At 35.8% G+C, this 72,089-nt stretch overlaps 5 protein-coding genes across 5 annotated transcripts; 3 read left to right on the forward strand and 2 right to left on the reverse strand.

Moving 5' to 3' along the window:
- Positions 1–11,148: 11,148 nt before the first annotated feature.
- LOC141621884 (putative disease resistance protein At4g27220) lies at positions 11,149–15,151 on the reverse strand. The gene is made up of 2 exons (XM_074438035.1): positions 15,070–15,151; positions 11,149–14,072 (listed from the first exon to the last, which is right to left on the reverse strand). The coding sequence occupies exon 2, from the start codon at positions 14,049–14,051 to the stop codon at positions 11,235–11,237; it is 2,817 nt and encodes a 938-aa protein (XP_074294136.1). The 5' UTR covers positions 14,052–14,072; positions 15,070–15,151; the 3' UTR covers positions 11,149–11,234.
- An 8,532-nt stretch (positions 15,152–23,683) lies between these two features.
- Positions 23,684–26,939, forward strand: LOC141617097 (cell division cycle 20.2, cofactor of APC complex-like). The gene is made up of 5 exons (XM_074434272.1): positions 23,684–24,038; positions 24,634–24,900; positions 25,230–25,499; positions 25,848–26,423; positions 26,641–26,939. Exons 1-5 carry the CDS (start codon positions 23,973–23,975, stop codon positions 26,785–26,787), a joined length of 1,326 nt encoding a protein of 441 aa, XP_074290373.1. The 5' UTR covers positions 23,684–23,972; the 3' UTR covers positions 26,788–26,939.
- Positions 26,940–27,569: 630 nt separating this feature from the next.
- Positions 27,570–52,537, forward strand: LOC141617100 (putative exonuclease domain-containing protein At3g15140). The gene is made up of 7 exons (XM_074434276.1): positions 27,570–27,999; positions 29,487–29,689; positions 29,870–29,950; positions 30,306–30,431; positions 49,405–49,528; positions 51,481–51,677; positions 52,155–52,537. The coding sequence occupies exons 1-7, from the start codon at positions 27,745–27,747 to the stop codon at positions 52,156–52,158; spliced, it is 990 nt and encodes a 329-aa protein (XP_074290377.1). The 5' UTR covers positions 27,570–27,744; the 3' UTR covers positions 52,159–52,537.
- Positions 52,538–52,871: 334 nt separating this feature from the next.
- Positions 52,872–54,538, forward strand: LOC141617099 (anthocyanidin 3-O-glucoside 2'''-O-xylosyltransferase-like). Its single transcript, XM_074434275.1, has one exon. It carries the CDS (start codon positions 53,123–53,125, stop codon positions 54,497–54,499), a length of 1,377 nt encoding a protein of 458 aa, XP_074290376.1. The 5' UTR covers positions 52,872–53,122; the 3' UTR covers positions 54,500–54,538.
- A 517-nt stretch (positions 54,539–55,055) lies between these two features.
- Positions 55,056–58,315, reverse strand: LOC141617101 (E3 SUMO-protein ligase MMS21-like). Its single transcript, XM_074434277.1, has 7 exons — positions 58,055–58,315; positions 57,864–57,935; positions 56,916–57,026; positions 56,709–56,819; positions 56,164–56,303; positions 55,552–55,637; positions 55,056–55,460 (listed from the first exon to the last, which is right to left on the reverse strand). Exons 1-7 carry the CDS (start codon positions 58,148–58,150, stop codon positions 55,309–55,311), a joined length of 768 nt encoding a protein of 255 aa, XP_074290378.1. The 5' UTR covers positions 58,151–58,315; the 3' UTR covers positions 55,056–55,308.
- Positions 58,316–72,089: the final 13,774 nt, after the last annotated feature.

Here is a 72,089-nt window from a genome sequence, read left to right on the forward strand (position 1 = left end):
GGTGCCCGGTCGTGGATAGGACTTCCATGGTGATCCTAAGAGTCGATTCTTTTGACTATCGATTGTCTCTTGAGACTAAGGCGGATTTTGGGTGACTTTGGTTTCTTTCTCACGGTCATCCGTAACAGGGGGCCAAGTAGATTTTTTCGGGTCATTTCATGTGTGCTTAGATCGGAAGGAGTCGAGTTGAAGGAAATATTCAGCCTTTATCGGGTACTCGATATTTCTCAGGGCCACTCGAGGAGTCAGAATCGAAATGCATGGCCATGCTCGGATACGGATTCGTTTTATCGGTTAAGTTACTCTCTAGTCGGGGAAACCACTCTTGATCCAGATCGATTGTAAAATACGACCTTTGCGGATCCGGATCGCAAATTGTTTTACATTGAGTGGGAGAAATTTTAAATGAATATGAGAATCGGTTATCGCACATACACTTGTACGGACAAGTGGGAGTTTGTTGGAGTTGTGTCCTCCAGTTAGTGCGGATAACGTCATTGCACATACACTTGTACGGACAAGTGGGAGCTTGTTGGGGTTGGTGTCCTTAACAGTTAGTGCAAGGACTTATAAATCTCTAAAAGGATCAAAGGGCATACTTTTGGTATTATTATCAGTTGATCCACGTTTATCAATAACGGTTGGCTTGCTAGATAAGTTTGACGTTATTGTCATACAGATGGCGGTGATCAACTGGTCCCTAAAAGTCACACCTATAGGATACGTTTGAGAGATGTGACAGTATGAAAATACAGTCATGTTGATGCCAATTTTGACTAACCAGTTAGTCCGAGTTATTTGACTAATAATAAGTCAAAATGTGATGTTGAGATATGTTATTTAATACGGATTAAATAATAATGGCTAAGGCGAATTAAGCAGTTAATTCGTAAATTGAATATAAGCGTTTTATATTTAATTAAATGTATATTGAATATAATTATACAATATCGTCTTTGTCGGACATGTATTAATGTTTCAACTAATCCGTATTATTAGTTGATGCTTTAATAACCGATAACCGATGACGATTTATAACAAAACCGCGTCATATACATTTTAGCGATTTACGAACCGGACCATGAGCTAATTCTAAAAGGAAGTGGAAGCCCACTTCCCAAGGCCCCTCTCGGTTTTGCCGAGATTAGGAGAACAAAAGGAGAGCTTCTCCTCTTGCTTAACCGAATCATCATTAGTGAAAAATAATTAGGGTTTCGGAACATTTTTCTCTGAAACTCCTAGATCTCACATCGACAAAACTCACAATAGCTTTCTCAATATTGCAAGTCAATTAGAAAGCATTTCTAGCACAAGGGCATAGTCTCTGACGGTCTTGGGTGCAACAATTAGGAGGAAATCTCTGTTGATTTCTGTTCTTTACGCCGCACTTAAAAGGACCCGAGGTTGATTCTTTATCTTTATCGTTTTATTGTTGTATTTCGTTTATGACCATGTTTCACATGTTAAATTTACGTTATAGTCCTAAATTTAAAGGGTCTTATACGGATATTACCCCACAATACATATTATACTTATATATTTTCCTAAAATGTTAGGAATACATCTGAACGAAAACAATTAAAAAAAATACAAAATGAATGAAATTACAAATTATTTGTACTGGTTTTCTTATTGATAGGTACCCAAATAACATTCCTATACAAAAAAAAATGCAAGTCTCGATATGAATTAAAGCACATTCATATAATTATAATTCATAATGTTAAGAAATATACAAAATTTAGCAAAATTTGAAAAAGATTCATATAATTATAATATTAAAAAAATACACATGGTAAAGATTTTAATGATTATAAAAAAGTACCAGCACTAATTTTCTTATCTTAAAAAAAACAGAAGTCTTACAAAGCATTATTATGAGACAAAAACATTTATTTAGTAATCAGGCATCTACAATATCATATTTACAATTTCAATACCGTCATTTGAATTTAACATTTGAATAAAGAAGCTCAATTCATTATATGTGGTTACAATAATAAATAAGAGGCCCGATTAAATTCAATACCGTCTCTATGGACAATTTATATTATTACGATATTGAACACTTAACATCTGTTGTTACGACCCGTGCATTTTTTTTGCACGGATGTAAAACTAGTTGCTTAAGTAAATCTAATTACTCATAATTATTCTAATTAGTAATGATTAATCCACAAATTGATTAATATATAATTTCCTCAAAAAAAATTGATTTAATATAGAAGAGTAGAGAACCAGTAAGCCTACGCATGAAGATCCCTAATTGCTTTAGATTTGGGGCTGAAATTAGAATAGCACGGCCTAATTACTTTAGATTTAGGCATGAAATTAAGGATTCGACCCAAAATTATCATGAATTTACCAAAATCATCGTGAATTACAAACTAACTAAAACTAAAACTCGTAAAATTAGAGAGGAATTCCTACCTTATCTTCAAATTATTTCTCCTTGTTAAACCTTTGGACTTGAAATTGATCAATTTCGGTTGCTTTCTCTAGGAAATAGTACTCCATATTAACTAGATCTTTAATTATATGGGTAATTTGAATGAAGAAAACATTGACATATTAGAAACGATTGTCATTTATGTGAAGATTGAAAGATATTGGGAAGTAGAATATCTCAAACGCCATATTGTGAAGGAGAAATTGAAGCGTGAATGCTTGATATTGGGAAGTAATGACATAGACACTAAGAACTCGTTACCCTTAGCATTCTATGTCTAGAATGACTCTCGTGGATGCCAATGAACATGGATGTTCGCAGAGATCTGGAGTAAGGGGTGAGGGTACGTATTAGGAAGCTCTTTTGATCGAACACCTAATCCCGCCCGCCTCGATAGCAGCCTCTACTAATGATTAGGGAAAATCATCTATACTTGATATGTTATCGATTATATGCATGCAATGCAACATCCAACGTTTTGATCCTAGCATGTGAATTAAACTAAGTCGGTGAACATGTAATTAGCACTCATTAATGTCAAGGTAGGATTTAGGATTAATTACATGTGAAAACAAGTAAACGATAATAAAGATACAATAAAATACAATTAAAATTACAACTAATTACAATGGTTTGATTGATTTACGTCGAAAATACACTTAAAACGGATAATTTGAGAAAAGAAAAAGGAAAAATAAATTAAGGTTAGAAAACGAACAGATTAGTGATGATATTACAATTAATAGTTAATTAATACGTAAGCTAATGAACTAGGTCAAAGCAGAGACGGAAGTTCAGAGGCAGAACTCAACCCGGAACAGGCGCAGCAGAGCTGCATCCTTTGGAAGAGGCGCAGTGGTCACTGCGTCTGTTCCTGAGGTGAGTTCTGGTTGTGAAGCCGGAACTGCATACCGTTAATAGTCTTTGGTGATTTAATGATCGATTACCGATGTTTGACTCAAGTAGAAGTGATTTAACATATTATTTACATATGAATTTGGTCATAAAAACGATAAAACATGAGATAAAAACTAATTAAGACTATTATAACTAATTAACGAATTACAAACAAGTTAAAGTGAATGAAAACGAATTAGGTTAAATTGAAACGATGTAAAAGACGGACGAAAACATGTACAAAAGGTCGAATCTCAGAAACTTGATATGAACGAATCGAGTCTCTAAAAATCCGGGTTTGATGTTAATGACGAAAATCCGCTAATATTGATTATTAGGGATCTACGTCGGATTAGGATGATAAATTATTTAAGAACTATGTATTAAAATTATTATACGAACGAAATAAGAGGAAAAGACGGAAAGACGAAAGAAATAATACGAATTAACAGAGAACAAAGGAAGAAGAAGAAAAGCAGAAACTGCGGCAACCTCAGGAAGAGGCGCAGCAGGTGCTGCGTTTCTTCTCGACGTCCGTCTCCCGTTAATTCGTAAAAACAGTTTGATAAAAGGTTTTGTAAATCGGTTTTAAACATGCTTTCGACGTAAATTTTACAATAATTAATACAAAGATAAAATACAATAATAAAAGTGGGATTTACACCCTCAGACTTACATGTTAGCGTCGCGAAATTTAACTAAATCGGTTTTTAGTGGTAACTCGACTCGATCTATGCAAATATGAAAGTGCCCTTGAAAAAGGATTTAAAATAAATTGAATTATTGATTATGGTGTAGTGGTCAAATTGGTCGGTCATGCAAAACGAGACTGGTACTCAGAAGGATCCAAGCTTACGTGGTCGAAAGTTCAAGCACGTAGACATCAATAAGCAAGAGCACGGTTTTAGAATGCAAAGGGAGAAGAGAAGGGCGGACACTCGCGTGAGAAATATGAGGAACGAAGCTCCCTATTTATACTAAACACACGGAGGAATTATGGTAAGGGTAGAATACAGGAAAGATCCGGAAATAACCGACTTAGGTTGAAACACGGAAACTTGGACAAAAAGAAAGCCCTGAGAAAAGGCGCAGCAGGAGCTGCGTCCCTTGGAAGAGGCGTAACACTTACTGCGTCCTTTCCCGGGTAGGTTCCTTCTGCACGTAGAAAACGCGTTTGACAGCCTATCGTATTTTAGGCATAACTTTCTCTACAAGACTTGGAATAAGATAATTTCAGTAGCGTTGGAAAGCTAAAAGAATGATCTAGAACTTTCTGTGAAATAGGCCTGACCCAAAAAAGTCGTTATCACCTCGTAAAATGGGCCTAAAGGTCGGGTTATTATTTTAGCTAAATGAAATGCACATTTTGTAATGTAAACTTTAAGTTTAGCCCAAAGAAGTGACATGAGACTCAAAATGAGATATACCCATAACATTTTATGACATCCTAACCTTAGGTAGACAAGCAAATTGTTTTTGACTCGGGATTTGACGGTTTTAGGAAATGAAGACGGTTTTTGAGCCGGACTCCAAATGTACTCTAATTACTGCCAAAATGACCGTAATGACACCTAGATGACAACCAAGGGGTAGACACAAGTGTTTGAGCTACCTTTTATTAACCGATTTACGAAACGTCATAAAATCGCGATATATGCTAAACATGCGGCCCAATCATCACTGGGTGGTTGGCGGGAGGTGCAGAAATGAGGTATCTACACATGGTGTTTATAATTTTTATATAAAAACTTATACATCTCATTTAGCAAAAAAGTAACATAATTTTTTTTTTTTGAAAAATTATATAATTAGATTCGTGGTAAATAAATGCTAACATTAGAATATAGTATCATATTATTTGCACATATTTTAATTACGATAAGAAGTTAAAAAAAAATGTACTATACGAATATTAATAAATAGTACTCTTATAGTATTTTCTTATTATTATTAAACTGGGTTAGATGTCGAATTAGGTGTGAAAAAGATGGTGTATTTCTAAGTATATTGTTTGTCCCACATTGAAAAATAATGTAGGTGTGGTAAATATACTACATATAAATAGTTGAATTGTCCCACATTAGAAGATTATCATGAGGTGAGGTATCACATGATTATAAATATGAGTCATAGCTTAGGGGTATCAACCCAAAATCTTTTGAATCGCTTAAAAATTATCTTAGAGAGTTCTTATAAGAGTTTGTATTAACGGCAAGCCTTAGTTACAACAATACCATACAAAAATTAATCACGTAGATATTTATAAAAGCGATTATATATTACTATATTAGTGATATTATAATGTTTATTTTAAGACAATCGATAGTATAATAACTTTATTTAAGACAAAGTCATAATTAAAAAATAAAATGGGTGCTAAATATACATAAATTTGTTTGTGTCATTTAAAGATAATCTCTGCATTAAAATAGAAAATTTATGAATTATAATACAATGAAGTGTTGCATAAAAAGATCTTAAATCCACAAACAAATCAATAATGAGCTTTTTTACTTTGATAAATAGTAGAATTAAATCTTTTTAACTTTCAAATATAGGTAATTATTATGCCTCATTACATTTGAGTAGCTAAAATACATCATAATTTTTAACCATTAATCAAAATCGCAACAGAAAAGGGAAATATTTTGCATTTGCTTATATATTCTATTGCTCCCTCAATTACATCTTAAAAGTCGTGTTAGGAAAAAAAAATATAATTTAAATTATATCATTTGTACATATTTTAATTATGACAAAAAATGAAAAAAAATGTACGAATATAAATAGATAGTATAATATTTTCTCATTATTAAATCGGGTTGGATATCGAAATAGGTGCAAAAAAGATGGTGTACTTTTTCGTGTGTTATTTATCCCACATTGAAAAATAATGTAGGTGTGGTAAATATACTACATATAAATAGTTGAATTGTCCCACATCAGAAAATTATCATAAGGTGGGGTGATCTTAAAAATTAATTTAGGAAAGTATTATAAATAATATTTTTTGATGTAAAAAATAAAGTGGAGAATCTTTTAATTATTATAAAATTTATTTCCTATATTATATTCACATGATGTTTCTAATTTTTATAAAAAAAAATTTACATTTCATTTGGCAAAAAAATATCATTAAGAAAATTATGAAAATAACATAATTTGATTCGTGGTAAAAATGATATCATTAGCGTATAGATTTCATATAATTTGTACATATATAAAATTGTGTACTTCTTAGTATGTTATATGTCTCACATTGAAAAATAATGTAGGATTATATAAAAATAATAGAATTGTCCCACATCGAAAGATTAACATAAGATGTAGTGGTCTTATGATTATAAATATGAGGCATCCTTGGAACTTAGGTATCAACCTAACATCTTTTGCGTCTCTTAAATAAGATGTTTTGACTTTTGATCATATCTAAATAAATGATTAGACATAAGATGTAAATATTAAGACCTTATAACCAATTTTTTTTAACTAAGTTAATTACCCCGTTGCAACGCACGGGCATCCAAACTAGTAAACAAATATAAATAACTTTACTTATTAAATATATTAAAATTTCATTAAATTATTACTTATATTAATTATTTATAAATCAAATAACATTTTAAAAAAAAAATTAGAAAATTGGGTCAGCCTATGGGTCAGGCACGAACCAGACCACGGGCCAGGCACAACCCGATGTCGTGGTTGGTCGGGCCAGGGGCGGGCCACAGTCGGGGAATGAGAACTCGGGCCTGCCACGACACGGCATGACAATCCGATAATCAGTTGGGACAAATTTTGGGTTGGGCACGATGAGTCGGCACGTCACGACACGACCCATTACCTGCTCTAGTCAAGTGGGGGCATAAAGTAAGATAGATTAACTATATCACCCATTATATCAATGACATTTTTTGTAATTTTACAGAAATTATGAGTCATAACTCCGCCTCTGAGTGTTTTCAGGTATTCACTGCCGATCCCAAGCCCGGATAAAGGAGGAGGGTTGCGGTAAGTCTGTGGCAGCCAACATAAAAACTTAGTCACATTTTATGGACATGAATCGGAATTTGAACATCGTTGTGGCGTCTCCTCAGAAGCGACGTGCGGCACTTCATAGATCCGAGTGTAGTGAAAAATATGTGAGGGTTTCTAGGTCGTCGCTCAGAAGTGGCGCGCCACCTTTACACCTGGGGGTGGTGTCAAATAGGCAAGGGTGTGGTACATCTTCTAGGCTCGGGTGTAGTGAAAATATGCAAGGGTTGTTAGGTCGTCGCCCGAAAGCGACGCGCCACCTCGGAGTATGGATGTTTTTAAAACTGGTTCGGTCACTACTCCGCGACCTACGTCCAGCGCTATTTTATTAAACGTCTTAGAAGTAAACTCATACAAACTAAGACCACCCCCGAATAATAAAACAACTCCCCAACCTACTTGCTTAAAAGCTACTCTGCTTCCAAGACTCTTTCTTTGGGCTACTCCGCCGAAAGACTCCGTGCTTAAAACTACTTCGCAATAAGACTTTTGCTTTGGGCTACTCCGCCGAAAGACTCCTTGCTCAAAAGCTACTCCGCTTTGAAGACTTCGTGCTTAAGATAACTCTATCCTAAGACTTTGGTTTGGTTCCACCGGTTGTTGCAAGACTCCACTTATCTCAATGTTGTTCACACAATTGAACGGAGGAGATAAAGTTTAAGTGCAAACACGGGATCCTCGAACTCAACTAAACGACTAAGTGCAACACAACAAACTCATTAAAAGACTCAAAGAGAAAAAACAAACTTGCAAAATGTGACTCAATAATTGTTAAGTGATTAACGATTTTGCAAAGTTAATTTACTCGACAAAGCTTAAGTCTTTTTCAGTTTTAAACTCTTTGTTGCACACTTGTAAAAATGAATTTAGCAAGGTATTTATAATGTCCAAGTACACTTTACACATTAAAATATCTCACACACCATTAGTCCAAGTGATAAAAATAATGTAAATAGTTTGTTTGGGCAACGACACAAGTTACCGAAATTCTTCTCCAAGTAAACCGAGTATTCTTCCTCAAGAAACCGGTGTATACTTAAGCAAGAAATCAGGTTAGTGCACACACAAATATGGGTTAGGTTTTTCATCAAGAAACAAGCATAAATGGTTGTGTTTATGGGAATCATAAACATTTCCATAAATGTAAAAGCAACAACCCATTTATAGAAAGTGTTTTATTGTACAAGCAAACTATTTAGCAAGACATTGAAAGCTCTATTTTCTTCAAAGACATCAAAACATTTTTAGAAAACTATTTGTGAACATTGAAAGTATTTTAACAATAGTTCAAATATTTTTGAAATATTTCTTTGAAGGACGAGTCATAAGTAACAGATTGATCGAATGTTGTTTTTCCACCTAGACATAAACTCGAGTTAAAGATCTCCTAACAACACGACTTTAACACTATTGACCATCTTCATCTTTGATCTTCTTGATGACTTTCTTGATAACCTTGAATTGATAATTGGAGCTTCATGTTACATGGTTAAAACTTAAGAGACACACAACTAAATAACAATGAGAGTAATTTGTCTTAAGGCATCATCAATATTAACTAATCAAGTTGGGTTTCTTCAAAAGCACAAACTAAAATGTGTAGTACGAGTATAAGAACTTCTTCTCAGATGATGGACTAAGTGATTATTATTCTCTCTTTTAATCTGTCTCTTATATTGACTTATATTGTCCCTATTTGATTTTACATGTTAACTAATGTTCTATTAGTAACTTGTTATATTTGTTGTTTCTCTTTGGTCCACATCGCAGTTTAGTTTGAGTAGTTGGATGTCGAGTAGCAGGGGCGTCTCAAAACAATTCGAGGCCCGGTGCTAAAAAAAATGAGGCCCCAAAAATTCCAAGCAAACTTCATTAAAATGAACATACTGTCATTTTCCTTTTGCTTAACCAATAAAAGTTACATAACTAAACTGATAACCAAAATCTTCAACAAAATACATCATAAATAGTAGTGAATTCAACCAAAAATCCAAAATAATCATGAACATGTATAGAATTATGATTTTTCTAATCCTTTATCTATAAAAGCTGAAGCCAATAAAGCTCTCCTATTGGTCCATGGTTTTTAAGGATTAAAAAGAAAAAAAAATTAAGGTAGGGCCCCCCATGTTCATCCTACACATTTAATTACCCTCTCTCCTATATTTCATTTTATTTGCTTTTCTTTTACTCCTTTTCAAACTACTGAGTTTACGATATTTTAATTTTAGTTTTAACTTTTTTTATAATTACATATACATATTATACTTATATATTTTCCTAAAATGTTAGGAATACATCTGAACGAAAACAATTAAAAAAAATACAAAATGAATGAAATTACAAATTATTTGTACTGGTTTTCTTATTGATAGGTACCCAAATAACATTCCTATACAAAAAAAAATGCAAGTCTCGATATGAATTAAAGCACATTCATATAATTATAATTCATAATGTTAAGAAATATACAAAATTTAGCAAAATTTGAAAAAGATTCATATAATTATAATATTAAAAAAATACACATGGTAAAGATTTTAATGATTATAAAAAAGTACCAGCACTAATTTTCTTATCTTAAAAAAAAAACAGAAGTCTTACAAAGCATTATTATGAGACAAAAACATTTATTTAGTAATCAGGCATCTACAATATCATATTTACAATTTCAATACCGTCATTTGAATTTAACATTTGAATAAAGAAGCTCAATTCATTATATGTGGTTACAATAATAAATAAGAGGCCCGATTAAATTCAATACCGTCTCTATGGACAATTTATATTATTACGATATTGAACACTTAACATCTGTTGTTACGACCCGTGCATTTTTTTTGCACGGGTGTAAAACTAGTTGCTTAAGTAAATCTAATTACTCATAATTATTCTAATTAGTAATGATTAATCCACAAATTGATTAATATATAATTTCCTCAAAAAAAAATTGATTTAATATAGAAGAGTAGAGAACCAGTAAGCTGTAAGCCTACGCATGAAGATGCCTAATTGCTTTAGATTTGGGGCTGAAATTAGAATAGCACGGCCTAATTACTTTAGATTTAGGCATGAAATTAAGGATTCGACCCAAAATTATCATGAATTTACCAAAATCATCGTGAATTACAAACTAACTAAAACTAAAACTCGTAAAATTAGAGAGGAATTCCTACCTTATCTTCAAATTATTTCTCCTTGTTAAACCTTTGGACTTGAAATTGATCAATTTCGGTTGCTTTCTCTAGGAAATAGTACTCCATATTAACTAGATCTTTAATTATATGGGTAATTTGAATGAAGAAAACATTGACATATTAGAAACGATTGTCATTTATGTGAAGATTGAAAGATATTGGGAAGTAGAATATCTCAAACGCCATATTGTGAAGGAGAAATTGAAGCGTGAATGCTTGATATTGGGAAGGAAAAATCAACGCCATATTGTCAGTTACTCAATTGTATTTTTAACTTTTTTTTTTTTTACATAGTAAGGATTATGAACTTGGGCCCTAATTTTGGAGGCCCGGTTCGGGCGCCCTGGGTTTAGCGGTTTTTCGTGCCCGTCTATTTAGAAATGGGTAATATGTAACTAAATGATATGTAGAATTTCTTTTACTTATATAATATCAATTTATCGTTGTCAACAAAAAAAAAAAAAAATCCTTGTTATATGATAATACGAAAATAGTTATATCAATTACGTAAACATGATGAGTGGAACAGTACAATTTACATATATACTTAGAAAGAAATGAATGCTCAAAGGCGACTTAATTCGAGAATCAGTCTATATATCACTATGTACATATTTTGTATAGGCGAAATTGATGCAACTTATGAAAATGAAGTGTCATAAAACTGAAGTTATACAAGCACGTTTAATGAGAGCATTCCTAAGGAGCTTCACATCTTTAGGGTAACTCTTGTCAAGAGATGTCCACCATTCAATATCAGTAGGCAGATAATGGAGAGTACCATCAGAAGAATCACAAAGTAAAGGAAGTGAAAGTGGAATCATCTTCAACATTGGGCAACTCTCCTTGCTTATGTTATTCAGAGAACTACAAAGCAACAATCCCCTACAAATACTCTCTAATTCAGGCAGGTTACACAATGTCAATGTGTTCAGTTTCGCAAGTGACAGTAAACCTGTTTTACACCCGACATTTGCTTCATCTCCTTCATTAGCTGATATAATCTCGGTCATGTTCGGACAGTTGACAAGCTCGATTTCTTGCAAGTTTGGTAGGAGTTGCTGTTCTAGCAATGCAACCGGGAATAACTTCTTGATTCTAGGGCAACTATAGATATGTAGCTTTCGGAAATGGGAAAATGTTTGTGGTGGAATTGGTGTAGGATGTGATGCTGTGGGTGACCATAGGTAGTCTATCCCTTCGCAATTCCTGATTTCACATACCCTTAGTTCTGTTGCTCTTTGTAAGGTGGGTATAGCATCAAGTAGCCCTCTTTCGCGGAACTGACAATCATTGATTCCTAGAAATTGGATGTTTCTTGGAAGAAGAATACCCTTTTTTCCTCCATTCAAGCTACTCTTATAGACTGATACAATCCGATCCAAGCCACTTAACCGACCTTGGTCCCGAGATGGAACAGAGTAGTCAGCAGTTCCAAGGAGGATAAAGTTGTAGTTCTTGAGCTTCCAGTGATGTCGAGATTCGATGAATTTAGCCCAATCATTCATATCAAAAATTGACCTGCAATGTATTCTCTCAAGGTGACTTAAACGCATAAGATGTATCCCTTTTAGGGTTTGGCTGAGTTTGAAAACCTGCAAATTATACAGCCCAGGAAGAATCCTGCTAAATGGGATTGATAGATCTTTTATTTGAGACAAGTCGAGACGTCTCAGGTTTGTAAGTCGGTCTAGTCCATCAGGTGCGTCTTTGATCCTTGTGTGCCGAAAATCCAGTTCTCTTAGTTTCTGAAGCCGGGTCAATGAGGGCACATAAGTTAGGTTCCAACAACCATTGACCAGAATTGCAGAAAGATTTTCCAAGTTGGATATGCTCTCTGGTACTCTCTTAATTCTTGTAAAAGACAAGTTAAGAACCTTGAGGTTTTTCATGTGTATAAAAAAAGAATCCAAGATATTTTCCAAGGGATTGCATTGAAGCAATAAAGTAGTGAGCTTAGGGCACTTAGGTGACACTCCTGGTAGAATTTCAGAAATATGATTATGAACAAACGAGGCTTTTTCGACATTTTCAGGCCATTGATCCTCATTTGGTACTTCATTTAGTTCGGCTCTTGGATAGACCATAAAGCGAGGGGAACACTTTGTGATGCTGATTGCCATATCCCTTAGTAAATCATGCATCTTCACATATCTTTCTCCATTATAATTTTTTGCTTCTAATAAGCAAGAATTTTCGAGCCTATTTAAGATGGTATTCCCCTTTTGAAATTGCTCTTCCCTGGATTCAGTCTCCTCAAGTGATCCCTCTGATATCCAAAGATCGATCAGTTCCTCTCTGAGTATTCTGTAACCTTCAGGGTATAACACACAGCTCAGAAAACATTTTTGTAACCTGGTATCATTCAAGTGACAAAAACTGAACCTTAGGACCGGAAACACCTCGTTTTCCATGTCGTCTTGCCCTCTTAAAGGTTTTCTCAGCTCTTGCAGAGCATTGTTCCATTCATTGACATCGATCACCCCGCTCATGGCCCGAGCCATGGTCCTTATACCAAGAGGTAAACCACCACATTCTCTGGCAACCGACCTTGCAATTTCTTTACATTCCCCTAAAAGTGTGTTGTAGTTTCCAAGACGATCCACAAACAAGCGCCATGCTTCTCCCTCAGGAAGAGGTTCTACCTTAAGAAATCTTTGGCATGCCATCCTACGACACACGTCTAAAGAACGAGAAGTGACAACAATCTTACAGTTAGTCGATGAAATAGGAACTCCTAGGTCCTCCAATGGACAATGGTTCCACAAGTCATCTAGAATCAACACTATTTTCCCAATCCTTGATAGGATGCTAGATAGCATGGCAGCCCTCTTCCTAGGATCTTCATCACTCGAAAGATACAAACCTACTGATCTAGCAATCTTGTTTTGCAACTCTATTACACTACCTTGACTTGCAGTAACCCAATAAACATCACCCCAAATACTCTTATCCAAGAGCATGTTGTGAACATGCATCATAAGGGATGATTTCCCGACACCTCCCATTCCGTAAATTCCAATCCTCTGCACCTTATCATCTCCGAGCCATCTGCAGATTGTTTTAGTGTTTTGTACAAACATTTGCCCCACTAGATTTCGAGTCACCAGTGGCAGCCTAGTGTTGTTTAAATCCAATGTAAGACCATTTCGAAATTGGCCTTGATCAATTAATTCTTCAGTTTCCTTGGAGAGCCGCGCAATGTCATCTTTGAGTTGTAGACTTGGCAAAAGAAGTCTCATATTTTTGACTTTGTCGCTGATGGTCTCAATCTCTGACCCTTTCTGTCGGACGTTTCTCAACCAGAGTTCAACTTGTCTCCTTCGTTTCTTTCCGAACTGTAAGTCTGCCATGTCAAGCTCAGAAGTAATATCAGCTGCTCTAGCAGCCAGCAGTTGAGCTTTGTTTTGAAGAATCGTTATCTTGTCGTCTAGGTTGAAGCTCTTGGCTATGAAGCCGCTTATGATGGCCATGTTTTGAGTAACAGTTGGTGTCTGCTGATGCAATAATACACCATATCAGAAGGTTATGCTGTCAGTTATTGAACAAATTACAAAAACAGCAGCAAGACATGCATAAACTCATACAAGTATTGGACTCAGTGGTGAGGAAAGGGAAGACTGAAGAGACGTAGTCATTTTTCTTCTGTAGATTTCGTGTGTTGGAGGGATTTTGATTTACACGTGCTAAGAAAAATAGATTGGTTCATGTTCCTAAAATCATTTTCTGTTAACCAAACAAGGGAAATTGACCTGTCCTTTCCCTCGTCCGTTCCATCTCCTTCTATCCAAACAAAGGTCAAAGGGTAGTATATTTTTTTGGATACCATAGAAGGAACTAGGAAGGAAGAGAAGGGAGAGGAAACGGACATTCAAATTGTTAATAAGTGGATCATAATTTCCTATGTCTGAAGAGGTTGAAAATTGATCTGTTCATTTCCCTTCAACCTATTTTTAGCCAAACAAGGGAAACTGACTCCACCATTTCTCTCCCGCGATTTCTCTATGAAATTTCTCCATACAAACATTAAGGAGAGGAAGGGAAGGAGACGGGAGATGGACATTCGGAATGCTATAGGCCCCATGGGTAAAATCAACGTATTACATACTTCATCTGGATGTCGGTTTTCTTCCCATTTCAATAAAATACTCCTCACATATATCAGATAAATGGAAAGAAAAATTTATGTCCGAACATAATGATCAGAGAAATGATTTTAGTGAGGAGCATCATTGTTTCATGTTATGAGTTCACAACAATATCATTTCATATCACATACAACCATATTTTTTCTTAAGAACTTGACAATATATTCAGATATTAACAGCTTTTAATCTAGTACTCCAGTTTTTTACCAACACTTGAAAGCGGGAGTCTTTGAAATTCATCATGCAATGCAAATGAATCAACAAACAAAGATATGAAATTAAATTAATAAATAGATTTAAGTTGAACAAATGATTTAAGAAGAAGGAATATAAGAGTACCTACCTGATTAGTGGGTTTGATGATTAATTAGTCAACTTTATTTTGCACCAAGAGTTGGGACTTGAAACCGCATGAACAAGATGAGGAAAATAGAGTAAGGATATAAAAAACACAAGTACTATCAAGTTTATTATTAGTGTGGTATGTGTAGATTGTACAATTGATGACCTCAATTCATACGCAACAACCCATGCCAAACTAACTCACTATTCTATCTTACTTTCCTCCAAATTTCTTCCATTGTAATTTACTAATTTACAACTCCTTCATTTCATTGTCAAAACATATAAAATTACTTGCTTCCTAAGATTAAATTTAAATAATACTCCGCACTATTTCTTCTCATTTGATCCGACTCCTAAAATTAGTTGCTACCAAATCCATCAATAAGTGCAATTTTTTTTATGTTACAACGATTTAGATATCATTTCATATTGATTGATACTAACACTTGATCCTTATCGCAACAAACAGGATCTTCCGTTCCGTTTTTAAGTCTCATCTTGTGTCCCACTAGCATCTCATGGATTTACGTACGTAGCTATTTTCAATGGTTAATGCTTATTCGTGGCACATGTTAAATTAATAGTTCCATAATCACTACCCTTATAAATGTAAAATTCCCAATTTGATTTTGCATATATTCTCATTCGTTATCAAGCCACTCACGAGATCGGGTCATTTGTCGAAAAATAACTCGATGAAAGTAGCCTAATTTGATAAATAGGCTATTATCGCCAATTAATTTGATCTTTGATTGAATTAGGTAAAGTCCAGTTCAAAAATTTACAACTTCTACGGAATCGAATTTTGGACAGTTTGGTTTGAATTCATCCTAGTCGAAGAGAGAGAAATTTTAATTCTTTTACATGTGGAAATTATAGCAGTACTTAATCTAAATATAACTTAACAAATGCTAAACACCCTAATCGCAAGGGAGCTATCCATTTGGTGCGTTGTAATTACAAATGAACAATTTATGCCTGTGATAGTGCTTTGTAGTGTCGAGTCAATAGGTTAATTTTAATACCGTGTTAACATTAATTATGGGTTTATGGTTAGTTTTATATAATAGTTACCCAAACCCCCAATTGGTTGTATTTTGACAAACTAATTTATATTTGATGAAGAGTTTTGTATTCTGACGAGCTTTTGGTTAACCTCGGTGACGACTTTAGAAATCAAAGCCACCTTGGCCAACATTGTCCTATCTATTTTGGAGCAGGTGAACAATGTTTTGGTAAAAATTTACCGAGTTATCGATTTAATTTGTGAGTGATAGTGATTAATCTATGGCCGATTAAGACTTGAATGCGACGAAGACAATATACGTATGAACGATGAGATAAAAGAATGATACGGAGAATTTTTGGTGACGCGGAAAACCCGGTGTGGGAACAACCGCGGGGGGAGTCGGAATCCCGCCAATTTGCACTATAATCGAGATGAAATATTCAAGTAAGGAAATACAAGGATAAAAAATTTTAATGGAGTATTATTGTATGGCAGAGGGAATTGGGCGAGTAAGAGGTTGAAGTTGACGTTGAATGAGATGCCCTTGGTTTGCTCTTCCTTGGCTTTATATAGCTGCTGGGTCTAGGTCTAAAAGTCCACCAACTTCCCTTCTACTTTTGCTGCTAAGTACTTGGCCAACCCCAAAAATAGGAAGTTGTTGCCTTTTCTCTCACGTGGGATTTTACCAAAATAAATATCTTTGTGTTTGTTTGCTTTTTGATCTTACGGCCCTCATTTGCCACGTCAGCGATCCCTTTCCCTTGCTTTCCTCCAACCAACATCAGCCACGTCATTAAAGATAAAAGATGTAAATTTTATCCCTAACAAACAACCAAGCGGAGGTCTGAGGTCGACCTAGTAAGAAATAAAGCCACTACCTCATGCTGAACCTAGGCAAAAATTCTGGTCAAGGAAAGTCAAGACGAAGACGAAGGTTAAGAAGCAGACTCCAATAGAAATCACAACCTGCGGTTTCCATTGCTTTCGAGCCCATTTTGTTCCTCTTAAATCTCATACGAAGCCCAAGATACGTTTTAACCTAGATTTACGTGCAGCCCGCCCTATATATATCTGAGGATTTGAAATTGAGGGGCATCATCTTCTTTTACAAAATTGGATCTTGTCTTTAGCTAATCTTGTAGTGATAAAGACTAAATCTTTCCATATTCCATGTTAATCTTTCTTTGTTTATTGAGTTGTAATTTGATTATGAGGAGCTAATCTTCTCATAAGTTGGTGTAATTTAATCAAAGCATCCAACTTTGGCAATGTAAGACTCTTTAATCTCTCCTAATTTATCTATTATACTTCCTTTGTTCTTAAATTCTTATGTTGAGTGAGTTAGTGTTTGGTTGGCCATCTTTGCATCTTATTTGTTCAACTAGTGCAAATTCTAGAGAAATGGTTTAATCTATCTAAAATTATTTGGAGCAAACTTGTTGTATGTTGATTTGTTTTAAAGGATTCATAAAAAAAGTAGGAAAGCACATGTCTTTTATTGCTATTGTAACACCCCACGGTAATTGAAGAGGTCCAGTAATAGGCTTAAATGACTAATGCTTAAAGGGATTGGAAGTACTACTCATATCAACAAAGTGCACTTTCTTTTATGGTCATTCATGCGAAAGACTCCAAAGTTAAGTGTGCTTGGCTGGGAGTAATCTTAGGATGGGTGACCTTCTGGGAAGGTTACCGGGATGCGCATGAGTGAGGACAAAATGCGCTATAAAGGACTCGTGTTGATCTGTGGGCCATGTACACAGCCTGGTGAGCTATCATAAGTAACCGCTCCCGACTCGATTTGAGCCGGGGTGTTACAGCTAGCATGGTTTAATCTAATAGGAATTAATTCTAGCTTAACTCTTGGTATAATATTCATGCTCATTTCTAGTTATCATATATGGTTTAATGAATTGTTGGTTAGATTTGAAAGGCTCACATATATGGTTTAATTGTGTGTGTCAATTTCTTCAGATGGTAGTATTGGATAGATAATATAGAGAGAAAAGAGTCAAACTTTGTTAATGTTGGATTACTAAGAGAGAATTGCACCAAGTTCTTTCTCATATTAAATTCTTGCACATCTAGTGTTTGTTCTATTGTCTTAATAGGAAAGCTTGCATTTTTATTCCATTTGATGTTGTTTCAAATCCAAAATTTCTCCTTTTATGTCTTTTCACATATTGACCATTGTAATTATTCATTGTGTGTCCATTATTTAAGTGGTGAGTTTAATTAGCAAGTAGAGTCTTAATTTGTCATTAGTGGTTTGATTAATAGTCAAAAATCGAGTCTTTATCTTAACGTCCTTCCTTTGGATTCGACCCTTACTTTCACTTTACTTTTAGTTTAATTAGTAGTTAGTAGAGTCTAATTAAGATATAAATTGTTAATTTGAAAGAGTAATTAGGATTATTTACGACACCCGATTTATTCCTATCAACTTAGGAAGTTGTATTGACTAAATCATCAATACTATATATTAAATTCAGAAACCAAGGGACTTCAATGTAATTAAAGAAAGTTATACAAATTAATTATACTATATAGTTTTAAATCAATAGCACCGTGTGATGGACCCGATTAAGGGATCTCAATGCAAATATTATATAGGTTGGGTTAAAATTAAAATATATAGAAGCTTGGTAATTTTCCTAAACATTTGTAAGAGACTAAAACATGGTCAATTTCCTTAAAATAAAATAATTAATTAAGATGGTCAATTTTCTTAAAATAAAATAATTAATTAAGATGGTCAATTTCAAGGAGACTAAAAGAAAGAAAATGCTTGATAATTTTCCTAAATATTTATAAAAGAATAAAAGATGGTCAATTTCCTTAAAATAAAATAATTAATTAGTATAAACATGCGCATTTATGGTATTAATTATTATCATCATAAAATTATATATTAAATTTCAAATCTATGCAATTTTATTAAACTTTATAGTTTATTAGATATATAGAGATGTTAATTATTTAACATACAAAAATATAATAAGTAGGTTATAAATAATTCAAGTTAGATTCCATAATATATAATATTGCATATATGTAATATATTTATATAAATATATAATCCTCTTAAAATTGTATGCCTAAGTAGTAAAGTAATTTCGTCATTAAAGAAAAGAATTGTAGTAACATTGGATATAGTTATATGATAGTAATCACGCACTCATATGAATAGTAAAAGTTAGGGGTGTTCAGAATAAACCAAACCGCAATAACCGAACCGCAAAACCGAAAAACCGTCCATTTTTAAGATTCGATAAACCGAACCGTTTCGACAAAGCGGTTCGTTGAACCGAACCGTTAACTTTATTATGGAAAAGGTTCGGTTAAGGTTCGCAATTTTAGATAACCGGTTAACCGCGAACCAAACCGTTTCACAAAAAAGTAAGCAAAAACTTAAAATATTATATAAAAAACTGTTCTTTCGTTTAATTTTCTTAGTGTATCCAAATTTAAAATTTCTTAAGTTGATTAATGCTAAAGTTTAGCTTATTAACTTTATTGTTGGGTATAATATATAATGAAAATTTAATTAAACTATTTGAAAAAATTAAAGAAAACTGAAAAAAAAAAATAATATAGAACGATTATCGGTTAACCGGTAACCGAACCGCTAATAACCGTTTAAAGTGGTTAACCGAACCGTTTATAACCGTTTCTAACGGTGCGGTTTAGGTTCGGAGTTTTGCCGAACCGAACCGTGTGCGAACCGAATTAAATTAGAGGTTCGGTGAACCGAACCGCGAATGAACACCCCTAGTAAAAGTAACAATATTATCAGCGAGATTAGTTAAAGTGGTAGAAACAACAATAGAAGTAGTGAAATAATCAATAAATGCGGCAATAGTGAAAGTAACAATAATTACGGAGGGAGTAGTGAAATTATCAATATTAATGCGCAAGAAGAGTGATAGAAGAATAATAATTACGGCGGGAGTAGTGAAAGTAACAATGACTACGGGGAAGTAGTGAAATGTTATTACTATTGTTTCATTAATAAGAGTAAAATATTAATAGCGGGAGTAGTGAATTTGTCTCAAAATTTATTTCATCGTAATTTTAGGATATGTCATAGAAAAATATATTAGTGATAAATTTATGGGTTATGCAACTTTAAGTAATTTTATTTAATGAAAAAAAAAATTAATGGTAAGTAGAGGTATCCCAGGCGAAACCGGACACCAATACTAGTTCAATCAATAATAAGAATCTTGATATTTAAAGTATCCAATCCATGGCTAAGACAACCAAAGCTGGTCTCCTCAGTCTTGAGAAGATAATTGCCTTTAAGAAACGACAAACTCACTTCATAAGATGCACAACAATAACAATACTACTACTGTGTCTCAAAGCTCCTATGTCCTATCTATGGTGAGATAAGGGGTTCAGATGTATGGAATCAAAAATTGTCTGTATGTGGAAAACACAAAGTAGTTGTTTAAGGGTGACCCTTAGCTTGATGAAATTTGCATAGACCGATCGCAAATTTTAATATTAGAAGTACCGTGATGCACAATTTGAGCATTAATTTAGTTAAGCATTAGACTTGAGGGTATACTGAAAACTCTCATGTTTTGTTTGAAATGAAGTTTTTAATTGTTATATCCGCAATCATATAAGTGTGCAAGGTAATATTAATATTTAATTATTCACCTCATCGACCAAAGTACAATACAAAAAATTTAAAAAACCAACTCAATTAAACATAAAAAATCTCATAGATCATCAAAAAAGCACCCAAACTTCATCATATTATAAAATCTCTCTCTTAAATCCTATCCTCCCTAAATATCCCACAAAAAAAAAAAAAACCCAAACCCCTCCCTTCTATTGTCCCACCGCCGCTACCACCCTTCCATCCTCTGCCCCATATCTCACCGTCTTTCGTCGGAGATGACGCTATCAGGCTTTGATTGCGCTCATCTCCGGCGAACCACCATTCTTTTTTCTGATTAATTCATTATACCAATTTTTCATTTGTCAATGGGATTGGGTGCTTTCACGTCTTCCTATCTATATACAAGAATCTGTGTTGCATGTCATTCTCCTCTCTTTGATGTTGCCCTCTTTGTGGTCGCTGGTTGTCTATGGTTATCGTCTTTCCGTCTCTTTTCTTTCCGGGCTATCTTGAGTCGTCATTCTCCAAGATGGGTGGTTTGTGTTGGTGGTCGTTTTTATGGTTGAGTTTGCATGGAGCTGAAAGTTTGACTTTCCCGTCCCTCCGTTCCCTTGTCCTGTCACCGTCGGTCTGGATTCCAACCCAATGGTTATCCCCCCATTTCCCCCATCACTGGTTTGGCTTCCTTGTATTTGGTTGTCTGTATGTGTCGATGAGTATAGCTCATCTGGTTGCGACGATGTTGTACTAGGTGGTTGTATTTTGGATCCGATTTGGTGATCCCCCCATTCCCCCATCAATCGGTCCTTTTACTTTATCACTAGTGTCTGTCAGTGTCGTCTTTTAGTTTCGTCTGGTTGCATGTGAAGCGGTGGTCCTGGGAGGTGTCGTTTGGTGAAACGGGTGTCTTTTACGGTCTTGCATGTCCCCTTGAGTTGGGTCTTTTTATCCTTTTCTTGGTCTTGACTGACTACTCAGGGTTGTTGGTTTGTTTGGGTTCGGTTGGGCTTTGACAATCGGTCCTTTTTGGTTCTTTGGTTGTCGGGTGCGTCTTTTGCAGTTGTTTCTTTCTTGTTATAGCTTTTTGGTAGGCGGTTCTCATCCCTCCTCTGTTCTTCTTAGTTTTAAATTGGTCTTCTGTGTTAATCAATATGAAGATGGCGGGTCTGGTTGTGTCGATATGGGGTAGTTCATGGTTTTGGGTGTGTCCGTTGCGGTGGTCCCCTCCAATTTCAATGACTTCGTTTAGCTTTCTTTTCGTCATGTTTTTACAAATAATCTTCCTTTATGGGGGACTCTCCAATAGGCTTAGTTATGTTGTATGGAATAATGGCCTTTCAATGGTGTCATTGGTAGTAATTGGTGTATGGTTGGCCGGGGGGACCTTTCTGGCCTTTATTATCATCTTACTTGCTTCCTTGGTTTGTTGGTCTTTGGACTGTTTGAGCCGATCGCCACGGTGTAGGGGATTCTTCTCCAGTGAAGACAAGCTGCTTTAACTTGTTCTTCCTCCTTTATTTCTACGCTCTTGTGGTATAAGTGCATCTGGCTCGTCTCGTTGGCTTATGGAAGTTGACAGTATTGCTGATGATTTGGCCGAAGTTATTCGTGGCCTTCCTACCTCATCTTACCAGCTTCGCACCCGTCGTCTCTTTTGTCATGCGATTGAGACGGTGTTAGTTTTATTAGATTTATGGTTTGATTTTCTCTTAGCCGCCGTTGAATATAATATTATTAGGATTGCTCCTGCTATAGCTATGTCTATGGCCTAAGCGATCTTTGTCTCTCTGACAAAATAAAAAATAAAAAAAAAATTAGCCTAAGAAAACTAGAACTGTGAGTTTTCGATAATCAACCGGCATAGAATTGCGACTTTGGGAGAATCACTTGAAGAACAATAACTTGAACAAATTTTCAAATATGGGTTTTTAGAGTGGTAACGATAAAGTGAATATCACGGAGTACAATATATACGGTTCTTGGTGCCACAATTCCTTGGAAGTCAATTAATATAAAAATATCTTAATTGAGATGAAAAGATAAAGTATAATATTTTTTTTGACTAAATTATAAAACAAGAACCACTGAACATTATATTGTACACATAGCGTTTCTTATACAAAGTTTTCCGGCTAAACACTTAGGTATTATTGTACGTATTTTACCCCCACCCCCCCTCTCTTCGTTACAAAAAAACCCTAAATATTTTCTTGCGATTTTAATCTATCTTTTTTGCCTTCACATTTTCTCTTCATGTCAGCCAACCATAACATACATCGCCTATATTTCGCTAAGTTATAGGTATATATGTTGATGTCCATTTTGAAATATTTGCTACAAAGTGCAATATGCAAAACTAGGAACGAACCTAATAGTGCAACGGAGTTTCAAGTCCATTGTATATTTGTATCATTTTCCAGGAGTCGTTTCATTGTTTGTTTCAATTAACCAGATAAGTTTTGATTTTCTTTTTAAAAAAAATGAGTAGGTCTTCTGAGAGACGGTCTCTCAATAAATTTATTGAGAGATTATTTTACAACTCCGTTCAAATTTATTTTATTATTTATTTTTTCAAATCATTATTTTAAATAAAATAAAATAAATATGAAAACAAATCCATATCTTATCCAATTCATGGATTATACAACCAGTTGTATATGTTGTACGGTGTAAGATCTGAGCTTTATGATAAAGTATCCGAGCTTTATGTTAAATAATATGAGCTTTGTTTGAAAGTATTAAACTCATCCAATTACTCATTAAAAACATGAATTTTGAATTAGCTCAGAAAAAATACATATAAGCTCGGATTTTTATACTTTGGTTGTACAATGCTTATGATACAACTGGATGTATAATCCTATTTGTGATATCTTATACTCATCTAACGGCTAAAAACCAAAGAGTTCTTTTTTTTTTTTTTTTTTTTTTTTTTTAAAAAAAAAAAGAGTAGCTTAGAGATGGCGCGGGAGGGATGTTTCTGGCGGTGAAACTCAAAACTATATAAAGCCGTTACGATCATATTTTCACAATCATAATTCTGCCCCAATTTCTAACTTCTTTAATTCAATTAAATCCTACTCTAAATCCTCTCATTTCTTCCATTTTCAATTGAAATTCCGCACTACCCTTTTCAATTCAAAGCTTTTTGAAGCTACCCTTTTCCCAAATTATTGATCTTTTAATTGTTGTTGTTGTTAATTTTCCTGGGTTATTTAGGAATTTACAAGAATTTCAATTGTTGTTGGTTGAATTCAGGATGTTGGACCCGATCACAAAGTCGCTTCGAAAGTACGCTCCTTCCAGAAATAGTTCAAAGGAAAACGTATGTATTATAACCCTAAATTTATGTTTTTTGTTTGTATTCATATTTGATTTGCAGTTTTCTGATTCAAAACCCTAATTTTTGGGGGTATTATGTCCTCTGTGTTTGTAATTGATTTACAGTATTCTGCATTATAACCCTAATTACCATGATTCCCCTAATATTATTTTTGATACATGCAATGTAAACCCTAGAAAAGTTGTTAGCTTTAGTGATCTCAGTATCCTGATTTACGTTTATGACATGAATTAGCCGTTATTTATTTGAATTATGCATATTGGTCTTTAAATTTCGAACTGTCTGACGTGTTTGGTGTCTGACTTTTTGATCCTTCACCTTAACTGTGAGCTATATACTCTTTCCGTTCCAAGCATTTGTTTACCTTTTTATTTTTTGTAACGGGTATTTTAATCAAAGATAAACAAATGATTGGGAAGGAGGGTGTACATATACAAGTTTAAATCGGTTTGATATTCGGCTTGTTTGTGATTCTCTGCCATCTTCTGAATATTATGGCTTGCTGGTAATATCAGTCTATGTTAAAACTTATGTTGGGGTATGGTCTGACAGTATTTATGGGTTTTGTATGCAACAGTTGGACAGATTTATTCCTAATCGATCTGCAACAAAGTTCGATTATGTGCTGGAGGGAGGATGGAGGCATAAGGTAAATAGCGAGTTTGACTCACCAAAGAAGCAGGCTTACCAGCGGCAACTGAGAAAAGTATTCAACTTGGAAAATCCAAGGATCTTTGCTTATAAGAATAAGCCGCCCACTCCCGTTAGTTTATATCCTGAGGATGATTATTCTGTTATTCAACCATCTAAGCCTGTTAAGCCCCGCCAGCGCAACATTCCTCAGGTAGTTCGTCAATGTCTATATGACTATATCTAATATGAAGTGGTTCTAATATGATAGAATGAATGATTTGACAAACAATTGCTCGGTATATGCTTTTACATTTCTGAGGTTTGCATTGTTGGATACGTATAACGATGACCACCAGGAAACTTAAGTTTACTGCCCAATGCCAATGTGGTCCAATTTTTGTGCTAACGTAACAAATTAAATCTACAACATCTGTATCGTAATTCCATTAGTTCAATACGAGGGTAGGGATTCGGTTTAGACGTTGATTCGTTCAAACTTTTACTTGTTCTTAACTCAGAATTTTTATTGCTGAAATGCAGACTGCTGATAGGACATTGGACGCACCTCAACTCTTAGATGACTACTACGTGAATTTACTTGATTGGGGTAGCAACAATGTCTTGGCAATAGCTATTGAAAACACAGTTTACTTATGGAATCAGGATACCGGTTCTCCCTCAGAACTTTTCACAGTAGACGAGGATATAGGTCCAGTGACAAGTGTGAGCTGGGTTTCTGATGGTTGTCAAATTGCAGTTGGCTTCCATAACTCTCATGTTCAGTTGTGGGATGCCACAGCCAATAAGTTGGTAAGTACATTAATCTCTTGCAACTTGATCATTGGTTCTTAATTGCAAATACAGTTAGCCTGTGTGAGACGGTGTCATATGCGAGACACATCAAAATATTCTGTATTCCCTCTAATTATTACGGAGCACAAATTTTTACACGAGAAAACTCATGATTATATTTTCTTAGACTCTTCTGTGATATTCGGTCGTACATTAATGAGACCGTCGATGACGAGAGTAGTTGTTTTATTATGGTTAATTAGTTTGATCTACGTGTAAAACTGGCTGATATAAATTTTTCATTTTTTGTTTGCACCAATGTTTTCTTGTTATATTGTTTTCTGACTTTACCATTATTTCCTGAAGCTAAGGACTCTAAGAGGAGGACACCAAGCGAGGGTAGGATCATTGGCATGGAACCGACATATTCTTACCTCCGGATCAATGGACTGCAGCATTATCAACAACGACGTGAGAGTCAGGGACCACATTGTGGAAACATATCAAGGGCACCGAGGGCAAATTTGCGGGCTAAAGTGGTCCCATTCTGGCCAAAAACTGGCTAGTGGAGGCAACGACAACCTGGTATACATTTGGGACCGGTCCTTAACATCGTCTCAGACTCAGTGGCTTCACAGGTTCGAAGATCACAGAGCTGCAGTTAGAGCCCTGGCTTGGTGCCCCTTCCAGCGTAACATGCTGGCTTCTGGTGGTGGTGGTGCCGACGGGTGCATTAAGTTCTGGAACACAGACACTGGTGCTTGTCTGAACTCGGTGGACTCGGGTTCTCAAGTTTGCTCTTTACTGTGGAGTAAGACTGACCGCGAGCTTCTGAGCTCACACGGGTCTCCTCAAAACCAGCTGACATTGTGGAAGTACCCCTCTATGACTAAGATAACAGAGCTAAGTGGGCACAACTCCAGAGTACTTTTTACCACACAGGTAACCAATCTGAATTTGTTAAAAGCAAAGGCGTGATAATCTTAACAGCAGTCTCATATGAGAGAATGAGTGACAATTATACGGGAGGCGGATAAGTATTTGGGTTGGTCTCACACATTAGACCGTGTGTAAATTCAGTAGTGTCTGAAAGTCTCGTCCGAAATGTGATATCACCTTTTGTTTTCTAACCTGTTTTTGTTTCTGTGTTATGTTGCAGAGTCCAGATGGGTGCACTGTGGCTTCAGCAGCAGGGGCAGACGACGAGACTTTACGATTTTGGAAAGTTTTTGGTGATCCTGAAAAGACGAAACCTGCAGATAAGAGAGCTCCAGAGCCGTTTGCTCATTTTAGTCGCATTCGTTGATCATCATGAATATCAGTAACGAGACAAAAGTGCGGTAGTATATTGTTTTTATTTCATTATTCTTTGTATCTATAATTAATCCTTGTAAAAATTAGGTTTGAAGATGTATTACTTCTTTAGAAGTTCTAATTGATTTGAACTTCTCTCCAAAATAAGTGAATGAATGAAAGAAATCGCTTTTTTCTTTGTTAGCAATCCGGGAAATTGTGTTGCAGGCTTACAGCAATAGAGTCGTGAATTTTATCAATATTCTGGTGTGTTCTTTAGCTACCAGCGTACAACGATAATCGGTTTATCTATCGTGTGTACTAGAAGTGCACAATCACACGCTAATATTCTATACTTTCTCATTCCGTCATTTTCAACGGGACAAAAATTACTTGCTTCCAATTTCATGTTTAAATTATACATTAACCGCATTTACTTTATTTTTTTTATGTTAAAAACAATTTAAATATCATTTCATATTGGCATTGGCACTCGATCCTCTCTCTCAAACTTTACAAAGCATTAACAAAGCCTTCTCCAGTCGCATGCGATTTCCGTATCACATGCTTAATTAATACGGAGTAGTAGCATTATCACTACACTAGTACCCTTTCTATGATTGTATGATTTTCTATACGGAATATAGATTATTGTCAAGATTATTGGTTACCAAGTCTCCCATAAAATCGTGTCATTGTCGTGATAGAGGTCACATAAGGTCAATTTCAGTACAAGCCCAAATTATGAATTTAGCTTGTTTTGTAACTTTTGGGATACTACTCCGTATAAGTTATACTTCGTATATCCTTTTTCCTCCTGAAAAAAAATAAAAAAAAATGGGACTGTTCAGTTATAATTTATCGGATCGGGTCGGCTTTTAACCGGTAGAGGACACCATCCCAAAACCCAAACAAACAGAGCGAATACCGCGTTTAAACTAGTCTTATCGAGAAAACCAGAGCTTCAACAATGGCGTTTTCCAGAGCATTTATCGCTAGGAATTCACTACTCATGTACTCATCTCTATCATCATCCATATCTCTACTGAGTTTTTCTTCAATTATACCAACAATTACCACAACACGCAGCTTAACTCTCTCAGCTTCCGTTTCTTCCCAACAATCGAATACTTCAACTGACCATTCTTCGTCTTTCCCACTTCAAACTCTCAAACCCGCTTGGAAACCCATGTGCTTGTACTATACACAAGGCAAATGTACCTTTGTAAGCTTTAGTTTTACGGTCTTTGTTGTGCACGCCAAATGTTTGATAAGATGTCTACCTGAATTAGCTGAATTATTCTATAGTATACTCCGTACTAGTTAAAGGTTTTGGGATAAATATTAACGTCGTGCGGTATCGTGGGAACGTCTTACTTATCCAGTTTTTTTGCTTTTCTTAAGGTGTCATGTAGGCTTGATTTTCTAGTGAAGTAGCGGTCATTCGATGTACGGAGTAGTTCTCAAAGCAGGACATGGGTCATCTGAAAACCGTCCTTTTTATACTGTTAGGTTGAGGTTTCTTATATTCAACCGCCGTACTCGGAGTCCTTTAGGTGAAACCGTGTTTGCAAAGTGCTTGCTCCTTGATTATGCTTCTCTTCTGTTGTTGCATACTATTATTTGTGTTGTTTCTAGCCTACCAGTAAATGAACAATATGCCTAGGAAGTTGGATTGACTAAATGCAACCTATGCTAAGATTCTTGATTTTGGAAGTATTCAAACCTTGACTAAAACAACCCGAGCTGGTCTCCTCAGTGTTGAGAAGATGATTGCCTTTAAGAAACTGCAAACTCACTTCATAAGAAGCTCAACATTAACAATACTGCTACAGTGTCTCAAAGCTCCTATCTATGGTGAGATAAGGGGTTCGGATGTACTGAATCAAACTCTGTCTGTATGTGGAAAACACAAATTGGTTGTGTAGGGGTGACCCTTAGGGTGTGTTTGGATAGCAAAAGTGGAGGGAAAGGGAGGGGATGGGGATTGAGGGGAGGGAAAGGGAGGGGGAATGGAGAAGTGGAGTTTTCCCCCAAATCTTCCCTATGGTGGAAGAATTTTGATTAGGCTTGGAGGAAGGAAAATGGATCCCTCCAAGCCCCTCCCCCTCCTATCCCAAATGTTATCCAAACAAGGGATTTTGTAACCCTCTCTCCCCCTCCCCTTGCTTTCCCTCCCAATCCCCTCATCCAAACAATGCCTAAGGGTCCGTTTGGATACAATTTTAGGAGGGAAGGGGAGCGGAGGGGGAGTGAGGGGAGGTGAAGGGAGGGGAGAGAAGGGGAGGGCAAATGGGATGTGGGTGTTTGGATAACAAAAATTATAAAGGGAAATGGAAGGGGAGGAAGGAAGGAGATGAAGAATGGATGGAGGATTGAAAGAGGTTGGAGGTATAATTAGAGTCCAAATAATGTTTTCTTTCCAAATCTTGCCAACCTTGAAAAGATTATAGTTTGTTCTATAGAAGGGAAAATAAGTCCTCTCATTTCTCTCCCCTTCCATTTCCTTTCTCCCATATTTTTTTATCCAAACAAAGAAAATTAAATCCCTCCCTTTCCCTCCCCTCCCCTTCTCTCCAATTCCTTCAATCCAAACGGACCCTAAATTAAATTTGTATAGTCTGACCACAAATTTCAATATTAGAAGCACCGTGAATCCGTGATGCACAATTTGCTATAAATTTAATAGTCAGAAAGATGGTTTGAATGCAGATGGATGATCCTTCTCATTTAGACAAATTCAATCACAGCTGCTCCGTGCCACTTGAAGAAGAAATTGCTAAATCTGAAAAGTTACGCCCACAGGATATAGATTTCCTGTTAGTGCTCGATTTAGAAGGAAAAGTTGAGATTCTCGAGTTCCCTGTTTTGATTATTGATGCCAAAACATTGCAAGCTGTCGATTTTTTCCACAGGTTTGTTCCTATATTGCAACTATTTGCAAGTGTAAAAGTAATTTTAATTATCACAAATAATTAAATAATTGTTGTTACGCCACTACATCACTGACCTCTCTGTTTTTGATCTTATGCGAGCTGTGGCCTACGGATTGGTTTTTGGTGGCTAATTACATATTTTTTTTACATATGTTGCAGGTTTGTTAGGCCTTCCAATATGAGCGAGAAAAGGATAGAAGAATATATTGAAGGCAAATATGGGAAACTAGGTGTTTCTCGGTAAGCTGTAATTTATTGAAACTTAAAATGTCCTGGAAGCATGATGTTTATCTCTTATGGCAAAATCATGATTCTGTTGTGCAGATAGTTTTGTTCTTTAGTGGATGGGGGCAACATAGAAGATTATTTGGCAATGTACTGTGATTAATTAAGGATCTCATTTTTGTTTAGATTTTAAAACTTTAGATTGGCAGGCTTTAGTTTCATGTCATTTGAGAAATTAATGGACTGTTCCTTAAGATAAACAGTTACGTGGAAACAATTAGTCTTTCAGCAATTTTGTCTAAATAGTTAAGCCTGTGTTTGTAAATGGTAAAGAATTGATGGATTTAATTTTGTCTTTCTAAATTTGTAGTGTTTGGCATGATACAGCCATGCCATTTCGAGAAGTCATTCAAGAATTTGAGGCTTGGATCACTGGCGGTCAGTTGTGGGAAAAGGAGCTCGGTGGACCACTACACAGAGCTGCTTTTGTAACTTGGTGAGTGTCGTTCTTTCTTTTTTTTTTTTTTTTTTTTTTTTGCGCGAAATGTCATCTGGGGTTAGACACTGTGATGTTCATAGTTAGTTTTATAATTGGGAGGGTGTGTTTGTGTGGCTTCGTGACCTTGTTACTGTAAGGTCAAAAGTCAAAAGCATGCCCGGAAGAGTTACCAAGGCATCTATGCTGTGTTAATGATAATTTAGTCAATCAAGCAAAATGCTAGTCGTTGACTTGCTGCCTATGTTACCCTGACGCGTCATATTAGCTCACATACAAGGGTCCAAATCTCAACTCTCTGACATGGGTACTATGATACTGGGACACCTCATTTTAAACCAAAAACACGCGAAAATATAGTCAAGCCCGATGCTTGAACATGAACTGTGTCGGATACTTCTTAGTTCTTACTAAATCTGAGTAACCTAGCTTGTAGCTTTGTTGCCTGTTTGCTTGGCAACACATAATGAAAAACAGAGGATATAGTGGAATAACTTTCTTGTGAAATTTCTGGCTGATAGTGGCAACGCAACAGGTAGGAACTTAATACCAAAAGTTCTGTTTCTCCCTTGTGAACCTGCTTCTGCGAATGAAGGACATAGGCAAAAAAAAAAAAAAAAAGAATTTGTTTTTCTTCTTTTTATACATTCCAAGTTTACTCCTCCATATCGTCCGATGTTATTCGATGTCCTTGAGGAGATCTCTTCACCTGTTTTCATTTACTTAAAACCGATCATTTTTACTCCCTCCATTTTTCTATTTTTTTCCCATTTGCTTTTGTGCGGTTTCCTAGGCAGAACTTTGACCCCAGTTTTCGATGTGTATATAGTACCTTTTTTTGGTCGAAAATAATTTTTTGTGATAGATTTTTTGATAATAAATATAAATATTTTAGTTTGATGAATTAATATTTTTTTCCAGATATCTATGGTCAAGTTTGGTAACTTTTTCTCTCAAAAAACAATTGGGAAGAAAATAGGAAAATGGAGGGAGTAATTATTATTGTTAGAGATTTCATATTGTCATGTTTTCTTTGAATACGTGCTCAAGATTTATAGACTGTTGACTGTAAAGCCTGATAAGTTATGGGATGATGTTGCCTTATTGGGTGTTGAAACCAAGATAAGACGTGTTGCAACTCACTCATTGGAGATGTATTTTAGAATATGAGATAAATTTATTTCACTGATTTAATGTCAGTAGTACGTTTGAGTTAATTATCAAAAGCAAAGCGTCTTGCTTGTGACGGGATTATCCCGTCACAAGCTGAAAACCTCTCACAAAAAGTTAGAGGGGACAAGGTGGGGCACCCCCATGTGCTTCCCACTCACCTCTCAATGGGTATTTTGTGAGAGGAAACGGTATCCGTCACAAGCTTGTGACGGATATCGCCGTCTTCAATGAGATTTTGTGTATCAAAAGTGTGAGGCTGACTAATTGACTTTTGCTTTCTGAATTATTCAGAACCAACAAGTTTTAGATTAGACTATAGTACTACGGTAGGACATGGTTATCTTTCAAGAATTTAGGGTGAATTTTTAGTTTGGAGGTTAAGTAGCTCATTCCACTACTCCTGAAAGGCTGAAACTTAAATCTTCATACCCAATCTGCTTTAGGACTGTGTTTTTGTCATTTGGAACTTATCTCTGATAAGTTTAGCAAATTCACAACATCGGTCAAGTTTCTGGCAAGTTGATTGAAGGTCTTTTCACCTTTATTATATTGGGTAATGCTAAATACAACCCAGTGAGTGGGTTGTATTTAAGCATTAAATACTTTCTAATTTGGGTATTGTTTTAGAAATCTATCTATATATCTATCTATATTAATAAAGGAAGCTTTTTTCGAGCGTTTATAGAGAGTCCAACTTTTCAAAACTACCTAAAATATTTATTTAATGAAAATATATCTAGAAATAACAACTAAATCTGTAAAATTGATATCTATTCGAGAAGTATAGTAATTGTAGACCTACTCAGATTGTGAATCTTTCCAATAGGTATATTATATTAGTTTTTTTGGAATTTGCAACCATGTTAACTACGTACTGTATATATAATGGAACTAGTTTAGGACCCGTGCAAAGTTGCACGGGCATGTATAAATAGTAGATATAAATAAGTGTTTAATTTTCATAAAGAAAATAATATATTGTCTGGATGTACAATATCTTGTTATAAATAATTTAGACATGAAAAATGGATAAAATGTACTCGAATGATCCAAACAAATTGTGGTGGACAATTGCAAAAGAACATTCATAATACTTATGTAATACGGAGTAAAATATTGTAGTAATAACTTAATAATATAGAACAAATCATTTTCTTAATAACTATGATAAATAAAATATATAAATGATCTTTGTCAAAAAAAAAAAAAATATAAATGATTACACTATTTTATCTTTTTAGTTATTGTACATAACTGTTGGCCATGAAAACACGTATGTTTTGATCCAAGTATAAAAGCCCACCGTGTGTTATGACGGGTAGATAATTAATAAATGTGAAACAAAGTAGTTTATGTGTGTTAGTGGCTTACTTCATCCCTTGATTCAAAGGTCGGAGATTCAATCTGTGTCCATAAAATAAAGCAAACTTCATGACCAGTTATTTACCTTTTCATCTGAGCTCCCGTAGCGAGGGATTACTCACTATTAAAATAAATAAATTACAAATGTGAGCAAATTCTAGGTATGGGGTGAGTCTGAATTATATAATATAACCACTATTATTCTCGAAAAGTCAATTGCAGTCTTGCGACTAATTAGACCTTTCTACTGTATTTCTTATCAACTCTGCCCCGTACATATACATATATTTGGATTATATAGCTTTTGCCCACGTAAATTTGTTTTCAATGATAGTATTTAAGTAACATTCCCTAGAAAAATGCCAAGTTGAATAGAACTGCCAAGGTTGGAGTTATAAACCATACTTACATTATCCATAGCAAGAAAAAAATACATCCACATCAAATATAAGTTGATACAAATTTGTGTTGTGCAAAGCCAGCAAGAACTCTAAAATTAGAAGATACGTCAACAATTAGCAAGATGCTGAGAATAAGCAAGGGGATAGCCAAGATTTCAGACTCGAGCAATCTAATTATTCACCAGGTTAATGAAAGCCGCCAACCAAGAACGTTAAAATGAATTTGCTTGAACATGAAGTGACTTTGTTGTTCAATGTATGAAGATGATTTGGATTTGACAGTGGATAACCACGCTGTTATGCTCAATCTTAATTTGATGCAATTGGAGTGAAACCTTCAGTTGAGCACAGTTTGAGCAATAGTGTTTCCCTTTCGTTTACACTTAATGGTGTTACGACCTTTAAAATTACAAATAATTACACATCTGAAAAGGATCCATGTGAGGATGACATGAAATCATAGACCAAAAGTCCAGATGAAACTTGTTATATTACCTACTTACCAAAGAAAATAAGCTTAAGATACATCAATATTTCATGTTATACAGGCAAATGAGAAGACGCGGACTATGGTAATCGACACTCCATAGATAACAAATCGGGAAGATTATGAGTTTGTTGTAGCCAAAGGTCCATTGTAATTGGGATTATCACATTTTTGCATCACAAAAAGTAAACGGGTGTCAACTAATGTAGCCACAAATGAACCTTTTCAGCACCATAAATGAGTATGTGCTATTTAAGTTTCGTTTGAATTAACCGAGAAGTACTCTAAAGTTGACATAACCAATTATAGTTACTGAAAACTCAAGATAGAAAATTAAATTAATTCAAATCCTAGATCGTTAAGAAGAATTATTTATAGCCAATATGTTCTAAGTACAATGCTACTTAGTGTAGTTGAATTATTAAGGAAATAAGGAGTACTACGAACAACTCGTAAATAATCTACAACTCATACAGAATAACCCAATATGCTAAGTTACTAACATACACAACTTACAAAAGATGTGTGTGAACATGAAATTTAAATTTCTGCCACATAGACCATAATACATCAGTCAAATTTTGAAGCAGTATGAACCACATTCCTAATACGTCAACCATGATCAGCCACAATGACAAACTTCGTTTGTACTGAAATTAAACAAATTGCTCTCTTTGTCTCACTTATTTATTTACCTTTTTATTATTTGAGAGAGTTATTTTAATCAAATGCAAACAAATAACTTGAACATGAGAATATTATTATATGAACATTTTGTTATCAACTACGCTTCTAATTCAAAATAAATATAAAGCATTAACAACAATGACAAACTTCGTTTGTACTGAGATTCTAGCCATAGATCATATATACATGAACATCACTCATTCATGGAAACATTAAACCATCTGAAAATCTCACTCATTGTTTCAAACGTTATTGCATCGACTCATAGTATGTTTGCATCCTAAAAATATTAGTTCTAATTTAAAAACACAAATTCTCATTATAGACGGACACTATCCATCTATAGCTATAGACGAATAGTGTCCACTTGCACTACCCACTGCCCCTACTTGCACTAACCACTTTAATTTGTGAGAAAGACACTATCCGTCTATAGCAATCTGAATAATACTCCCTCGTCTCAATCATTTGTTTGTCTTTGATTAAAATACCTCTCCCAACTCACAAAGAATAGAAATGGAAAACAAATGATTGGATATGGAGTATCATTAATCGAATATCTCTGTAGTTTTTATTAAGAAGTTGTTCAAGTTAATAAAATTCTAAATTTGAACAACAACATGACCAATTAGAAAAACAAAATGAAACTGGAAAAATTTGCAACTTACGGATTCATGATCAACATGTAAAAAACTAAACAAACACCTGCATTCCAAAATCGAAACAACCCCAAGATGAAGGAATCGTAAGATAATTCAATCAAACAATACTCATTTGACAAACATTTCTTTATTTGATTCTACAAATCCTCGGCGAAAAATAGTAAATTTGGAACTGTAGCATGTTAAAGATTCGGAAAAATTGTGAATATTAGTCACAAAAACGCGAGACAAACCGGGAATAATGACTTACAGGAAAATGTTGAGATGAGTTTAATGGGGGGGAAAAGAAGGCATCTGCAATCTGATCGAAGGTCTTTCATGAATCTATGCACAGTTGCACACAATGATTGCATGTGACAACATATTAATTTTCTATGACCAGATTCGAAATTTAACTCATATTAACCTATTTTTCACCTAAATCCGAATTTAATAATGAAAAATTCATTTTTCGAGCATAACAAGTCCAAAAATTATGAAAATTTACAGGTTATCTCAAAATAATATATGTGACAACATATCCAAAAATCAACTGAAAATTCGAAGTATAGCTAATTTTAGACCAAAAATGACATTTTTACTCATAAAATCATATTTAAATGCCATTATTGTAAAATATGAACAATAAAAATCCGTAAAATTAACCAAAATATCCTAAAACATTTTAGGACCAGAAATATTAACATGCATGAATTAATTTCGTGATATATCATAATAACACAAATTTTACAAGTTTTATATGTTATTCTTATAACTCGGAAAAACTTTTAACCGATTTGCATGCAAACAACCGTGGCTCTTGATACCGATTGAAGAAGTGTAGATCTTTATACATACTAACATACTCATATATGTTTAAATTAATTTGTCATAAAATTAAGGTGGATTTTATGCATGCAAACATTAATAAAAGAAGATAAGAAAACATTTTCTCACCATATGAATTTCGGTCATATTGGGCACCAACAAGATCTCCTTCTTGTTAGTTCTTGAGCTTTCCATTAATGGATGAACATACTTGACTTCAAATTAGAAGCCTTCCAATTAGTTGCACCCAAGACAATCCCTTAAACCCACAAAAGAACATGTACTAGATGTTTATAATGTGGTTTACCTTAAATTTGATTACTAAAACTCATATACTACTACTAGTATTATTAGTAATTAATAAGAACAAATTAGATTCATAAAACTTGGTTTTATGAAGAACAAGAGAGAGGTTTTATGTTTTCTTAGAACATTAGAGAGTAATGAATTATTGAGGAAAAATCCTCTCTAATTCTCTATACAAAACCGGTGGGTGGGAGTAGGGATGGCAATGGGTCGGGTTGGATCGGGTTTTGCAAGATCCAAACCCGATTCACTTATTTATTGGATCACAGATCCATATCCATATCCGATCCATATCCAAAATTTTAAAATCCATACCCGATCCATTATACTTTTTTCAAACCCATACCCGCTCCAAATCCATACCCGATCCACTACATAATCTAAAACCCAATACGAAACTTGATTTGACTACATAAAAATTTAATCTTATATAAGAAGATTTAAATTTCAAGGTTAATAAAACCTAAATTTTCAATAATATCCACTTGGATCGGGTTCGGGTATGAATGGATCGGCTTGGATTTGGTTCGGGTTTTCCAATAGTGGATATGGATATGGGTTTTTAAATAGTGGATCGGGAATGGGTTTTCAAAGAGTGGGTTTGGATCGAATTTTTTCCTTCGGTTCGATTCGGGTTCGGTTCGGTTTGAGTCATAATTGCCATCCTTAGGTGGGAGGTGTCTTAGCCCCTTTAATTTTTTTTTGCTTTTTGTCTTCACAAGACAAACTAGTGTAAGACTTTGTCTATTGTCATGTCACTATCAAGTGTCATGGACAAATGAATAAGACAAATAGAAAAAGACAAACTTCTAAGCATGCTCACCCATATTTCGGTTTCTAAGTTGTAATATGGAGTCCATTTTATTTTTGTCAATTGTACAATTGTATGTCATGTGACATGTGACATGTCTTATGTCATGTTTTAATTTAAAATGCATATTTAACAAATTAAATATCATTTATAAATTAAATAAATCATATTTAACAAATTGACTAGTAATATAAAATTACTTTCTCATAAAATGGTCATTTAATTACTAGTTAGTATAATTCACAATATCTTGTAATTATAACTAACTTATCATTCTCATCTCGCATGTTTCGCAAACACCGATTAATATTAGTAATATAACTTCTTAAATTACTAAATAAAATCTTATTTAATCACATTATAATAAGATGTCATTTTTCTCTCTTATGATAATAATTTGTTCAATTTTAAGGAATTAATTAATCAGACAAGATACAACTAATTAACCTTTTCAATTAAGGGAATCGTCCTTTAGGTGTGACCTCGAGGATCAATCGATCACCACCGTCTCTCACGACAAGAATGTCAAACTCTAGCCACCCAATCATTACCGATATGTGTGGACCAGTTGACTATATATATTATGTATCATCCCTTCCGTATTCTTGAAATGAGATTTAATAATGATATTTAAATCATGTGATCGCACTATTGTTGAGGACACATTTCCCAACAATCTCCCACTTGTCCTCGACAAGTGTGCGTCACCAATTCTCTTGTCTATTACTATCTCCCACTCAATGCAAGGTGTCTTTCAGGTCGTACTTGCAAGTGATCATATCGAGAGTGGTTTCCTCGATCCGGAGAATAATCGATTGACCGGAATTTATCCACCATGGATACATTCCGAGCGTGGCCACGCATTTCCAATTCATTACTCCTCGAGTGGCCCTGAGATATTGTTTTAACCCGGACAATGGGTGGACAATTCCTATCGCACTTATTCCCTTCGACTAGCCACGCCCATCATAACCCAAAATATGCCCATTTGACCCCATTTACGAAGGTCGTAGTAACACAAATCAAAGTTAATCAAACTGTGCCATCTTAGGCGAAGTCTTTAGTCAAAAGAATCGACTCATTGGAATATTATAGTAGCTCTCGCCACGACCAGGCTTTATAAATTTGCCATAACTCTATAAGCGGTCACCGCCCGACGAGTGTTCTAACAATGCCTATGTGATCGACTAGTCATCTCACATGACTCTATGGCACTTGAACTTGCCATCAATCGCTTCACACTCTAGTCACTTCGAGACGTCACCTCATATAAGTGACTATGGGCGAATACCATGCTAATCCGTGTTCACTTTAACGGGGTTCAATTGTCTCTACAACCCGTTTGGATGTAACAAAGTATAATAAAAGAGTTTTAAAGTAAAACTCGAACGACAAATGCGATTATCACATATGAATAGTCAATGCCGATTACTATTTCATGTTCTATAATCTAATTTGATCTTATATGTAGTTGTTCATTTCAATTCAATTGAAATGACATGACTCATCATATTTAGCCTTTGAGAAGGCTTTGGTTAGTAGGTTTTATCAATTTCTTGTACCTTACTCAACCTCACTACATACTCGTTTTCCTTTGTAATGTATACATTTGCATTACAAAACTTTCTGGGTACGTGTCGAGATCCAATCAAGACATAGGCCTTCTAGCCTAAGAATAGTTCCCTTTGTTTTCACCGCGATTGTGCGGACTCATCCTTCTTGCACATCTCATGATCGCAAGTGTACTCAATTTCCGTTATAAATATCTCTCATTGTTCTTTATTTCCTAGAACGATTCTAGAAAATCTACTTCTTAATTAACATTGCCACAATGGTATCTTAACCATCCTAATGTGTTTTGATTATGGTTTTTCGGAAACCATGCGCAATCTCAATTGTCAATTGTCACTTGGGTAACACCCTTACACAAAATTGCATCATAAACACTTTGCTTTTTTCTTCCTTAATGCTTCTGGAAGCACTTAAGGGTAATCTTTATGGCTTACTTGGTAAAGATTACTTAAATTTGATTTTGAAAACAATTCATCATACTCAAAGTATATGAAGTGTTATACATCATTACTCATTTAATTGATCCTAAGAAATGGGAAGCAAATGGAATCAATCAAATATGTTCAATTTTAATTGAATCGGTCATGAATCTTATCAACATAAGACTTTTATCGACGCTAATATCATGTGGATTTATCTTCATAAATCCGGATATTCAAGATGTATTATAATACTCCAAAAGTCTTAAATCATTCTCAATGATCAATATGTCATCCACATATCGGACTAATTAAAATTTCCGTAACTCCCACTAAACTTCATGTATAAACACAACTTCTCGACTTATCCAGAAATGTTTTATCACATGATCAAAATGTTGATTCTAACTCATTGATGTCCTACTTAAGACCCTCTCTTAAGTTTCACATTATCTTAGGATTGCAAGAATCTACTAAAACTCATGACATGTATTGAATACATTCCTTCTATGAAGAAGTGGGTTTTAGATTCACTTGTCAGATGCATATCCTCATAATGAAACACAATCCCTAAGAAGATCCAAATAGACTTAATCATTTCAATTAGTGCAAAACCCTTTGCAACCAATCTTGCTTTGAAATATCTCTTTATTAGTGCAAAACCCTTTGTCACTAATCAAGCCCTTTTGTTTCGGATTTTCATGGCTCTAAGCCTTGTATTGAGTTGTGACTTAAACACTCTTATGTAAGTCATATGTTCATTACTTTCTAGAAGTAATCAACGTGAATCAAACAATTTCTTTTGTAAGTTATAAGCTCTTTACTTTCTTAAAAGCAGCATGAATTCATCATTTTTAACAAGTGACGAATTTAACCTCCTAGGTTTTGAAGAAACAATGTCTTACACAAAACGTCTCATGTAGCCAAGAAAGACCAGTTTCTTGCGACATAACATTCTTTGTGGCTCTTGAATAATTTCTCCCACCCTGTCTTCTAGAAATAAACTTGTATTTTAGAAAGACAGCTTCATGAGCCGCAAACCGATAATTGCAAGGGAAAAATGAGCATTTGTTTCTTGTGAAAACTTACAAACATGGTACGTTTACCATTTCATATCTCATATGATTCGATTTAGTGAAAAAATAATTTAGACAAAATGATAAAATCCCCAAAAGGATCAAGTTACTCAAAGTAACTTGATCGAAGTCCAAACCTTATCGAATAGCGTTTGAATTCTTATCCAATCATACATTATCCCATAATGCGTGTTAAGAGAGATTAATTTGTGATATTATATCACAATTCATTTGGCTTATATCAAAGTCTTCACTTTGATAATCCCATCACGACTAAATCGTGATTCCTTGAACTCTTTGAAATTCTTCAAAGATTTCTCTATTTACCTTATTAAGTGAACATATTAGTGTCAACTTAAATCGTTGGTAAAAGATAATGATCAACCTATTTTGGATAGATGATTTACAACCTCGAACTCCTTTTCAACCAAAAGGCATGAGACATCTTGCTTTGAATACAAGATACGCATATACCATTAACAATCTAATGGTTTTAAGAGTACTCGATAACTCTTTGCGTTCATTATTCCAAAATTTAAGGTTTAATCTTGGGTTACCAATTTGAATCTTACATCATCTACATGATATATCATTCTAGTTTGGTTTAGAATATAATCACCTTGATAATGGGCTAGCCATACATCAAATCGTGGTGTATAGGGTCACAAAAGTGAAAACCTCTTTTGTATCTTAACAAGTTTATATTCTTATTTAGAGTTTATGCACTTAATAGTCATAATTAAGTACAACTTTAAATCCAAAAATTAGATTGAGTACACAATTACTCTATCTCTCGACATTATTATTGCTAGTCGTCATATTCTAATCATCCTATGTATCAAGTACAATGATGAAAACCTCCACTGGTTTCTAATATTGACGAAGTAATACTAGCAAAATTTATGTTTAATCAAATAAACATTTAACGAAGAAGGTCCCATTAGATGTCCCACAACTAACTTGTTGATTCTTCAATAATTTGGGGTAGTTTCCTTTCTCGTGTCTAACATTTAAGACAATGAAAACTTTATCGGTCGGGATTGATAGGTTTAGTATTGTCATTCTCAACAACTTTATCTTCAACATAACCTTGTATCAATTCCATTATTATCTTTACTTTCTTGAACCTCGTTTTCATCTTAACGGTTTAAGAGAATGCTCCCACTCATTTCAATGAGTCTTTGCTTTGAGAAGCAAAATTGAATTCATGAAGATTACTCTTCATTTGTTCGTTTTAGTCTTAAAACTTTCATTGAAGTGGTTGCGTTATTTTGGTCAATTACGAATTCTGACAAAACTAATTACCAAAACAATTTATCGCTTCAAGGTACTTAATTCAATTAAGTATATGAAACATAATCCATTGTAAGTAGAAGTGTTAGTCAAGAATCAAAAACCTGTTTGATAATGAATAACTTTAATCTATACTCTTTACAAGAGATCCTTAGCAATGGTTCGTTTGAGGTTTAGAAGCAAATTCAAATATTGTCTTTAGTTACGATGTTTTAATGGAGATTTGTATCAAAATCAAAATGATATCATATATGAATTGTGGTAAAGAAATAGAACAATATAAAAACGGAATAGTGGAAAACTTAACATTTATCGTTTTATTAATACTTGTAAATAACAAGTAAAGCATTTACATAGTGACCTCTACCCAACTATGATAAATGATTCCAAGACCCAAATTCATATTAACTTAGGCACGGGGTAGCCGATGCAACCTTCATTAATATAACTCGGTAGATTAACTTTTTAATCGATTCTACTTTTAGAACTCTTGGTCGATAAAATTACTCTAATGTTTATCTATAGCCCAAAACACATCAACAAGGGCACGGGGTAGCCGATGCAACCCTTATCAATAACTTTTGTTGAGTTCAATCCAAATTTCGAATAAATGTGTCCATTATCCAAACCCACATTAACTTAGGCACGGGGTAGCCGATGCAACCTTTATCAACATGAATTCGGTGGATAGACATTTATCACCCACTTCCCCTACGTAACAAGGTTTGTACCCCGGGGTAGCCGAGCGCACTCCCTCGCGAAATAGGTTTTCATGGTTTCTACTATTTGGTAAGGCTATGTCTCAATTAATTATTTTAGCGAGAGGTCATGTCAATTTATTATCTATCACGTTTTAAGTGAACTAAAGCGGTGAACTACGATAATTCGAATTGACACGGTCGATAAACTCGATAAAATAAGGATGCATGTTTAGTTATGGCGATTTAGCGATGCATGTGACATAAAATAAAATGCAAGCATAAAATAAATAAATCCTAGTATGACCTTTCCTAAAATAGAAAAAACTATTTAACTATTACAAATTCGGAAACCAACTCCATTGGTCCCTTGAACTTCGGTTGTGGCACGCATCTCGAGGTAACACCGTCTTTATGTATCACCATTCTTGAAGAAATCCGTCTTTGAGAACTCCGGAATGAATAAAATTACATAATAAATTACATAATTTCCTATTATACATTTGTAACTAAAATAAAATAAATCTATTTAATTACAAAACGGTGATACGAGATCACAATAAAATTACAACCGAATCGATATTCCCATACATTTCGGGAAATACCAATTAAAAACTAAGGCCATACTAAGTAAAATTACATAATTCAAAATTACATAAATTAAAATTATGACAATCATAAAGAAAAATGCAGCATTATAATATGTATGAACATGCTCAATTTTATGCTAAATCGCCTTTAATTAGCCAATATCGTATATTACTCGGTTTTTACGGATTTGCGTGATTTCAACATTTTACAATCACAAAAATACATAAATTCATATTTATGCATAAGTTAATTACCCTAACCTCTTAGGACTCAAAATTTAGTCTTCACTAATAATTTGACCATAATTAACCCATATATTATAAAATTGTTCATAAATGGACCAAAAATTACAAAAATAAGCTATAAACTTCAAATAAATCACAAAATTTCAAATAAATTCAAAATTTGAAATTTAAACTCATGAACATTCTGGAAAAATTCCATGACACTCATAATGTTCAAAATCTTAGGTTAAAAATTTCGACATTTTTCCGGAAAAACAATGTTGCTGTTTATCGATTTTTAATAAAATAATCATAAAAACATGGAAAAATTATATTCATAAACTTTTCAATTTTAGATCTGAAAAAGATAATAATATGCAACATTAGACGTTTTTCCTAAGTCATAGATTATGTTTTATTAATTTTTCACCAATAATGTCACTATTTATGCTATTTTTCTTCAAAAATCCATAAATCATGCAAAAAGACTTCTTTATAGCCAATTATTTTACACACATCTTGTAAAATTGCATGTGACAACATATTAATTTTCTATGACCAGATTCGAAATTTAACTCATATTAACCTATTTTTCACCTAAATCCGAATTTAATAATGAAAAATTCATTTTTCGAGCATAACAAGTCCAAAAATTATGAAAATTTACAGGTTATCTCAAAATAATATATGTGACAACATATCCAAAAATCAACTGAAAATTCGAAGTATAGCTAATTTTAGACCAAAAATGACATTTTTACTCATAAAATCATATTTAAATGCCATTATTGTAAAATATGAACAATAAAAATCCGTAAAATTAACCAAAATATCCTAAAACATTTTAGGACCAGAAATATTAACATGCATGAATTAATTTCGTGATATATCATAATAACACAAATTTTACAAGTTTTATATGTTATTCTTATAACTCGGAAAAACTTTTAACCGATTTGCATGCAAACAACCGTGGCTCTTGATACCGATTGAAGAAGTGTAGATCTTTATACATACTAACATACTCATATATGTTTAAATTAATTTGTCATAAAATTAAGGTGGATTTTATGCATGCAAACATTAATAAAAGAAGATAAGAAAACATTTTCTCACCATATGAATTTCGGTCATATTGGGCACCAACAAGATCTCCTTCTTGTTAGTTCTTGAGCTTTCCATTAATGGATGAACATACTTGACTTCAAATTAGAAGCCTTCCAATTAGTGACCAAGACAATCCCTTAAACCCACAAAAGAACATGTACTAGATGTTTATAATGTGGTTTACCTTAAATTTGATTACTAAAACTCATATACTACTACTAGTATTATTAGTAATTAATAAGAACAAATTAGATTCATAAAACTTGGTTTTATGAAGAACAAGAGAGAGGTTTTATGTTTTCTTAGAACATTAGAGAGTAATGAATTATTGAGGAAAAATCCTCTCTAATTCTCTATACAAAACCGGTGGGTGGGAGGTGTCTTAGCCCCTTTAATTTTTTTTTGCTTTTTGTCTTCACAAGACAAACTAGTGTAAGACTTTGTCTATTGTCATGTCACTATCAAGTGTCATGGACAAATGAATAAGACAAATAGAAAAAGACAAACTTCTAAGCATGCTCACCCATATTTCGGTTTCTAAGTTGTAATATGGAGTCCATTTTATTTTTGTCAATTGTACAATTGTATGTCATGTGACATGTGACATGTCTTATGTCATGTTTTAATTTAAAATGCATATTTAACAAATTAAATATCATTTATAAATTAAATAAATCATATTTAACAAATTGACTAGTAATATAAAATTACTTTCTCATAAAATGGTCATTTAATTACTAGTTAGTATAATTCACAATATCTTGTAATTATAACTAACTTATCATTCTCATCTCGCATGTTTCGCAAACACCGATTAATATTAGTAATATAACTTCTTAAATTACTAAATAAAATCTTATTTAATCACATTATAATAAGATGTCATTTTTCTCTCTTATGATAATAATTTGTTCAATTTTAAGGAATTAATTAATCAGATCAAGATACAACTAATTAACCTTTTCAATTAAGGGAATCGTCCTTTAGGTGTGACTCTCGGGATCAATCGATCACCACCGTCTCACGACATAAGAATGTCAAACTCTAGCCACCAATCATTACCGATATGTGTGGACCAGTTGACTATATATATTATGTATCATCCCTTCCGTATTCTTGAAATGAGATTTAATAATGATATTTAAATCATGTGATCGCACTATTGTTGAGGACACATTTCCCAACAACTTTTACATTTCATTTGGCAAAAAAATATCGTTAAAAAAATCCTGAAAATAATATAATTAGCTTTATGGTAAAAAATGCTATCATTAGAGTATAAATTTCATATTATTTGCACATATTAAAGATGGTGTACTTCTTTATACGTAAAAATATGTACTTTTTAGTATGTTTTGTCCCACATTGGAAAATAAGTAGGTGTGATGAATATATTACATATTAATTGTAGAATTGTCCCACATCGAAAGATTAGTATAAGGTGATGTGATCCTATGATTATAAATAGGAGACATATTTGAAACTAATGTATCCACCCAAAATTTTTCGAGTCTTATAAATATTGTTTTAAAGAGCTCTTAAGATTTTCTATCATTATATACGATATGATATAAAAAAATAAAGTGAAAATCGTTGGTAACTACCCGGGAAAGAGTTAAGAACATGAACAAGAAAATAAAAAAATACAAAACTAAAGGTTTTACTAATGGTAGTCTCCTGACACAGAACTAAAGATTTTACTAATGGTGATGTAGAGATCCCTATCCAATGATCGAGACTAAGTGGTTTTACTTTCAAAGAAAAGAAATATGTATACAATAGTGGTTTTTTTTAAGAAGAGACATGTATTTTTTGGTATGTTATATCTTTCACATTGAAAAATAATGTAGGCATGATGAACATACTACGTCTAAATAATTAAATTATGTATCTCACAATGAAATAATAGTATACGGTAGGGTGATTCTATAAATATAAATATGAGGCATCTTTGAAACTTTGGTATTAACCAAAAAGTTTTTGATATAAAAGATATGTACTTTTTAGTATGTTATATGTCCCACATTGAAAAATAATGTAGATGTGGTGAATATATTATGTATAAATAATAAAACTGTCACATATGTATATATTTTCTATATTATATTGAGAAAATTGTTGATTACAGCCTTTTATAAACCAATTTTTGTAATTTACAGCCTTATATAATTTTTTTTGTAAATTACAGCCAACATATCACTTCTGATGAAAAATTACAACCAAAAGATCTACTCCAGTGGAAAACTGATGCAAATTTGAATTATTGTCACTTAAGTTCATCTTTTTGGACGAAAATGCCCTTTACCTTCATCTTTTATGTTCATCATATTCACAACTCCATCATCTCTCATAATTCTCCATTTTTTCACTTTTTTTTTTCTTTCTAAATATCACTTTGTAAAAACTTATCCAACTTACCCCTTTTCTTCAAATTCTACCCTAATTAATTTAATTGAATCAGGGAAAATATGATTTGCAGCGTCGTAGGAATTTGTTTACCTGTCTTCTTTTGTGCCCATATCACTATTTCCTCCGAAGTAAATCGACACTTAAAACTGCCATTGTTAAACAATAGCAAAGTAGGATAACCTTTAATACCCAAAGACGACGTCGTTTTAGAAAATCTCTCAGCATCAAGCTTAGCCATTAAAACGAAAGAACCCAAATTATTCAAGAAATTAGCAACTTGAGCAAATTGAGGCATTAATTCGGCAAATTGATGATGATTTTCATCTCGCACGCTTAGTGGTTGCATTTGAAGGACCTCTAGCAAAGACCCAGACTCAATTGCCTTTATAATTATGCATACCATATCAAATATATTTGGAGATATTTCCAATTAGGGTTGATATGTTAATTAATTAGGGAAAATATCAATTTGGGGTTTTCTTTATATTGTATTTTCGACAAACTTGAAGCGGTTTTTGGGTCAAATTTGTGGTTAATTTTCATGAGATTTGGGTTCCTCTTGACTATAAAGAAGAACTCGGGATATGGACGGGATTGTGAATAAACATCGCGGTGGTGGTCGTTGAGTTTGATGGTGGTGTTTCTGGGTTGATGGGGAGGAGGTAAAATGATAAAGAAAATATATGAGCTGGGTAAAGAAAGCTCTCAAATAAGAAATGGTATTTCGGTCATATTTTGACAAAAATCACCGGAATCCTCAAGTTGGCGCAATTTTAGAAAAAAAGTAATATTTTGGCTGTAATTTACAAAAAAAATTATATAAGGCTGTAATTTACAAAAAGTGATTTATTAAAGGCTGTAATCAACAATTTTCTCTATATTAAAGCGATGTTTATAATTTTGATATAAAAACTTTATATTTCATTTGACAAAAAAATATCGTATGAAAATTATATAATTAGATTGTGACAAAAAAAAATGTTATCATTAGAGTGTAAATTGTATTGTATTTTCTCATTATTAAATTGGGTTGATGTCAAAGTAGGTGCGACATCAGAGATTGCCATAAGGCAAAATGATCTTATGATTATAAATAGAAGTCATAACCCAAAATCTTTTGATTCTCTTTAGTATTGTCAGAGAAAGCTCTTAAAAGAGTTTGTATTACTGTCTCTACAATAATGATTTCTAACCTAAGTTAATATTTGGAAAATCTTTTAGTTATTTATTATAATATATACTCTGTATTTCTTATTTTATATTCAAGTGCTGTTTCGTGTTGTTTCTAATATTTATATAAAAACTTTTACATTTCATTTGGCAAAATAATGTCGGTAAAAAAATTATGAAAATAATATTATTAGATTCATGGTAAGAAATGCTATCATTAAAATATATATAGATTTCATATAATTTGCACATATTAAAGATGGTGTATTTCATAGTATGTTATATGTCCCACATTGAAAAATAATATAGGTGTGATAAATATACTACATATAAAAAATAGAATTTTCCCACGTCGAAATATAGCATAAGGTGGGTGATTCTATGATTATAAATAGGAGGCATCTTTGGAACTTAGATATCAACCAAAATCTTTTGAGTCTCTTAAGTATTGTCTTAGAGAGCTCTTAAAATTTTATATCATTATATTTTCTACCTATAGATTTTATATGTCCCATATTGAAAAATAATATAGGTGTGGTAAATATACTACGTTTAAATAATATAATTAGAATTGTGTTAAAAGTCTTCTATTATTAGAGTATAGGTTCCTATCATTTGCACATATTTTAATTATGATAAAAAAAAATAGAAAACAAACGTCCATGGTAGCATGTGTAATCTATTAAAGTTCAAGGTTAGCATGAGAAATTTCCAATATTATAATGATATAGTTAATTAAATTTTCATTTAAAAGAGAGAGATATCCGTACCAATAAAACAATAAAAGGGGTATTATTTTTTAATTGTTATTTTATTGTCACGTCATCAAACTTAACGACCATTTAACAGCCCTTACATTAGAGGTTATCATGGGCAAAAAAAAAGGAACATCAAGAGTACTATAGGCAGATTTTTAAAAGTAGGGGTAACATGGAAAATCTGACAAAATTAAGGGGTACCACGAAAAATTTCCGTATCTCAATTATGTTAAATTTTTTTTGAAGAAAAACAACATACAAATATTAATGGAGAGTACTTGATCATATTATTAAATTTAAATATAAATATTAGATATAATGAGTAGCAATTGTCTGTATTCCGTATTCGAGATTTTGTTGGATGTCGAACTAAGTGCAAAAAAAATGGTGTAATTCTGAGTATGTTATTTGTCTCACATTGAAAAACAATGCAGGTTTGATGAATATATATTACGTATAAATAGTAAAATTGTCCCACATCAGAAAAAAAATCCAAGTTTGGTGAATATATTACTTATAAATAGTAGAATTGTCTCACATCGAAAAATTAATATAAGGTGGGGTGATTATAAAGAAAAGTTAACTCACGTATATATTAATCTTTTATGTTTTTTGAAAGAGATATTTTAATAATATGTAAACAAATCATTAGACATAGAATGTAAACATTAAACCCTTATAACGGTTTTTTTTGCATTATAAATAAGTTAATTATCCCGTTGCAACGCACGGGCATTCAAACTAGTTAAGAACTAAATTACACATTATCCAATACAATTAATGCATATATTTAGAATTTATTTCCTCTTTTGGTTTCTTAACTACAACCCAATGGGTTGTATTTATCATTACCCTATTATATTTGTCTTTTTAGGTGGATATTTTCTCAAGCTTACCTGATTTGAGGTATCTGGTTGTGATTTAAATTGTTTGTTATCTTAATTTCTTACACTGTTACAGTGGCAATTGGGACATTAAAACGAAAATTCCTCAGCAGTGTCAAGTATGTAGCATGAAGATCCCCCCTTATTTTTTCGAGTGGATTAACTTAAAGGACATCTATTTGAACTTCTATAATCGAAGGGTGAGTTCCAGGTCTCAGTTAACCTTCCTAAGCTTGATTTATGAAGGTATAAGTATGTTTAATTGGCAACATAGGGATCATTTTTAATCGAGAGAAAGACCAACTTACTTTGGTATTTGAATTATGAATTTCTGATGGTATAAAGCAAAAGATTGTTGCATTTCTTTTTATTGTGAAGTAAGAAATCATTCAACACAATATTTGACGCAATTTTCATTATGGGTCATTTATGTTGGCCTACAGTTGACCTCCCTTACTCCTACATTGTTGAGATAATGGTGTTGAAAGACAATGTAGTTACTTGAGCCCGTTCTCCAATTTTGCAAGATTGTATTCTATAAGATAAGGGTGTGTGTCGAAAATATATTGACCTCATAAAGGACATGTATGAGGGGGCTAGTGCATATGGTTTTTATTGACTTGGAAAAGGCATATGATAGGGTACCGAGAGAAATACTTTGGTGGGCTTTGGCAAGAAAGGGCGTGTCTCGAAAATATATTGACCTCATAAAGGACATGTATGAGGGGGCTAGTGCAAGTGTTCGCACTAATGTTGGGAGAACGGAAGAATTTTCCATTACCATCGGGGTGTATCAAGGTTCCGCACTTAGTCCTTTTCTCTTTGCTATAGTTATGGATGAGTTGACAAGGGATATTCAGGACGACATCCCTTGGTGTATGATGTTTGCTGATGATATTGTGTTGATTGATGAGACAGAAGAGGGGGTGGAGAGAAAGTTGGAATTGTGGAGGCATACTTTAGAGACTCGTGGGTTTAGGCTAAGCAGGAGTAAGACCGAGTATTTGAGGTGTCAGTTCACTAACGTGGCGGGGTCGAGATCGACAGAGGCGGAGAGTATTATTTTCGATGGGAATGTTGTTGAGGGGTCGGATTTCTTCAGATATCTAGGATCTATTATTCAAAAAGATGGGGAGTTAGACGATGATGTGGCTCACAGAATTAAAGCGGGATGGTTGAAATGGAAGAATGCTTCAGGTTTTTATGCGATAAAGATATGCCCCAAGGATTAAAGGGAAAATTTTATCGCACGGCAATTAGGCCTGCCTTACTTTACGGTTCCGAGTGTTGGGCCGTGAAACATTGTCACGTTCAAAAGATGAGTGTGGCGGAGATGCGTATGTTGAGGTGGATGTGCGGCCATATAAGGAAAGATCGATTAAGGAATGAGGTGATTAGGGAAAAGGTAAAAGTGGCGCCAATAGAGGACAAGATGATGGAAAATCGACTAAGATGGTTTGACCATGTGAGAAGGAGACCTATGGACGCACCAGTTAGGAGTCTGGAGACTTGGAGAACTGAAAAGGTCCCTAGGAGTAGAGGGGGACTGAGACAGACATGGTTGAGAGTGATAGAGCACGATATGAGATTTCTGGGGCTTAGGAGAGTATGGTGACGGAGAGGGTACAATGGAGGGAAAGGATATATGTGGATTTTTAGTATCTTATGTTATTTGACAGATTTAGTGTTTTTATTTAATTTTTTTAAAAAATTTTTTGTTCTTCTCTCCTTTATTACACCTTTTTACCAACCACTTTCTTATATATTTTACTTGGTTTACTTTTAAGGTATTCCGGATCCTTAAATTTTACTTCGGTTTTCAAAATCATTTTAATCTTTATTCTCGATTTAAATTTTAAGTTTTTATAAAAGAAATCCGGAATTCGATTTTAAAACCTATAAGTTTACCTTGACTTTGTATTATGTTTCGCTCCTTTTTTTCGCATTTTGAGGTGTGCGTTCACCCATGAACGGTTCTAAAGGATGATTCATGTCAGCCGACCCTAAATCATTTTGGGATTAAGGCTCTGATGTTGTTGTACTCTATAAGATAAGGGTCATGTTTAAAACTCAAATGCACCAGTTTTGTTTTTGTCATGTTAATCCTGTTTTCCCACTTTTTTCTAGCTGATTTGCTGCTGCCTTATGCCAGGCCACAGGAATGAGGACCATGTTGAATGAACTCAAGATACCATTGTTGGGAAGTCATCACCTTGAGATCGACGACACAAAAAACATAGCTAGGGTGGTGCAGCGTATGCTAGCAGATGGCGCTGTAATGAGCATAACTGCTAAAAGGAAACTTGACAGTCCCGAGTCTGTAGACTTCCTTTTCAAAAATCGTATCAGGTATGGCTCCTTTGCTCAATTTTAGTTAAGTTTATGATTGAAAGGAACGTAGTTGAGCATTATGAGTTATGACTATCAATCGGGACAGACAGGCAAGGTTATTGTCGGCACAATACAGACTAAGGTTGGGTTAGGGTTCGAATTTGAACAAAAAATGCAATCTCAGGCCTTTTTTCTTGACCACCTTATGATGCATAAAGGAAGAGATTATGAGTTCACGTATAAGCTCACTCTGTAGTTTATATCCTCTGAATACCTTTGCAAATTTTATTAAACTTTTTGGTGAAAATGATTAGGTTTTAAATGAACCTTGACTCAAACCCTAAATTTACGAGTCATTTGGAGTCATAGGTCAAGTTTTACGAGTCTGAACTGATGAAAAAGCAGTTTTCCGGGTCATATTTTGACAAGTCTAGTTGATTTTTTATTGACTTGACTCGACGTCATATACTCTTTGGTTAATGAATCTCTTTGTAGGTGACGTGTCAGTAAGCTATGAAGTAGTAAGGCTCGGAAAAGCTTAACATGGAGATGTAACAACTAAACAGGCTTATTTCCAGGGAAATTTAATGTCATAGAATTGGGGCCATGGCCATGGGGGTAATTATTTAGAATTGGGGCCTGAGATTGAAGAGATGTGAAAATGTAAAATCTTTTTGTATAATGGATTGGGGACAAGGGGGTAATTATTTAGAAGGGTATGTTATTGATTCAATACAATTTAAAAGGGTAAGCTCCACGGTCCGTCTCCATCTAAAAACGGAAGAAATGTTTGGAAGATTTTATGGGAATATGGAATTGTATTTTTAATATGTTATATACTCCGTATCATTGATAAACTCTTGCAGAATTTATTGTTACATGCTTACTAGTAATTTTTGTGAACCATGTATTTTTCACTTGAATACAAATCTTGAAAAGGATAGAAAATGAAAACTAACAGTTTCCACATGTAGGAGAGTGAGTCCGTGTTAAACGAAGTGTGGAGTTGTAAGTCTCCCGTAAGATGTAGGTCTCCGTTTTACAGCTAAAACGGGTTAAGTACTACTCCGTACATTATTTAGATCGATGGAACAAACTTTTGTTATATTCCCTTGATATTATTCTTTTGTCTCAACTATGTAAGTGGGCAATATTTGACCCGTTTTAACTATAAAACGGATATCTCCGTCTTAAAAACAAAATTGTTGAGGAAATAGGGATGGGAGAGAGAAAAAAAAAAGCTGATTGATTAATGGAGTGTTTTTAGGAAAAAATAAAGATAATAAAATAAAAGAATTACTTAGTCAAGGCCTGCTCCTTAAGAATCGTGATCTAACAAGAATTTTATCTTCATTTTTTTTTTCTTGAATCTCATTGTGAAGGTAAAACAACCTTCACTAGCATCATCTCCTTCACAAGAAAAAAAAAAAAAAAAAAAAAAAAAAACGAAACCGGGAAAAAAAATGGAGAAAAAACTCCATGTAGTGATGTTTCCATGGTTTGCCATGGGACACATGACACCATTTCTACATCTAGCTAACAAACTTGCTGAAAGAGGCCACAAAACCACCCTCTTACTCCCTAACAAGTCTAAACTCCACCTTGAACTCCTTAATCTTCATCCTTCTCTTATCACTCTTCATCCAATCACCGTCCCCCACGTCGACCCTCTTCCTCAAGGTACTGAGACGGCCTCCGACATCGCCATCCATCTCACTAACCACCTTGCTACTGCCCTCGACCTCACCCAGCCTGAGGTTAAGGCCATTGTTGCCACCCTATTGCCTGTAGACCTTATGTTTTATGATATGGCTCATTGGATACCTGAAGTTGCATCTCTGTTTAACATCAAAACTGTGTGTTACAAGGTGGTTTGTGCTGCGTCTCTTGCCATTGCAGTGGTCCCGGCTAGGAATTTGGCTCGTGATAGGCCCATCACGGAGGAGGACGTGGCACAGCCTCCGCCGGGCTACCCCTCCAAGGATGTTGTCCTACACGGGCCTGAGGCTAGGAGCTTACTTTTTATAGGGTTGGAATTCGGTAGCGGGCTTACGTTTTATGAACGTGTTAGTATGTCAGTGGCGTCTTCTGATGCCATTGCCATACGTACGTGTCGTGAGATTGAAGGCTCGTTTTGCGACTACATGGGTAGCCAATACAACAAGCCTGTTTTCCTGACGGGACCAATCTTACCCGAGTCCGGTCCTGCCAGGGGGTCACTGGACGCCCCATGGGCCGAGTGGCTAGGCCAGTATGCCCCAGGGGAGGTCATCTTCTGTGCTTTTGGGAGCCAATTCATCTTGGAGCAGGATCAGTTCCAAGAAATAGTCCTCGGATTTGAAATGACCAATTTACCCTTCCTCGTTGCTGTCAAGCCTCCAACCGGGTGCGCCTCAATCGAGGAGGCTTTGCCAGAGGGATTCAAGGAGCGAGTTGGCGATAGAGGAGTGATCACGGGCGGGTGGGTCCAACAACCGCTTATACTAGCTCACCCATCCGTAGGATGTTTCGTGAACCATTGCGGGTTTGGATCGATGTGGGAGTCCTTGACGGCTAAGAGCCAAATAGTTTTAGTACCGCAATTAGGCGATCAAATATTGAACACAAGGTTAATGGCCGGGGAGCTTAAGGTGGCTGTGGAAGTAGAGAAAACAGAGAATGGATGGGTGTCTAAGGAGAGTTTATGTAAGGCAATAATGTCAGTTATGGATGAAAAAAGTGAAATTGGTTGCTTGGTTAAGAATAATCATGCAAAATGGAGGGATATGATTTCTAGCCAAGGGTTTATGAGTGGTTACATTGATAATTTTGTTAAGGATTTGCTAAATCTTGTTGCTTAATTTTAAATGTTCCGATTTTAAGGAGGTTTAGTTTTATCATTTCTTCATGTACAATAAACAATCCTCAGGTCGAAGTTTCTATTGAGTAGTCTTAAAGTTAGTCAAAAACTAGTTATATTTTGATTTGAAAAATCAAAGTCAAGATCAAGATCGTATTAATCATGAAATGAGTATTTCAATGAAAGTTTTTCCTATTAGCGAGAGATTAATCGTGTTATTTTATAAAATTTTACTGATAATATATTTTTAGCCGCAACTTTTTATCATAGAAAATCAATGAATTTTTTTCATATATATGATTCTTTAAACGAAAAAAAGTATTCCTTTTTATATCATAAAAAGATTGAAGAGAATTTTGTGTAGAATGTAAAATTTTAAATGACATAAATATATAAATCTGAAAGATTATGTTATTATAGCCCACCATAAAATAACTAAACTTTATTTTAGGAAATATGTTTAGGCGGGAAAATTTGAAGTTTTGCCTATTCATTTAGTAAATAGGGGATTCGTTTAGTAAATAAATAGGGGATTGGGAAAGAAAATGCGTAAATGAGGATGTAAAAAGCTCATATCATTTATACGACAGACGTGGATAACTGTTCGCATAGGAAGAAAAACGGATTGTTACCCTGTAAACTATACAAGCTCCAAATGTTTTGGATGAAGAATTTGTAAATCCATCATCAAATACTAACATTAAATCCAAAAGATTGAATTTCTTCGTCGGCTACTTACTCGTTTTTCTTAAGAAAGCTCTAGTAGAATAATAGATACCAATAGAGTGATTAATGAAAGTAACATACAATCTATGATGAATCACCACTGTCACTAAAATTAGTGAAGTCTTCAAAAGCACCAGGTGCCTCAGTTTGTTTGTTTTGTGAACGCATTTCCTCTATCTCGACAGGTAACAAGGTGTCGCAAACCACTCTTGCAGCACGCAATGCTTTTGGACAACCTGAAACAAAGAGAAATACATGAAGAATAAAAAGCAAGGGAGAGAGGCTTGAAAACAAACGTGACCAGATCTTACGAGTGATGGTGAATACCTGCAACAGGGCAATTGTTTGTTTTGGTCGCCTGCCTTATATATTGCATAATTGCTTCCTTTTCATAGACATGCTTGCAATCCATGCTGCCATATTGAACATGTTGAGAAGATTAGCAAGGTAGATGTAACAGAAAAGATAGCATCTCTAAATAAAATTTAGTAAGATTACTTGTTTGTTCTCTAGAGGAAACGAAGGTTCAATTTGTGAGCACTTGAAAGTTGAAACTGAATCAAGGATGCAACCAAAGACTTTTGACTAATCAACAGGCAAATGTAAATGGCAGAAAGTTTTTTGAAGCCTTTGTGTGTATTGTTCTACAGTCTTAAGCCTTGACTCAATATTTGCTTCTATGGTGTACGAGTATCTATATGGCGACTGATGCTGTGATACTAAATACCATTTGATGACCCCAACTCATTTTTCTTAGTAAAATAGATCACAGTTAATTATCAGTTACTGGTTAGGCTTGACAATTCAATCATTTCATCTTTTCTGGAAGATCATGAACATAATCTGTTTATTGAAAACTTAACACACAATTGACTGTACAAAAAGAATAATTGTTTCCTTCTAACCCAAATCACTCGAAAGAAAATCTTGAGTACAAACCTTCGAACAGGTTCCGATAAATCAGTGACAGCTTTCCCAGTTATTGGGCACACTGTATTCAAAAGTCCAAATTGTGTAGTAGTCATCACGATTTCTTCCTGCTCTTCGCCAGGCATTGGCTGACCTGCATGATGAACATTCTGCAACCAAGCCGTATCACGTCATAAGCAATATAGCCCACATGCGCATATGAAAAATACACAGTGGAGTGGCAGCTAAAATATACCCCGTATACAAATAATGTACAGTTCAAGACATACAGAGTACATCCACCATCTGCATACGAAAATAGAATGTGGAGTAGCAACTAAAATAGATATGAATAGTGTTGCTCAGCATGCTTTTTCTGTTTGCAAGTCTTTTAACAATTTAACCATACAATTCACAGATCTAAATGAGTTCACTGCCATGCATGTGACCTTAACAAGTTAACATCAGTTCCTAATTTTGGAAAAACAAATAAAAGTATAAAAAGTACACCTGATTACACAGCTTGAACCAGCTGACTCAAAAACATGAAGTCCACAAAACTGAATGCAACATACCCAAACGGCTTCTCTGAAGCGACGTAGGAAAGGATCCTTTTGAAGATTTGCAGCAGATTGACCCTTGAACTTTGATTTTTCACCATCAAGCATCTTCTTAAAGTTAGTTAGCTATGAATTTAAGCACATATAAAACTCTCAGACCGTCAGAAATTTAGTACGAGTAATAACAAATACAAAAGGATGAGATTGGTTCAGTTATGGAACCTGTGGACCAGGCTGGTATTTTTCTCCAACCGATTGCATAACACTGGAAAAGCTGTTGCATTCCTCATTAGCATACAATAGTTCTAAAACAGCGTCTTCAAGCTCTTTTACCTGCACATCCGTTTGATCCTTAGCCCGCAGAATAGAAGCTGAACTTAATGTCTTGATCAAGACCAAGGGTCGATATCTCAACAATAAAAGAACATGTTGAACAGGAACGTTGGCAATCCAGAATCCTATGACCCACATCGAAATTGGTTTGCTCCCCTAAAAAACTTCCCAATTTTGTAGGATATCTACCCTTACTTCCTAAAAAACTTCCCATATTGATTTCAGAGCTAAATCAACCCCGTCCCTTTCTAAAGTTTGATACTCCGTTACTAAGTTTTCAGCTTCCTGTGTCTAAATGTTCCGACTTCCTTACATGACATGATACTCTCACTTCATGTTATTGTAAGAAAATAGGTCAATAATAAAAACCTTGTGACCCTTATCACCTATTTGAATGAGGAAGTTTATCATCTTATAGCCCGGACTATCTCCTAGTGATGTTATTATCATTCTATCGTCCTCTTATTTCACAAAATAGCCACATCTGAAATTTGACACCATGTCACATCCAACACTCGCAGCTAAGTCTGAGTAAAATTGAAAAGCAAACGAGTTCCTTACACTGTGATACAGAAAGTTTTATGTTCTGCTCGCTACACCACCACATTTATCTTTGGAAATTCGACTATTTATCACACCAACCATCTAAATTGCCATATGCATAGATACATAACAGTTGTAATATCAAAGAAACTAAGCTAAACATCAATCATTCCATATAATCACTCGTAAATTCAAACACCATCTCTACCCAAAATTAAGTTCAATACTAGTCTTTGATTTAGCATAAACTAAAAAAGAGTTGAATTTCATTGAGAAACGAGTATAAACAATAACCTGCTGAGTTCGATTAAGTTTCTCCATTTCGACAGCGATTTCTTGCATCGCGTAAATGGATTTCCGAATATCCTGAAATCACAAATACACAAATACAATCATGGTTAAGTAATTCGAAATAAAACGGAAACAGAAGAAAAGAAGTAATCAAATAATTACACCAAAAACAAGGAAGAGAGAAAATATAATACAGCAAGAATAGGCTGATTGTCGGAGGACAATGTGTTAACTGCGTTTTTAATTTTGGTCGGAACATCGCTTGCCCGATTTGCAGATGTGGACGCCATTTTCGTCTCAATTTCTCTAATTTCTGATTAATTTCTCAGTTTTTTAGGGTTTCAACCTGAATTTGTGGAATTTTAGAGGGAAATCTTTGCATTTGGGGTTTTGGCGGGATATACTATAAGTCTATAACTACGGGTTGAAAAGCCCGTGCATCAATGCACGGGAGTGACGGGACTCATATTAGGATCATTTTTAATAATAGGTATGTTGAAAATCCTAACAATCCCTACTAAACTAAAAGAATAAGGCTCTGTTTGGCACGATACTTCAGGTAGCTTATTTGACCAAAGAACTTATTTGACCAAAATTCCAGCTACCTAATTTTTTTGCAAGTGTTTGGCAAGCAGCTTATTTTGTAACACCCCCGCACACCAGAATGCCTTATCAAGGACCATCCCAGTGTACGAAGGTGTTACCATCTCAGTCACCCGAGGTAGTAGATCAAGTAGATAATAAAAGAACGCTTATAATATATTACGTTAACTCTTTACAACCAAATTACAAAGCGTGATACAAAGTGATAACTATGACTACTGTAGAGCTCATGAGTTAGGACATCTACTCCGGTATCGTGGTAACTCAATCCCTTCCAAGCCCATCAGCAAAAAGACCAACTGCACCTGCTAACCAACTGCTCACCATCCCCGAATGGATCACCACAGTTTTGAAAACACAACACGGGGTCAGTTACTGAACAATTAAAGTAAGACAAGTACCATATGCAACCAGCTGATCATCCTCCTCTTCCGGTCTCCCGATCTCACACAGTAACCGACTACACACCGAGGTGTGTAGCCCAGTCAGATTACCCATCGCAACAGGTAATCCTCGCCACCAGTGGGGGGACCGCAGCCAATCCCCACCTAAAACCCGCTCATCAACGAGCGATATCCCTGTCCCTTAATGTGCACATCCTCTCCCGTGGCGAGTTCCACGGAGGGCGAACTAGAGTGTGAAGCCACTCCCGCAAGTGACTACACCACAATCATCACAACACCACCACTACCACCACACCAACACCAACACCACACCAACGATGATCAGCAGACAACAATCATACACAGTACAACAAAACAATCTCAAATCAATTAAACAGGAACTGAATAGGGAAACCCTACCTTATCATCCACCATGAAAATGCATCCACAACCGGCCAAGCAAGACTCCGCGACACATCCTACAACGGTAACCACATCCTATTACAAGACTACCCCAATAATTTACAGAAAGGACAACGAACAGCGACTTACCTAGTGACACGGACCGACGGTGACAAAGACGACATCCTCGCACGCATCCTTCTTATGTAAACCCGTCCCCTTCCATGGTTAAGGTCTAGGCGATATGAGAGTGTAGGGAGAGGTGAGTGATAGGTGAGAGAGAGAGACAATCTAGGGTTGGAGTGAAAAAGGAACCGTCGAAATGAAATGAAACTTGCGAACTTGCATTTTATATTGACGCGTCGACAGCAGCTATACTCGGTTGAGTACTCTCATACTCGGCCGAGTAAGCTCTACTCGGTCGAGTATTCACTCTACTCGACCGAGTGGTCCCTACTAGGTCGAGTAACCGCTCACGTAAGACACTTATCTCCACTTAATCTCTCACCTATCCCCTCCTAAGGTCTTCCCCGGGTCAAAGGGTCGGTCAAACGGGTCCTTAAACATCGTGGGTATTACAGTCTTCCCCCCTTAAAAGGAACTTCGTCCTCGAAGTTCAACCCATACATCTCAACAACTAGGTTAACCACCTATGTGACGCCCGATATAACACAAAAGATGTACCGAACTCCGACACTCCGACCACCACACAACAACACAAGATGCACTACTACAAAACACCCAATGTACAAGACCCCGACCACTACAAAGTTCACAACTACATTACTCACATATATAGCATCCAATTCTAATTCTCATGTCGATTACCACAATTAAGTGCATGACAACATAGCCGGAAAGATGAACATAGAAAGAAGGCATACATGGAAAGAAGGCTAAACACCAAAGAACTTTGTTTTAACTTTTGTTTATATGGACTTTTATATCGCGATATGTTATCTATCCCTCTAAAAAGGAACTTCGTCCCCGAAGTTTGTTCCACCCGGTAACGACGGTTAACCGAAAGCCAGACAATCATTATAAGACATATACTTGGTGCACAACAACACATACACCTATACACGTAATCCACAGTTCAATTATTTATGCTAAGCAAGGAAATAATGCACACAACCTACTTAAAGAACTACACAAGCATAAAACACCAGGGTATTACTGCCACTTCGAACACAATTACGCTACGTATTACCGTTACCGTCATACCTAAAACTCTTCCATAATTATATTTATAAGTACAAGGTACTCTATATCAAGGTGTGGAGATACAAGCAAGATAACCAAGTACACGCAAGACCAAAAGATTAACCATATGAAGCTATAACGATTCCCAATGCTATAAAATGCAATACCCCGATACTCGGCCGAGTATAGGAGCGTACTCGACCGAGCAGGCTCTACTCGGTCGAGTGTTCACGGGCAGAGAGCAATTTCAGCATCTTGAGCACAATTTCGCCCCTACGCTTACCTGCGCTAAGTCATATATGCCATACACAGCTGAAAGTTCATGTCTACCAAATCTCAAACATATTATAAGGAAGCAAGTGGCGGCCTTAAGGCCAAATACAGTCATCCAAACAAAAAGAGTACGACAAGAAACGAAATATCCATCAACAAACTGAAAACAAGTCTAGAAATACAAGAAAGTCACTCATATGGGCCCTCCTCCATCTCATCACCACCACCTGCCCCAGATGTGCTAGCTCCAGAAGTGCCTGCTCCCTGAAAACCTCCCGCTGAGTAATTGTAACACCCCCATACTCCAAGTGCCTTACCAGGACCACTCAGGTATAAGGATACTACCATCTCGGTTGCCCGAGGTACTGAATATCATAAGACAATAAAAAAACGTACTTTTAAAGTAATTATAGATTAAGTGATTACAGGTTCCAAAACCGAAACTAATAAAAGGAATTACAAGGTTCTCATACGGTCTACAGCTAAAACTATCAAAGCTACTAGACTTCGTCTGACACAGCGGAAGACTTCTAACTGCCACGTGATGACTCATCCCAGCTATCCCATACGCGTCATATCACACCTGCTCAATAACTGCTCACCACCCCCGAATGGATCACCACAGTTTTTAAAACATTTAAACGGGGTCAGTACTAATCACACAATTCAATACATATATCAACAATAAGATAAACAGACAAACCGAACTGTCACACACACACACACACACACCACCAACTCCCATCGTCTCAATACTCGATCGACCGTCCACGGACTACGCCCGCCATGGGGACCGCACTGCCGTTCCCACCTAAGCCCCGCTCATCGTACGAGCGATAACCCTGTCCCATTAATGTGCACATCCCCTTTCGTGGCGGGTTCCACGAAGGGCGAAACTAGGGCGTGAGATCACTCCCGCAAGTGACCCCACTCAGCCGAGAACGCATCTCGAGAACCATCACAACCAATCACAATCACAATCACAATCACAATCACAATCACAATCACAATCAAACAAACTAACTACAAAGACATCACCAATATCCCATTATGGGACTAATACCGAGTAGGAAATCCTACCTGGAAAGCACAACACGCAGACGGTATCTACAAATTTGTATCAAAACGGCTCCTCTACGAATTCTCCTCCTATCATACAGCACATAAAGACTACACATCACAAACTACACACCAAAACCCCCAATTCCTAAATTAGGGTTTAACCAATCTTAACAAAACATTATAAAAACTATATTAAAAGCTTACCCTCGACGCAAGGAATCCAACGACACGAAAAACGACAAGAACCGACCGTCGAACTCCGGAATTGCCGAGAATGCGATTAGGAAGATGAAGTGGTGCTTTCTCTCTTAAACAGGGTTTTAGGTTTTGTAAAAGTGAATTAAAACAATGACGAATATGTTTAAATACCTTAATCGCATAATTAACAAAACCCGAGAAAACTTCCCGTAAAAAATAGGACACTCGATCGAGTACCCAAGGTACTCGATCGAGTACCCCTTACTCGATCGAGTACCCACTACTCGATCGAGTACCCAACAGTCGAAACTATTTTATCTCGCAACTTACCCTTACTCGACAGAGTAAGGGCTACTCGATAGAGTACCCCAAGACTTATAAGTACGGAGTATTACAGTCTTCCCTCCTTAAAAGGAACTTCGTCCCCGAAGTTCAACCCATACATAAAAGAACAACCATGGGGACTCGACCAAGACACAACAACTTAGCTAAGGACTCAAGAACTCGACCGAACATAGAACATGAACTCTTAACACCCACTCCACCAACTATGTTTACTTCCACAACATGACTCACTATACCGTATCTACCACATATATATCTCTCACGATACCAACTCCATACATAACCAACTACCATCCTCTAATGCCGCTAGCTCCATAATATCATCAACTATCAAATCCAATACCAAGACACTCATAGACATCAAACGGGATGTTACATTCTACCACCCTTAAAAGGAACTTCGTCCTCGAAGTTTACTCACACTCGTAACCTCATCATCCAACTGTCAACACTAGCGAAATATTCTCACACTCCTAAACATCACGCTACTACAAGCACGGTCATGACCTTTAATAAAATCACCCACAACACGAATCGATCTTTTATTCTACATCAAGACTCAACTTCCGAATATATTACCATATGTACAACCATCAAAATCTGTTTTATCGCATCCTACTCCTCTTAAGACAAACGTTACGTCCTCGTAACTCACTAATACCAAACCATATCTATATCTCATTACCCTCTCTACCACCACATGTCTAAGATAACCGTCTATAACCCAAACACTCACCATTCTTATATCCAAGGCTCCCATACATAAACATTTCCCATTCCTCAACTCATTCGGCAGCGCACCTAACCTATACCATAAACTCGTAGCAAATCACCATACCCACTCTTCATTATTAATGCCAAACAACATACCTCTCTACGTAAGGCACTTATCTCCCAGAAGCATAACTCACGATCCGCACTCGTTACGTACACACACACTAGATCCTCAAGTTCTTTCTTTCATTACCGCAAAATTCATACACAACTTAACATGACACTAATTTCCCCAACACCCTACACTCATTGTCTCAACAAAAGATTATGAACTACCTGCCGCTTTCAGATCATTACCACACATGTTCCACTAATCATTTTCCATTACCATGTCTACCGATGTCTCATCCGAAAACAAGATCAAAATTACCGTAACAACCTCTCACAACCGTGTCCCATCAGCAGATTATCACTATCCCATGACAACAACGAAACATATACAACTCTATTTCACATCATACTCTACCTCATTCCCAACTTAAACTGGTAAAGAAAACATGAATAAGCAAGACAACTGTCTATCATCACAAACCGAAACTCAGAGAGCAACATCAAACAAAACAACAATCTATGTATAATTGGTATGTACTTTTGAAACTCGAATCATAATCATCCCGCCTACTCCACCACAACCGGTGACGGCATCACAACACCGCCACCAACAACCACACCGTAGTGCGAAAATACCCGCATCACAAAGACTATGTACCGTGCCGGATCACCACCCGAGGCACCACAACCACACCGATAGACATCACAATTGCATACAATTCCCATAAATACGACTCAAGATATAACTTCTCGGACAAGAGAAACTTACTCAAATCCACCTTATTAAATCACCACGCAACATATTATATGGATAAACGAGTAAAGAAAAGATAACATCTCATGAACATCATCTCTATCATTTCCGGAATACACATGTGTTATCAATACACATAAAATTATAACTAGCCATGTCAAATCAATCAAATTATTACCTTTTTGGATATCATTCAATTAAATTACCGTGTCCAACATATATATTACCGAACATTCATAAAACAATTTTATAATTATCATACCATACCACTTCTTGTGAGGTCAGAACCTCACACAAACATTTACACATATCATAGACCCGTAATCACAACCAACTAGTCAATCCTGACCACGTAAGTTACCACTCGAAAAAGGTTACCTGCTGCCCGAGTTTAACTCATATGCCCCTCATAACATATTCCCCCATTCGCACAACCATCACTTCCTGCCAAATATAACCATACCTTCACTATTCAACTAATAGCGTCCGCCTCATCTAACCACATCTTATACCCTCTCACAATCATACACAACAATCAGGTCCCTACCAAATCAACCTCTTTAGAATTGTTACCTTTCTAATATTCCATCACTCTTAACCATTAGTGATAACACCACAATGCCACATTTGCTCGTATATCAAATCTCTTACACTCATATCAAAATAACATGGTTTTTCTACCATTTTTGGTTAACATTACAAATAACGAACATCAAACCCATCCACAAAATTACCTCAACATTATTCCCAATGCTATCTTATTTGTATTGTCATCCAACTCTCCACCAAATATCTCGTATCGTGCCAATACTCCACCAACTTCTTACTCCCTTAATTCCTCGAAACTCATTACCAATCATGTTGCCCTGAAACTCCTATATAACCTTTAGCTAACATCCTCGTGATACCATCACATATTTCGATGATTCCTTATCTTTATATCACATAGCTCCGGTGAACATTTTCCTCAGCTTACTTTTATCCTTCTTTTCTCTTTACACTCAATAATACCAATTAATAGTTCAACTCCTTATTCCTTCTAGCTAACTCTTTAGAAATCAAGTTACCCCTTCATTGCTCCAAAACTCAATTCCATTATTTTCTACCGACATCATCTCACTCTTTCTTACCATGGATCTTCTCTTATTATGCTATCACTCATACTTGCCACTAATCTATCCATAGAACCAACGTTTAATGTTCAAACAATTGCATCCCCCTTTTTACATCTCTAGAACTCAGAATTCATTTAATACCGTTAATTACCCAAGGAAATCACACAGTAGTTTCATCTTTTAATAAACCAAACCTCCTAAACTCACTCACCGTCTACAAATACACCTCGCGACATGTCTCCACAAAGTTCACTATATATTACTCTTCTCAACCCCTTTAAACGAACTTTCACTACATAAATCCATAACCCACACGACTCCTAACCATTTCCTTCCATAACTCTTTACACATCTCAAGCTGCCACTATCCACATTCTTACTTTCAATCTTTTCATTCTCACGTTCATTATACTCACATCATCCCTTGCCTATATTCACTTATTTTTGCCTTACTCAACACACAATCATATCACTCATCCCGTCTCGCAAAACGTGCGCCATGCCTCAATAAACTATACCAATCTTCCTTTTCTTTTTCCACCATCTATCATAATCACATATAACTCATGTCCTCCCCACCGAACTCATACTCATCATAGTGCCACTCTTTACATCATAAGCTTGGGTAACTTACGCTTCAGGACCAACACATACGTAAAACAATGCATAAAGAAGTAATACAACACCTTTGAATTAAACATAATATGCAACGAATGTCAAAAGACAAACATATGACCCGAAATACGCATATGACCTGCACAGACCCCACTCGATCGAGTACCAGGACCTACTCGATCGAGTTGAGGCTACTCGATCGAGTGCCCAACATGCTCGATCGAGTGCCCCGACTCTTTAACCCAAACGAGACCTTCGATCTCTCGACTTACTCGACCGAGTAGCCCGGCTACTCGATCGAGTGACCCCATACTCGATCGAGTGCCCGAGGTACTCGATCGAGTGCCCAAAAACACGATTCTGGTCAAAATAACGACGAGTACCCACTCGATCGAATCAAACCCACTCGATCGAGTCATGCAGACTCGTGAATACTACCCGCATGTTATCTCACATACCCCAACGTACTATGCATTCATTATTATTTCAACATTATGATTACAACTACGCATTCAAATCTGCGCGACTCCTCATACAATTAACAAAATAATCTACTTCGTGTTATCAAGTGCCACGTTATAAACAACCATCATGCTTTTCATCCAATTCGTTATATAAAACACATATCATTGAACCTCTATTCTTCATGTTACTACTCACCAAAAGCCAAACATTACCATCTATCATGCTCATATAACATTCAACTTTCTATTACCCGCATGTTTTAAATTTTCATAACTTTTCATAACACAAACCACACCCATACACTACAAATCCTATTCCCATGTTGCTAATACAACAACATTACAAATCCACTTCATCACACATCTTCATATACGAACTACTTTCTTTTTTTCTACCATATCATTCATCATTCTCATATACTTTTCCAACGATTCCAACCAACATGTAAGCCAACTATCATGCAACATGCTTTCAACAAACCATATACAGCACAATTAACATACACGTCGCACATATACACACGGACTCCACGTTCCCATACCATGTGACTGGCTTAAGTATCATGGGGCCAAGATTTTGAAGTGAGGGCGCCTACTCACCCAAAACCTAGCATCGGCCGGGGCTCCCATTACACATACACCAGGTTCATTTTATTAGACTCCCTATGTTCATTATGTTCATTAGTTACAGGTTCCAAAATCGTCGCTCTGATACCATTTGTAACACCCCCATACTCCAAGTGCCTTACCAGGACCACTCAGGTATAAGGATACTACCATCTCGGTTGCCCGAGGTACTGAATATCATAAGACAATAAAAAAACGTACTTTTAAAGTAATTATAGATTAAGTGATTACAGGTTCCAAAACCGAAACTAATAAAAGGAATTACAAGGTTCTCATACGGTCTCACTGACTAAAACTATCAAAGCTACTAGACTTCGTCGACACAAATGAAGACTTCTAACCGCCACGTGATGACTCATCCGGCTATCCCATACGCGTCATATCACACCGCTCAATAATCGCTCACCACCCCGAATGGATCACCACGATTTTTAAAACATTTAAACGGGTCAAGACTAATCACACAATTCAATACATATATCAACAATAAGATAAACAGACAAACCTGAATCGTCACACACACACACACACACACCACCAACTCCCATCGTCTCAATATCGACCGTCCACTTTGGACCCCGCCCGCCGCTGGGGGACCGCAGCCGTTCCCACCTAAGCCCCGCTCATCGTACGAGCGATAACCCCGTCCCATTAATGTGCACATCCCCTTTCGTGGCGGGTTCCACGAAGGGCGAAACTAGGGCGTGAGATCACTCCCGCAAGTGACCCCACTCAGCCGAGAACGCATCTCGAGAACCATCACAACCAATCACAATCACAATCACAATCACAATCACAATCACAATCAAACAAACTAACTACAAAGACATCACCAATATCCCATTATGGGACTAATACCGAGTAGGAAATCCTACCTGGAAAGCACAACACGCAGACGGTATCTACAATTTGTATCAAAACGGCTCCTCTACGAATTCTCCTCCTATCATAGAGCACATAAAGACTACACATCACAAACTACACACCAAAACCCCCAATTCCTAAATTAGGGTTTAACCAATCTTAACAAAACATTATAAAAACTATATTAAAAGCTTACCCTCGACGCAAGGAATCCAACGACACAAAAAACGACAAGAACCGACCGTCGAACTCCGGAATTCCGAGAATGCGATTAGGAAGATGAAGTGGTCGCTTTCTCTCTTAAACGGGGTTTTAGGTTTTGTAAAAGTGAATTAAAACAATGACGAATATGTTTAAATACCTTAATCGCATAATTAACAAAACCCGAGAAAACTTCCCAGTAAACCGGGACACTCGATCGAGTACCCAAGGTACTCGATCGAGTACCCCTTACTCGATCGAGTACCCCAGCTACTCGATCGAGTACCCAACAGGTCAGAAACTATTTTATCTCGCAACTTACCCTTACTCGACAGAGTAAGGGCTACTCGATAGAGTACCCCAAGACTTATAAGTACGGAGTATTACAGTAATCGCCTCCGCCTAGCTGACTGTCGTAGTTGGCTCCCCACGGTCCCGCGAGACAGCCAAACTCGGTCTCTTCAGGTGACCTCCAAAAGCCGGGGTCGACTCCATACCTGTGGAAGACACCCGTGTCTACTCCGGGTGCCCTCCACCAGACAGGCTATGCCAACTCGGTTCCTATGCCCTGGTTTTGGGTCATCTCATGCATGTTACGGAGCACCAAGGTGGTGGAGATCCGCTCAGTCAAGTCACTCACTTGCATCCTGGGATCATGCACTGTGGGGTAGGGCGAGTACTGCTGTGGGTAGAAGCTCGGCGTGGAGTAAGAGGGCTCAGTCTCAACCGGATCCACCCTAGGCTGTCTAACTCTACGACGCTCACGAGGTGGGGGAGGAGCCTGATGTCCCTCAGATGCCGCCGAAGGCTCAGGTAAGTCCAAGAGGATGGTGGGGTCGATCAAATAATACTGAGGTCCTGGTCTAGGTACCCCACCCACGGGCTCCCACTCTGCTAAGTGATCAACTACGGGAAGGCGTGCAGGGTCAGGAAGCACCATCCATAAATATCCCCTCACCCTCTAAGCATAAGACCCATCATCCATCTTTCGCAGCCATCTGATGTTACACCAATACTTGGCGTTCATGGTAGGTACGATCTCAAATAGCTCATCCCTCGAGGGAGGTGGAGCCTCAAAGTCAGTCAGGCGCTAGGCTAGACGGGTCACTATGGCCCCGCAAGAGATGTGACGGTTCGGGGACCGTGCCATATGATCCAAACTAGCGCATACCACTCCCGGAGCACTATAGTAAAAAGGCTTCCTACGATGCAGGTTCAGGTAAGACATCAACAACATGACCTCATGGGAGTTTAGCTTACTCATATCATCTCTCGAGTACAGAAGGCAGGTGATCATCCTAAGGAACATCCGAAGGGATACATGCTGAACATCATTAATCAGCATGGCACTAGCACTAGGAGCAGGTCGGCCAGTTAGATAAGGAAGGTAAAGAGGTGCACCACTGTTCTTGGCTACATCACTAAAGTACCCCTCCCCCTCTGCCTCTAGGCCCAGGTGACCAGCAAACTCATCAAGGGTCAACTCATGGTCCTCATTCATGAGGCGGAAAAAAATAGTCTTCTCTTTCACGTCATACACGAATGAGCTCAAGAATTCTAAAGTCAGGTAAGGGTAGGATTTCTTTCGCAAGTGGTATAGCCCCTCCATTCCCAAGATCTCAAAGATATGGACTATGTCTTCCTTAACCCCCGAAGTCTCCAAAATCTCAGGGTTCACACACCTAGTAGGTCTGAAGGGGCGACTCATCAAAGCTACAAAGGCCTTACGTTGCTTGAAGTCTGAAAAGATTACCGATGGATGTGCTTCCACCGGAGGAACGACGGGTTCATTACTAGATTGACCCGCCTCAAATTGGGTGTTGGCACGAGTCCACTTGTTGGCTGGGACTCTTGTGTTCGGCATACTGCAAAAGGGTGAGTTTAAGCGAAGGTATTCACAACAAAATTTTGTCATGGACGGACTGTTTTTGAATTGTACACTTTTAAAACGAAGTTTTAAGGTGAAATTTTCTCACAAAACACAAAACATTCCAACTGAGTGAGGTGTTTTTATCACCAAGAATCCTTGAAAGAGTATATAAGAACAATCAAAAGGACCGAAATTTCAACTTAGGGCAAAACCCTAGAAATTTTTTGTATTACACCAGAAGCGATTTTAAGTCATGAAATCGTGTTTGTGACATCATAGACGATGTTTATAAACAACTAAACTCAAAATATCAAAAGAAAGGCACCAATTTCAGTTTAAACATGGTAGGGATTCGAAATTTGAGCAAGTGTATACTATAAATTAAGATGAAATTGAAGAAATCGATTAAAACATTACCTTGATCGAAGTTTTGAGCAAACAAGGAGGAGAAATCCACAAGCAAATACAAATAATTCACCCAAGAACTTTGAGAGAGAAAGGTTTTGAAATTTTAAGAAGTGGAAAGTGTAGATACCTCATTTCTGCACCTCCCGCAAACCACCCGGTGATGATTGGGCCGCATGTTTGGTACACGGAACGATTTATATTTGCTTGTGTCCACCTCATAGTCGCCATCTACACGCCGATACGGTCGTTTTGGCAGTAATTAGAGTACATTTGGAGTCCGGGTCAAAAACCGTCTTCATTTTCTAATAACCGTTTAAAATGCCGAGTCAGAATGTTCTGGAATGTTCCGGATATTTCCATTCCATATATATCTTTTGATCTTTGGTAACATATATCCCGAGATTATCATATAAAATATTAAGGAAATAAGATTAATCCGCTATTCCATAGTAGAAACACAGAAATCTTTCTTCCGCAGAAGGAAACCACTGAGGAAAAGACGCAGCAGGTGCTGCGCCTCTTCCAAGAGACGCAGTGCTTGATGCGCCTCTTCCTCAGTCCTTTTCTGCGTATCTTTCGTATCTTTTCGAGATTCACTTCCAAAGTTTCTCCGAAAACCCTAATTTCCTCCGTGTGATTAGTATAAATAGAGACCTTCGGTCTCACATATTTCTCACGCGAGTGTCTGCCCTTCTCTTCTCCCTTTGCATTCTAGACCACGTTCTTACCTTTTGGCGTCTACGTGCTTGAACTTTCGACCACGTAAGCTCGGATCTTTCTGAATACTAGCCTCGTTTTGCATGACCGACCAATTTGACCAACTCCACAATCAATCAACTTAATCAATCTTATTCGTTTTCCTCCTAGAGGGCACTTTCGTCGTACATTCGAGTCGAGCATCACTAAACGTTAACTTAATTTATCTCGTTTCGTCAAACATGTAAGTCTGAGGGTGTAAATCCTTCTTTTAATTATTGTTCTTTATTTTGTAATCACAATTGTAAGATTTATGTCGAAAATACGCTTAAAACCGATTTGTAAAACCATGTTTTAAAACCCTTTTCACGGATTATCAGAAGACAACCGTCGAGAAAGGACGCAGCAACTACTGCGCCTCTTCGAAGGGACGCATCACCTGCTGCGCCTCTTCATGAGGCTGCCGCAGTTCCTGCTTCCTTTCTTCTTCCTTTGTCTTTTGTTCGTCCTTTCGTTTTTCGCTTTGTTTTCAATTGTTCATTGTTCTTTAGCACGACAATTTGAGTATGACGACTTTAACCTGTAATTCATTAATCTTTCATCACCATTAATTAATCCATCATTAAAATTCCCGACTTAAATCCCTTATAGTCCATATTTGCGGGTTTTCGTCATTAAAATCAAATTCGGGTTTTAGAGGTTCGATTCCTCAATATTGAATCTCTGGAATTCACTTTTGATATATTTCACCTGTTATTTATCGTTGTCATCATTAGTTCATCATTAATAACCTGTTTAACCTAATTAATTCAATTAATTTGATTAATTTGTATTTATTAATCCTTATTAATCTTGTATGTAATTCATCCTAATTAGTTTTTATCCATGTTTTATCGTTTTTATGAGCTCATTCACATGTAAATAATCTGCTAATCGCTTCTATCCGAGTCAAATATCATTAATCAAGCATTAAAATCACCAACGAGCATTAACGATTTGCAATTCCGGCTTCACAGCCAGAACTAAGCTCAGGAACAGACGCAGCAACTGCTGCGCCTCTTCATGGTTGAGTTCTGTCTCCGAACTCCCGTTTCTGCTTTGACCTAGTTTATTAGTTTACGTATTTAATTAACTTTTAATCGTATTATCACCTAATTTCTGTTTGTTAATTTATTCATTCTTTCTTTTCCCAAACTATCCGTTTTAAATGTATTTTCGACATAAATCAATTAACCCAATGTAATTATTTTAATTTTCTTTATTGTATTTTTATTATTGTATTTCTTTTATCGTTTGCTTGTATGCTCTCAAACGTAATCGA

Source organism: Silene latifolia, chromosome X, assembly GCF_048544455.1.
Source record: "Silene latifolia isolate original U9 population chromosome X, ASM4854445v1, whole genome shotgun sequence".
Classification (NCBI taxonomy): domain Eukaryota; kingdom Viridiplantae; phylum Streptophyta; class Magnoliopsida; order Caryophyllales; family Caryophyllaceae; genus Silene; species Silene latifolia.

What these genes read in the sequence shown, in the direction of transcription:
- LOC141621884 (XM_074438035.1), bottom strand. Translation starts at nt 14,051, where the DNA reads ATGGCCATCATAAGCGGCTTCATAGCCAAGAGCTTCAACCTAGACGAC.
- LOC141617097 (XM_074434272.1), top strand. Translation starts at nt 23,973, where the DNA reads ATGTTGGACCCGATCACAAAGTCGCTTCGAAAGTACGCTCCTTCCAGA. An exon ending in GCCAGCGCAACATTCCTCAG is followed by an intron (nt 24,901 to 25,229) that starts GTAGTTCGTCAA and finishes GCTGAAATGCAG; the next exon opens with ACTGCTGATAGGACATTGGA. An exon ending in ATGCCACAGCCAATAAGTTG is followed by an intron (nt 25,500 to 25,847) that starts GTAAGTACATTA and finishes TATTTCCTGAAG; the next exon opens with CTAAGGACTCTAAGAGGAGG.
- LOC141617100 (XM_074434276.1), top strand. Translation starts at nt 27,745, where the DNA reads ATGGCGTTTTCCAGAGCATTTATCGCTAGGAATTCACTACTCATGTAC. An exon ending in CACAAGGCAAATGTACCTTT is followed by an intron (nt 28,000 to 29,486) that starts GTAAGCTTTAGT and finishes GTTTGAATGCAG; the next exon opens with ATGGATGATCCTTCTCATTT. An exon ending in TGAACTTCTATAATCGAAGG is followed by an intron (nt 49,529 to 51,480) that starts GTGAGTTCCAGG and finishes GCCTTATGCCAG; the next exon opens with GCCACAGGAATGAGGACCAT.
- LOC141617099 (XM_074434275.1), top strand. Translation starts at nt 53,123, where the DNA reads ATGGAGAAAAAACTCCATGTAGTGATGTTTCCATGGTTTGCCATGGGA.
- LOC141617101 (XM_074434277.1), bottom strand. Translation starts at nt 58,150, where the DNA reads ATGGCGTCCACATCTGCAAATCGGGCAAGCGATGTTCCGACCAAAATT. An exon ending in AACTTAATCGAACTCAGCAG is followed by an intron (nt 57,027 to 57,863) that starts GTTATTGTTTAT and finishes ACGGATGTGCAG; the next exon opens with GTAAAAGAGCTTGAAGACGC. An exon ending in AAACAATTGCCCTGTTGCAG is followed by an intron (nt 55,461 to 55,551) that starts GTATTCACCATC and finishes TCTTTGTTTCAG; the next exon opens with GTTGTCCAAAAGCATTGCGT.